Source organism: Miniopterus schreibersii, assembly GCF_964146895.1.
Source record: "Miniopterus schreibersii genome assembly, chromosome: 17".
In the NCBI taxonomy this organism is placed as follows: domain Eukaryota; kingdom Metazoa; phylum Chordata; class Mammalia; order Chiroptera; family Miniopteridae; genus Miniopterus; species Miniopterus schreibersii.
Genome location: NC_138117.1, coordinates 33,091,406 through 33,152,353, shown reverse-complemented (window position 1 = coordinate 33,152,353; position 60,948 = coordinate 33,091,406). Strand labels below are relative to the sequence as shown.

The 60,948-nt window shown below is 45.8% G+C and overlaps 1 protein-coding gene across 2 annotated transcripts; it reads left to right on the top strand.

The window, feature by feature from the left end:
- Positions 1 to 5,543: 5,543 nt before the first annotated feature.
- KLHL38 (kelch like family member 38) lies at positions 5,544 to 13,941 on the top strand. Of its 2 annotated transcripts, none has more exons than XM_081116425.1 (4): positions 5,544 to 5,756; positions 5,949 to 7,750; positions 11,881 to 11,986; positions 12,865 to 13,940. In XM_081116425.1, exons 2-4 carry the CDS (start codon positions 6,362 to 6,364, stop codon positions 13,152 to 13,154), a joined length of 1,785 nt encoding a protein of 594 aa, XP_080972551.1. In that variant the 5' UTR covers positions 5,544 to 5,756; positions 5,949 to 6,361; the 3' UTR covers positions 13,155 to 13,940. The 2 variants fall into 2 exon arrangements, with proteins under 2 accessions (XP_080972551.1, XP_080972552.1); XM_081116426.1 differs by having other exon boundaries at positions 5,551 to 5,756; positions 6,160 to 7,750; positions 12,865 to 13,941.
- Positions 13,942 to 60,948: the final 47,007 nt, after the last annotated feature.

The window sequence follows — 60,948 nt, the reverse complement described above, 5'->3', positions numbered from 1 at the left end:
TGATTCAAAAACAAAGAGCAAAAACAAAAAGTCATTGTTAAAAAACGAGATATAGTGTATAAAATGATTTGATGACGACACACTGGGCCTTAAATTCCCTTCCTTCACCAAAACCCGGAGAAGGAAGTGAAGAGTGTTTCAGATAGGGTGTTTTTCTTACCTAACAAGAAGTAGAAAAATATTTTTTTACTTTTATTTTTGATCATTAGAAAAACATAGATTAAAAATATTTCATAAAAACTTAAAAGAAAGCCACTAGTAAAAACATACAACGTCTGGAAAAGGCCAAAGTAAGCAAATTATCCAGTGTCAATCTCTTCTCAACAAATTCCATTCTTTGCCTTTCCTAACATGGGGCAGGAGTATAGACATTTCCTGCCCTCAAGGAGCTACAGTACAGGGAGAGATGAAAACACATGACTAAAATTCAGCTTCATATGAGAGCTTTTCAAAGACGCATGTTTCAAATTCTCCTTCTACAAGGACCTAGAGTTCATGGTGGGACAGGGGTGAGATGGGGAGGGAGGTTGAGAAAGGCATCCCTTCTTAACACTTAGGACACTTAAATCATTTGTCTATCTTCCCTACCAGGCTGTGAGCAGCACAAGGGCAAGGGACCTTGTCTTTGGATGGATGGATGGATGGATGGATGGATGGATGGATGGATGGATGGATGGATAAATGGATAAATTAATGGACCCTTTGTTAATTAGACCCTCACCTTGCTCAATTCACATTTCTCCAAGGGATTCTAATTAATGCTACTTCTAAGGGAGTAAAGTTCACCCTCTCAACAGACGTCTCTCTGTAGGTCATCCACCTTCTATACCCCAGCAGAAAATTACAAATCATGCTTCAGTGGCCTGGAGGGAGGATATTCCTGCTTACAGGCCTGTCTCACCATCTGGAGCGCCTGCCCTGGAGAGAGAGAGGCCAAGGCAGTGTATTAATCCTGGTGACTCACAGTGCTAAAATGAGAGAGCAAGAATGCATCTTTGATCATATCATTTCTTTCTCCCCCATTTGATTTAGAGCCCAGAAAGCTGATCTGTGGCATAAATGATCTATCAGGTGAGGACTTACTTCGAGGGGCGAAGGGGGGCCTGACAGGGGTTATATACTAACAATCCACTAACACCCTGGTATTATCTCTGTCAGCCCTTTTTTTCCATTGCCCTCCCCAGGGGGAAAAAGATGAAGACATTTTCTGGTGGGGGGCAGGGTGGAGAAAGAGCTGGGAATGCCGTCATTTGCACTACTGGCCTAGTAAAAGCAGGGTTAGGCTTTTAGTTCTCAGAGCACGGTCGTTATGGCAACACCAGAATCAAGGAGCAGGCCGCGCTTCAGCAATTGTCTAGAGTACAAAGTCCTTTAGCTTTGCACAAGCTGGTCAAAAAACACACCCAGCCAGATAGACACGGATAGGAAGGAACTCACACACACAGACACATTATAAAATCACACAGCAAGAGGCAGGCTTCTTCCTACGGCTTTCGGTGAGCCAGGCCACTGAAGCCTTATTTCATTCACCTGCCGACTGTGAGAAGGGGAGATGCCCTCAAGACAACAAAGAACAACCTTCCAGTTTTCCAGCTCTCACAGGCCTTCAGTGCAGGTCTGCGCACTCTTGAAACACAGCTCCGTGGACCTGACAGCCAAGGTCACTGGTTAGTGGAAAGTTACACCTGGTCCCGAAGGGCATTAGGAGGACTGGAGCTGGACGTGTGTGGTGGAGCCTGGTGGTGGCTTCCTTGCCTGCAGTTGTCAGAGCTGCTGCGGACCCGAACCAGCCTCTCTTCCACGGGAACCCAGGCCCAGCACACCCAGCCAGGAAAGAAACTGCAGAAGCTCTGAGGAGGCCCCTCTCTGAGGGCCAGCCTCTAGCAGTCCCTTCTCTGGTCACCTCAGGGCACAAACCACAGCGTGAGCTGCAATGGGTAGGCTCAGAGGTCACCTGGGCCACTCTCACAGCCAGATGAGAAAGGAAGTACAGGGAGGTTAAGCTACTTGTCCAAAGACACACAGCTAAGCCATGGCAGAGCCTGGACTGGAATCCAAGACTTCTGGAGGCTGAGTAAATAACGAGGAACATAGCAATTGCTTAAGACGCAGGAAACAGCTAAAATGAGGAGACCAAAGTAGATGCTGAAAACTGGGCACTGAGAACTATTGGACTCTAATGAGATTATTTTTAGAGTAATCATATAATACCACCTCTAAGTTACCACAGTGACCCTAGGCTGTTCCAGGCACTTTACTGGATGCTTCCCATACATTGTTTCTCTGTGTAAAGGACTGTTATTACCATTTAACAGATGGAGAAACTGAGGCTGGAGGAATATAAGTTCCTTGCCCCAGACCACCCAGATCCTGAGAGGAAATGTCAAGATTCTCCCAAGTCTTTCTGACTTCAAAACCTGAGTCTTAACTTGTTATGGGACTTTCACCAAAGGTAGGGCAAGGGGCTGAACACCCTCATTTATTTTAGGTTCTCATACATTAGACCCTAAACTCCCAAAGCAGCACATAAAGTTAAGACAAGAAGTGCAAAACTCTCTGAGACACATATTTTCAGGAATTGAAAGTAGGCTGGTTGGGGTTCCATGTGGGTGGTAGAGACACTTTCTGGACTGAGCTTGGGGTTGTAAGTGGGGTGCTGTGAAGTAAACACCAGGACTCTCTTTGTGTCTCTCCCTGCCATTGAACGTAGAGGCAGAATTCTCCTAGTAGGTCAGGCCAACAAAATGGGGCCTGTTTTTTCTAAACTTTAAAATCCAGCCCTGCCAGGCGTGGCTCAGCGGTTGAGAGTTGGCCTAGGATCCAGGAGATCGGGGTTCAATTCCCTGTCAGGGCACATGCCAGGGTTGGGGGCTCGATCAATGACTCTCTCATCATTGATGTTTCTATCTTTCTCCTTTCCTCTCTCTGAAATCAATAAAGATTTATGTTTTTTAAATAAATAAATAAATAAATAAAATTAAATCCAAAGGATTCATTAAAGTTGGTCAGACATTGACACTGCACACCGGGGCTCATCTGAACACCTGACAGGGCTGGATTCCAGAAGGTCTAAGTAGTTAGGGAATGGAGGAAAAGATCCAAGATTCCCCTACAGTGGATGGGCCATGTTACTTCACTCCCAGAAATCCCTGCCTGCTGCCCTCACAACAAACCCTTGGCTGGCTCATCAGCTGCAAGGGAAATAATACAGGCATTTCAGATCAACGAGGGAGTTATTTGTCCCTTGTGCTGGCTCCAAGGCCAAGGATTAAAGTACTAACTATGGAGTTGGGAGGACCTCAGTTCAGTTTCCAGCCTTGAGCTTAACTCTTGCTGTGTGGTATGAAGCAATTATTTCCCTTTTTTACTTCTTCATGTTATTGGATTTGATTAAAATGGGGGACATCCAGGGCCACTCCGAGCAGCATTTGTATCGCCGTCTGATGGATGTGCACCAAACTGTACAGGGCAGGGCAGCCCTGCTAAACTTATACAGCAGGTGGGGCACGAAGGTCACCCAACAGAGCTCCCTCTCCTTCCCTAGTCTCCATTCTGTTCAGCTCATTCAGGAACTATATATATAATTCACCCCCTACGTGCCAGACACTGTGCTAGACACTTGGAACAGAGATCATTAAAACAAGGTTCTTGCTGTCCAGACACTTCCATTCTAATAAGAGAGACACAGACAGGTAAACACAATTGCAATGAGGTATGAAGCATGTAATATTAGAACTACGTGGAGGGAATGGAAACAGTACAGAGGAGTCAGAAACTGTCTCGTGGGGTCAAGGAAGACTTTCAGAGAAGCGGATACACAAACTAAGTTTTGAAGGGTGAATAGGAGTTCAGCAGTGAAAAATGAAAGAGACGGCAAAAAGAATGAAACATGCAAAGGCACAGAGCAGGAAACAGGAACCTTGGGCCCTTTAAGGAATTTGGCTACTCACCTGTTATATCACCAGCATGGTTCAGAAGTCCAGGAAGAGTCACCAGCTCTGATAGCTGCACAAACAGCTCCTCTTTCTAATATCTTGCTTGTTTCTCCATGGGTCTCTGACCCCCGTGGTTCAGGTCTTCTGCCCCTAATTCTGGCCCTGAGGGCCCTGGCCCCAGTGACATGTTGTGGATATGCTTGCCTGCCATTGACCTTCCAGACTCTTTAGGGCATGATCTCTGCAACTGTGAATGAGAGACACTCCTCCCTGTGGTGCCCTGTGGTGCCCTATAGGCCAGGTCAGTTCAGCCTCCCCAACAAGGACCAGACACATACAAGAATCTGTAAGTTGTCTGGTGGAGCTAGGATAAAAAAAGTTAAGTGGGAATTTTCAGGAGACCAATCTGATTCCTACAAAGGAGTCTGGACTTCATCCTGCGGACATGGGGAGCCACAGAAGGGCAGGTTGTAGGGGACTGGCAGGTTCTGATTCGTTTTCCCCAGGGTTACATTGGTGGTGACAGAGGGGTGTATCGGAGGGAGAGAGACTGGAAAAAACTGTCTTGGGAGGGTGTTGCAATAGTCCAAGCGAGACTGAGGTGAGAAAGCCAGGCTTCCCTGCACTCACTGCTGGTGTCCACAATCAGGACCTCCCTGGAGGCAGGGGCAGGACAGGCCTGGGTCCCTGGTACTCATCCTCATGGTCTATAGCCTTCCACCCTGGTTCTGATACTTACATTTGATGGCTAACGCCTACCCGTCGCCATCACCATTCTCTTCCTGCTCCCCTCCTTTCTTCTCCGCCTTCCCTGTCTCCCTCCCCCCCGCCTGGTGTCCCTCTGTTGCTGCTTCTCCCGCTCTCCCCCTCCAGCTCTCTCCCCCTCCCTCCCTCTTTCTCTCTTTCTGCAACACCCTGAGCAAGAAACCTTGCCTCCTGCCTCTAGCTCAAGCCTTTCTAAAAGGTGAAAACAGAAAAGTAAAACAAAAGCAAGCCAGACCTGTAAGAACTAGCTGAAGAGCGGCAGTGGGGTGTGGAAGGGCACCGCTGCCCTCATCACTTTGAGACAGAAGCCTCTGGGGTCAGGAGAACCAGCAAGGTTTCCAGGTCTGCCCGAGTCTGGAAACTCTGGGATGCTTCACACATATTAAAAACAACTGTTGTCATGGATTCCATCATCTCAGAGCCTGGAGGAGGGAATCACAGCCCTCTCCAGTGATTCTGCCACACAGGTAGAAATAGGTCCCATTAAACAGCACCCCTGGGCCCACATCCTGGCTTCCCTGTGACCACCCACCACCTTCCTCTTGTCCAGAACTAGCATCAGTAACTATCCCCAGGTCACAGCAACCTGTTTACAGACGTCTAGAATTCCCAGGCATTTTTAGGACAAGGGACTCGGGAGGTTTCCAAGCAGACAGCAAAGTCTTCACCAAGAGAAGCCGTTCCTTCAGATCTATTTATGCCGATGTAAACACTTGCCAAGGAAACACGGCGTGTGGGCATGCGCGGCCCCGCCGGCCCTGGGGTTGCTGCAAAAGGCAACTGGAAAGTCACATGTCCTAACAGTGGAAAGTACATATGCAACTATTCTTAGCCCTGGAATGTATACACTGTCTCCCTGCCCAGCAGTTCTTTCACAGAGCTCTAGAAAACTGTGAAAGCGCCTTTAGCATAAACAAACCCAGAACGCTCCCGGGGCAAATCATTTGCCAACTGAAGGAAAGGCCCAGGTTTATGGTTTCACTTGGAGCCAGAGGTGGAATCTCCGGCGAGACCAGCCGGACCAGGCAGCGGTGGCTGTCACTACAGCAAAACAAGGTAAATGTCTCTAATGTTTCACTCTTCTGCAGGTGCACTGCCAGGTGTCGTGCAATAAACCCCACCCAGGGTGTTGTTGGGGCTCTGCTTTCTATTTATCTATTTCTCTTTAAAACTAAACCCTAAAGAATTTGTGAAGTCATGTTTTTAAAAACATTGCAAAGGTCCATTTTCATCCCTGCTTCTGTCTAGCTACCAGAGGGCCACGCCTCCAGAGTGACTAACACCCAGCAAGATGCTTCGATGAGTTTCCTAAATAACAGAAGGCCGAGCATCTGGAGAAGGCTCACAGACTTCTGCTGGTCAAATGCGTGGATTGTTATTTTGCTTCGGGCTAACATTTCAGCCCCTGACAATCAATAACTTCCAACAACCTCCATTGTTTTCGTTTGTTTTTTCTCAGATTATCTGAAGATGTTATTTGCCTGCTACCTTTCAGAGTAATCATAACAAAAAGAGAGGTGTCAGCTGTGAGGTCTGGAGGGTAGGTGGCCTCCCCTTCCAACCTTCACTAAGCGATATTCTTGGCGATACCCACGAGCATCTTGGTGAGTGGGCACAGATGCTCTAAGTCTCGGGGCTGCCACAGTGAAACCCTCCAGCGCATGCTCCCTCTTGGGACTTCTCCCCCTCTTAGCAGGATGGATGAGGAGGCTTCAGATGGGCTGCTCTTCAAAGACCACGACTTCTCCTCTGACTTGTTGAGGCAGCTCAATGGCTTAAGACAAAACGGAATCCTGACTGATGTGATCATCTGTGTCGGGGCCTGGGAGGTCCCCTGCCACCGAAACGTGCTGGCAGCCAGCAGCCCCTACTTCAGGGCCATGTTCTGCAGCAGCTTCCGGGAGAGCGGTGAGGCCAAGGTCCAGCTGAGAGGCATCGACTCCGCGGCCCTGGACCAGCTCATCCTGTACGTGTACACCGGGCAGGTGCGCATCATGGCCGAGAACGCGCTGCCCCTCCTGGAGGCTGCCTCCATGCTGCAGTACCCCAAGCTCTTTGAGGCCTGCTCCTCCTACCTCCAGAGCCAGCTGACCCCCAGCAACTGCCTGGGCTTCATCAGACTCTCGGACATCCTAAGCTGCGAGACCCTCAGGAAGACAGCCAGGGAGGTGGCCCTGGCGTACTTCCCGGAGGTGGCCGCATCAGCTGACCTGAAGGAGCTCTGCGCCTTGGAACTGAGGGACTACCTGGGGGACGATGGGCTCTGCGGAGAGGAGGAAAAGGTGTTTGAGGCCGTCATGGTTTGGGTCAAGCACGACCTCCAGGCCCGGGAGCGGTACGTGCAGGAGCTGTTCCAGCTGGTCAGGCTTCCGTACATCCACCCAGCCTTCTTCCACCACTTCATCGCCAACGACACCCTCCTTCAGTCCTCACCCTCGTGCCAGGTCATCTTGGAGACGGCCAAGAGGCAGATGTTTTCTCTGTATGGCACCACCAGCGTCCCAGACCCCCAACCTCCGTGGCATGTCCCCCCAAGGAACTCTTACCAAGATTTCCTCATCCTCTTGGGTGGGAGGAAGGACAGCCAGCAGACCACCCGGGACGTTCTGCTGTACAACAGACAGACGGGCCAATGGCAGAGCCTCGCCAAACTCCCCACCCGGCTCTACAAGGCCTCCGCCGTTGCCTTGCACCGCAGCGTCTACGTGCTGGGAGGCATGGCCGTCGGCGCAGGGAAGGGTGTGCCCAGTCACCACGTCTACACCTTCTCCCTGAAACTCAACCACTGGAGGCTGGGACAGCCCATGCTGGTGGCCCGCTACTCCCACAGGAGCACTGCCTATAAGAACTTCATCTTCTCCATCGGAGGGATTGGAGAAGGGCAGGAGGTGATGGGCTCCATGGAGAGGTATGACAGCGTCTGCAACGTCTGGGAGAGCATGGCCAGCATGCCAGTGGGGGTTCTGCACCCTGCAGTCGCTGTGAAAGACCAGAGACTCTACCTCTTTGGGGGAGAGGACATCATGCAGAACCCTGTGCGCCTCATCCAGGTAAACGGCTGGCCCTTCTCATCATTTACGCGAGTGCACATACACGCATGCACACATACAAACACACACATACACACATGCATGAACACACACGTGTGCATACATATATGCACATACATTGACACGCATAAATGTACACGTGTATGCATGTATGCATGTGTGTACGCACATGCATACATGCATAGGCACACATACATATAATACCCATATATATACTTGTCATCTGCAAGGGGGAGAAAAGAAGGAAGACAGAGAGGAAGGAAGGAAGGAAGGAAGGAAGGAAGGAAGGAAGGAAGGAAGGGAGGGAGGGAGGGAGGGAGGGAGGGAGGGAGGGAGGGAGGGAGGGAGGGAGGGAGGGAGGGAGGGAGGAAGGAGAAGGGAGGGAGGGAGGGAGGAAAGGAGTTTAATTTCAACAAGATTTTATCCATTTACGAGTTCTTTGTGTAAGATTAATATATACAAAGGTACATCAGATACAATCCCTATCCACAAAGAGTTTATCTTTATTTGAGAAAAAAATAGTATATTTAGAAGTTTAAGCTATAGCACATTGAACATCAGATTGTGATGCCCTACAGGAACCTGGCAGGTGCTCCTAACCCAAATCAGTGAGGCCTTAAAGAAGATTCCCAAGCACTGGTCCACAGTCTCCTACCAAATCCCCTGGAACCGCCCTCAGGTCTGCTAAATCAAAATCTCTTTGTGTGGGGTCCTGGCATTTACAAAAGTCCCCAGGAGAGTCTACGGTACAGCCAGGCTGCAGAGCCCCTGCCTTGAGTGATAGGTAGATGCTAACTTCACTCACAAGCATTCTGAGAAGTGTAATTAAAAAGACAAAACTTTCAGAATATTAAGGGTTTCCCAACATTATGCAAATTCTAGCAATGTCTGAAGTCCATCTAATGACATGAAAACCTTAAATAGCAAGCCTATCTATAAAGATAATAGAGGAGGCCCCTGAGACTTGTTGGTTCATTTGTAAGAGTGATATTGAGCCCCAACCACGGTGAAGGCCCAGGGGACACAGGCAGGGGCAGTAAAGTGCACTTACCCTCCAGAGTTATGAGACCGTTGCAATTCAGATGCTGACTAGAGGGGTGCTTTAAGAGCATGGGAATCAGGGAACTTTGGAGGGGACTCTGTGTGGCTGGTGTAAGCTGACTGAAGCTGAGAGGCAGGTGAGGATGGTGAGTCACAGAAGATGGAAGGATGTGACACGGACAGAGATGGGCGGGTAGCTACTCTGACTAGATGAATCTGCCATCTGCAGCAGGAGGCAGAGTCACCCACGGAGAGACGGGTGGTGTTCCTGGGCAAGGGAGCAGCTGGCACAGAAAGGGGGCACAGCCTGTTGCATGGAGAAACCCAAAGCATGACAAAGTCGCTGCCACACAGACCAAGGAGGAAAAAGGAAGTGTGCACCGAGGAGCTGGGGTGGGGGTTAGACCCCACATAATCTCCATGAGCTCCCTTCCCAAGCTACCTCCTCCCCCAAGACTGCTGCCTCTAACCTCTCCTACAGAAATTCTGGAACATTCTTGGGGGATGGGTGTTTATGGAGGAGATGCTGATCTGGCAGGGCTTTCTAGGCCTTGCCCAGGAATCAGGGTTTTAGCCTGAGAGTAGCAGGGTGGGTGAAGTAATCAAATTTGCATTTTTTAGAAGCTCCCTCTGGAAACCTTGTGGAGAAGGGACTGGAGGGGAGCTGAGTGGACAAAGGGAAGAGAGCTGGGGGACTCTTCTAGAGGTCCCGGCAAAGGAAGATGGTAGCTTGAGCTAATCGGTGCCAGTAGAGACGGAGAAAACTAACAAACTCCAATTTAATTCTTTTCTTGTTTTTTTTTTCTTGCCTTCACTGCTCCAGCCCATATTTTCGGCTCCTCCCTGATCATCTAGGCAGATTCTGAGCCTATTCCAGATCCCACTCACTCCCTTGAGCCAAGAGAGACAAGCTCCCCTCCCCTCCAAGCTCTGGCCACACCACACAGATGTAATAAAGTGCTTATGTGTAAAGCCAGAGCCCCTCCCTCATTTTAAAAATTAATTTTCAAAATAAAGTCAACAAATAAAAATAAAAATTTCACATTGCAAAATTATCAACTTCCTAAGAATAAATACAAGGTTCAAGAAAGCTTTTCAGTTGGCATTTCAAGAAACCCGTAGTATAATGAAACAAGACCCTTGCCACACCACCAACAGGTGAGTGACCCTTTTCCGCTGCAGCGATGAGAGGGAGGAAAGGGCAAAGTATCAATTTGGAAGTGTTTCTTATCTATTTAGCATTAGCTTTTAAGTGGAAATTTTATTCATTTAGATGGAGTTTAAGAGGAATGCTTGGGGTTACTTGATGGAGATGGGGCAGGTTGGATTTTCGGGCACAGGTCCAGAGGCTCCTCTGTAGGATGGCTCCTCTGCATGCATTCCTGTAGGAACTATACTGCATGCATTCCTGTGACCACATGTACCTTTCTACCTGGTCTTCTTTCTCCCTCTATTGTTGGACGGCATTAAGTAAGTCCTTTACCATAACGAAGCATCATTTCCTCCACTGGTCAGAGACCATCCTTTGATATCCTTGCCCCAGCCTCTGGGGTATTATGAAGATTGTGAGCAAATGTTTAATCTATTTTTGAAACCATACCCAAAGCTGATAGAGAACCAAAGGCCAGGAGTTAATTACTCAAGTAAATGAAACAGCGCTTGTTTTTCAGTGTCACCTACGTATTTTCAGATAAAACCATGTGGCTTGACAGCCATTGTGATCATCCCAGTCTCTAGCATTTGGCCTCCTCTATGCTTTACCAACTTAAAGGACTGACAGAGACCTCAAGAGGTCTCCAGTCTCAAAAGCCTCCATCAAGGAAGGCCACACCTACATGGCCTCAGGCAGAGCCATGAGTGTGGAGATTAGGCACATGGACTCTGGGCTCAACCAGACCAGCTCTTCTCTCACTCAGCTGTGTGACTTTGGGCATGTCACTTAACCTCTCTGAGTCTCAATGTTTAATCTGAAAAATGAGGGTAAGTTATGGTACCTACTTCATTGGATGGTTGTGAAGATCAAATTTGGTTAAATGACAAAATAATGATAACAATAATGTCTTTAATATGATGGCAATTATATTTTATACAAAAAGAATTTCTAGTGAAGAATACTGTGCTGGTTTCCTCTATAAATGAATGTTTTTGGTCTTTCTTTTCTTATATGAAGCCCATCCTATGTTTCTAAATTTTGCCAGTAACAAACTAATTTACATTTGATATTTACACCTGAATATGAGAAAATTAACAGGAAACCATGCGCTGGGAACCATGATTCGCTCTGTTTCAGAGCACAGCAAGGAGCGCTGCTCCCACCCCTGCTCTTTTTTCTTTCTTCATGCTTCTTTGTTTCTATGGTTCTACTGACTTTCAAGTATGAACTGTTCAAGAGCCTTCTTCACATAGCCCCAAACTTACTCTTGACTCTAAAACTCTCTCGAATACACTGGAACAATTAGAAATTTAAACATGAGCAAGAAATAAAAATAACTGAAAAATCATTGATTTCACGAATATCCAAGTTGCTCCATTTCTCATTAGATGAGAAAACTGTTCCAAGCAAGGTAAACAAACACATGCTACAGTGCATAACTCTTGGTCCATTCTATAGAAACACAACCCCTGATCTCATGGGGTCACATGAAGACAGATTTCCAGTAATATTCTTCTTTCTGTTATTTAATTCTATTTTTTATTGATAGTAATATACCTACATCTAAAAATTGGAATAATAGTGGAAAGAAACAAATCACTCCTATTTCACCCTCTTAATACTACTTTTTAAAGAGGACCATGGTGTTGTTTTTAATATGTTTTTATTGATTTTAGAGAGAGAGGAAGGGAGAGGGAGAGAGAGAGAAACATCGATCATCAATTGGCTGCCTCCTGCACCCACCCCACTGGGGATTGAGCCCAAAACCTGAAACCCGAGCATGTGCCCTGACCGGGAATTGAAGCAGCGACCACTCGGTACATGGGAAGACTCTCAACCAACTGAGCCACACCGTCCAGGGCTTAATTACTACTTCTATCTTTAAAATATATATATCACTTTAAAATGCAGTGCCATGATTCTACTTCTCTCTCAGGTTTATCACATTTCCAGAAACACGTGGTTCAAAATGGAGACACGAATGATCAAGAATGTGTGCGCCCCTGCGGTGGTGCTTGGCGAGCGGATTGTCATCGTGGGAGGTGAGTCTGAGCAGAAGATTGCCAGGCTGGGCACAAACTTGGCATCTCTCATGGAAAAAGGGTCACTAACAGACAGACGTTCTGCAAGACTGTCTGTACAATCATATCCCTCTAGCTCAGGGAGTGGGGACAACTTGGCAAAGTTCTTTCCTCATCTACAAGTTTCTCCCTGTCGTTTTCTGTAAACAAGAATGAAAGAATACCTATTTCACAGAGTTGTGATAATGAAATGTGCTTCACGTATTGAAAGCATGTAGCACAATCCCAGACACATGGCAAACACTCAAAACACGTTTGTTCTTGTTAATATCAGCTACTGATGGAGCATTCCTCTGTACTCACAGGATGGTGTCATGGCAAGAGGACTGGTTTGGGGGTTGGAGAGATCTGGGTTCACATTCTGACTCTTCCACTCACTGGGTATACTCTTCGGCAAGTAATTACTCTATTTGTGCTTCAGTTTGCTAGTCTGTAAAATGGGGATCCTCAAAGGACCCAACTGATAGGGCTGTTGCGGGGACCCATTTCTGAATTCCCAAAGGTTCCTTCTTTGGATTGCTCTAGCTTCTTGAATAGACATGAGAGAGAGATGGAGAAGCCAGTGAGGCTGAGAACGCCACTGGAACCCGGAGGCTGCTCCCAACTGAAAACTGGCTTATGCGCTGTCTTAACTTGGGGTTAGGAATGCCCCACATTAAGGGCAAATCCCATCTCTGCCACACACTACACCTTCGGTAGGTTACTGAAACCTTCCACCCTGTAGCTCAGATTCCAGCCTCAATGTTAGGCAATGGCAGAGATCAGACACATCCCACACTACTGACTTCTAGTCCCAAATGAGCAACACTGACCTTGCCGCTATGCCACTTGGCTTTCAGGTTACACGAGGAGGATTCTAGCTTATGACCCTCAATCCAACAAGTTTGTCAAGTGTGCGGACATGAAAGACCGGAGGATGCACCACGGGGCCGCCGTGATGGGGAACAAGCTCTACGTGACGGGCGGACGGAGGCTGACCACGGACTGCAACGTCGAGGACTCGGCCTCCTTTGACTGCTACGACCCCGAGACAGACACTTGGACATCCCAGGGACAGCTGCCTCACAAACTCTTTGACCACGCCTGCCTCGCTCTCCAGTGCATTCCCCACACTTCCACCTCCCCGTGAGGTGGACAAGAAACCTAAAAATGACCTGTCTTAGTCCAGGTGCTCTTGGTGCCGGAGACAAAACCCAACTCCAAAAAGCTTAACCCTAAACAGGTACAGCAGGAGCTCACAAGACTGAAAGGCCCACAGTCTGGAGGCCTGGAGCCAGGCATACTGTTGGGAAAACTCTCTCTCCCTTTCCCTCTCTCTCCCCCTCCCTCCCTCCTCTCTCTGACTTTCTTCTACAAACAAGTGTCTTTATCCACACAGTGGGAGGACAATGGCAACTGATGTGTCCAGACTCACATTTTCTAGCTCTGAATCTTCATGAGAAACTACCATTATCCATATTATAGCCAGTAAAAAAATCAAACCAATGCTGATTGGCCCTTTTTGAATTCCATGTGACCTCCTGAGCCAGTCGCTATTTCCAGGGATCATGCTCCTATAACTGGCTAGTCCTGGATGGTGTCCCCTACAGGCAGAGGTGGGGTTAATGATTGTTGTTGACAGCCTATCTGAACTGCACATAATGGCATAGAAGTGGTTCCCCAAATGAAGACATGCTGAGCTGACTAAATCCACATCTGCCCAGAACACCATGGAGATTGGGAACAAGAGAGCTAAGAGATCCAAGAGTCCCTGGCAGCACTTGGTCCAGGTGGCAGCGTGAGAGCAACTGGCCATGACTGTGTTCCTCTGAGTCTAGGGATGCAGTGCATTGGAATTCCAGAAAGTATGTGCAGCTCAGAATCTAGTGTTTGCAGCATTGTCTGTGCTGCCAGAATAAAGTTTGTTTCTGTTGCCAAGTGATGTTTTTCTCCAGCCTCTGGGGAGCTATAAACCTGCAGAATTAATCAGGATTTTCATTTTGGTAAATGTTATGAAAATTGATCTTCTGAGGAAAGCCAACAAATTCCTTCAGAGATTACAGCAATTATTGCCCTCCCAGTGCTGGCGCTGACTTTCCAACTGTGGCCCTCTTTATCTCAAAGTGCCTCCCACATTGGCCCAGTCCCAAGCTCAGGAATAAACTGAAGCTGGCCACACATTACAATCACCTGGGAAGGTATTTGAAATTGGGACCGACCCCCACTGGAGATAGACAGATGGGGATTCTCAGAGGTAGGGCCCAGAGCGCTGTAGTTTTGAAAAGTCTCTCAGGTCATTGTAAGGTGCAGTCAGACCACCACACTGCCCAGCTGTGGGCACTGACGACCTTCATGTGCTGGTCCCATCGCCATCCTGTCCCAGCCAGCCCTGTCCCAGCCCAGCAGTGTGGGCAAAGTCCTCTCTTGCTGCCCTGAGTCGGGCACCGGAGTGCCCCCAAGCTGAAGTCTTCCTCCCTGTCCAGCTCACAGGCCCATGTTCTGGACTTTTCCTTTCTTCTTAGTTTGTATTTTTTTACACTTTAGTTCCTCCTGCTGGGGTCTGAAGCTCTGCCCTGGTCCCATACCATTTGGCTGTGGTACAGACACCTGCCCAGATTGTCAGCCCCTGCTCCTCGGCCTGGATGTTGTCCCCTTAGCTGTTGGTTAACCCCTTACTCCAACTATTCTCTTTGAATCTCTCTACTCAGGCTCTTCATCCCCCTCTCCCTGAAAATGTACTTGTAAAGGCAACCAGTGACTCCTACAGAGCCTAACCCGGCTGCCCATTTTCATTTCTCATTGAACTTGACCGGTCAGCAGCATACGGCACAGCCGATCTTCTCCCATCTGAAAAGACCTTCCTCACCCCACCTCCAGGACACCACTCACCCTTCTCCCAGCCCCTGCAGCTCGTTCCTGTCTCCTCATTTGCCGACTGTGAATGGTGGTGCTCCCCAGTGCTCCGTCCATAGACTTTCTTGTATCTCCTCTCACTCCCGGTGAGCAAGCTCAGCCAGCTCAGGCTTTGAACACCATACAAACGCTGCTGATTCCAGTTTCCTCTCATTCAGGACTCCACTGCTCGCTCTCTGTCTCCACTTTAGTGTTAAACAGAAATAGCACTAAATATGTTCAAGATCACTCCCTCCTCACCAGGCCTGCTCCTCCTCTAGGCTTCCCCATCCTGGAACAGGGCAACACCTTTCTCCCAGCTTCTCAGGCTCAAAGCCTTGGGCACTACTCTTGACGCTTTTCTCTCATGCTCGCCTCCATTTGTTCCAAGTATATCTGGAGCCCAACCGCATGTCATGACCCACAGCTCTAAGTCAAGTGCAAGCTGCCATCTTTTCTCACCTGAGCCGTTACAATCGTTTCATCACTGGTCTCTCTGCTTCCATCTTTGCCCAACACAGCAGCCCATGTGATCTTCTATAAGCATAAAAGTAAGTCAGAATAGGTCATTGCTCTGTTTAAAATCCTCCAAAATCTTCCCAGCTTTCTCAGGTGACCTTCAGGCACCTGCAAGATTGTTCCCCCACCCAGCCCAGCTGTGACTCTACTCGCATCTCCTGGGCTCATCCCCCACGATGCCCCCACACCCACCCAGTGTTAGTCACACTGGCCACCAGGCTCACACATTGCAAGCAAGTCTCCACTTTCTGTTTGGACTCTTGCTGTCCCCCCACCTGAAAACACTCTCCCGGGATATCATACCCAGGTGGTTCACTCCTTCACCTCCCTCAGGTCTCTGCTAAGTGATGCCTTCCCTGAGGGCCCTTATCTGATCCACCCACAAGTCCTCTCAGTGACATCCTGAAACAGACCACAAACACCTCCAGTCCACTCATCTCCATTGCCCCTTCCCCGAGTGCACCATCCTCACCTCCTGACCAGCCTCCTAATGCGCTCGCCTACTTAAAATGATTTTGTGGCTTCCCAGAGACCTTGGCATAAGCCCTCAATCCTTAATCCAGCCTTTAGGGCCTTCTAAGGTCCAGCACCTATCTCCGTGGCCTCATCTTTTGCCTCTCTTCCCTCCCTCACCCCCACAGCTATCTCTGCTCCACCCACCCTTTATTTCCCCTCCTCTCTCTCTTGCCTCAGGGCCTTTGCACATGCAGTTGTTCCTGCCTCATACATGCCTCTCTCACCTCTTCGCCTGATGCAATTTCAGTTTATACCTTCATACCAGATTAAAAGTCACTGCACCAAGGAGGCCTTCCATGCACCCCACCCACACCCCCACCCCAGCCTGGGTCAGCTTTGCCATTAAATGTCCCCATCGGTCCCTATACTTTCTGTATTTTTACCTTTGAGGCTCTTATCCTATTTGTAATTACTATCTTCCCTTCTAGACTCTTGTATCTGCCCTGTTCTCTGCATTCCGAGGGCTGGACTCAGTGTCAACCACCTATATATAGATTTTCAATAAATATATGGTGAATGGCTTAGAGAATTAGTCAATGACATAGAGGCCAAATCTACAGAGGGTTGTGCGTGTGCGCAGGAGGTGAAGCGCCCCAGATGATCCTGCCTTTCTCTCTCCCCCACCCTTTCCCAATGGAGTCTGGCGAGCCTGGGTGGGGGAAGAAGAGGTGCGGTCTGCCTGGCTCAAGCCTGGAGGGTGAAGGGTTTTATTTAAAGAAGCCTATTTGCCTGGCATTAAAAGCGGGACCCTTGCACTGGTAAACTCTGGGGCTCCCAACAGTCCTGTCAGGGACTTGCTAACGCCCAGACTTTCTCTTCCCTCCGTCTCAGTCCAGTCCTTAATAAGCTGCCAGCATTTTCGGCTACTCGGAGCTTGTCCAAGTCTCCTTGGGGCACAGAGCAACTATGGAAATTGCCCACTGGGTTCTATAAAGAAAGATGGCACTAGGGCCAGGCACGTTTGGACACACGTGGCTGGCCAGCTTCGTGAATCAGATAAGACGCCTCTGTGGCAGGTACATTCACACAGCTGGGCCCATATCTGAACTGGTTGCAAAACAACCCTCAGGACACAAGGCATCCTTTCCAACCTGCCGAGGAGGATTCAGTCCAAAAAGAAAGAGAGGTTTTGGCACCAGGCTTCCTTGGTCTCCCCAGCTGAGCAGAGTCACAGTACAGAGCTGAGGTCAAAATATATTTAGCCGGCAGCAGTTAAACTGAAACATTTCAAGTTAAAAATGTCAACTCTCCTGATGAATCATTTCAACAGGCAACAGGGAAGGAGGGGAAGTGGAATGAGGGCTAAGCAAGAAAACACTAATGAAAATATCAAACACCCTGTCCCAACATAAACCAGTGAGTAGGACAGGAGCCTGAGCAGAGAAACAGTGACAGATGGAAGAAGCTGCAGCAGGGAGAGTGGGAACTTGGGCCCTGGAAACCTCTCCCAGCCCAGACCTGACTCGCAGCAGGCAGGGGCCTTGGAAGAAGTTCCGCCAGGAGGCCAAAATGACAGAGACGTGGCCGTCCTCTAGCAGAGCAGCGTGGCCCCAGCAGGACAGAGTGGCTGGCATGCTGGCCCTGCCCCGTTCAGACCCTTCCTGACTCTCTCCCCATGAGCAGTGTGGCTCCAAAGGTGAGCTCCTGACCTGGAGCCTCGTCTCCCCTTTAGATGCCTCTTTCTTGTGACCCTGCCTCTCCTGCATCCACTCTCTCTGGTGAACAACAGAAAGTCCCCAGTATCCACTTCTTAAAACCAAAGTCCCAACCTCAGCTGAATTTACCTCTGTCTCCTGTACAAAAAACTATAACGTCCCAGAGGACAAGGACTGTAACAGGTTTTACTCAAACACGTTGTCCTTCTTAACATGTCTGACACTCCATGCCCTACTCCAACATGCTCTGCATGTCCATGCCTCCGTGCCTTTGCACATGCTATTCCCTCTGCTAGATTGCCTTTCCCTGCCTTACCTGGCCTTTGCTTCCTCTGTGGAGTCTTCTCCAACCTTTCTCCCCTCCCTCCCTTTACTCCAGCTCCTTTCACATCGTAGCACCATAAAGACTTGTTGAATGGAACTGAAGGGGAGCTCTTCACAGGGCAGAGACAGAGACTTGGCCTATGAACCTGTAGGCCAAGTTGAGTCAGTACCTGGGACACAGACGATGCTGACATATTTGGGGAAAGAATAAGTGGATGCATAAGTGAATGGGTCCCGAACACCATTGGGCTGCTCTGAGTGAAAACAAGGGCTTAATTATCAGACACATTGGGGTTTAAATCAGCCAGGAACAAATTGTATCTAACCTTTAAAAATGATTATTATGGACCTATCTGACAACAATGAAAAGTGGACCGCAGAGTATGAGATGTGATAAGAAGACAATTAATTACATTGTTGTTTTCCCTAGAAACCCTATTCAAGACCAGCCAGAAGTGCACAGCGGTGGCCTTCATATTCTTTCACAATTCTGGAGGCTGGAAGTCCAGCATCAAGGTGTCGGCAGGGCTGTGCTCCCTCTGAAGTTTCTAAGGGGGAGGGGGGGTCCTTTCTTGTGTCTTCCAGCTCCTGGTGGCTCCTGAAAACATTGCCATCCTTGGCTTATAACTGCATCACACTGATCTTTGCCTCCATCATCACATGGCCTTCTTCTGTGAGTGCTCTCTTCTATCTTTGATTAGATTTAGGGCCTGTCCTAAGCCAGTATGATCTCATCGGGATTTTTACTTTATCGTATCTGCAAAGACCCTGTTTGTAAACATGGACACATTCTGAGGTTCTGGGTAGACATGAATTTGGAGGGAGGCACTATTGAGCCCACTAAGGATACCAACTCCTCCAAGAAGGCATCCGTGATGCATGCACCTTCACCCCACTCTGCCTCAGGCCTGGCTGTGGTGACCCTGACTCATCCTCATCTCCCCCTGTCATCAGGGGCATCTGCTGGGCAGGGACCATGTCTTTCACTGCTGTAGCGTGAGGCCTGGCACTGACAAGATTCTCAGCAAATGTGTGTTGACCCGAACAAAATCATTTCATTTCAGGGGGACTAGCAATTTTTTAATAAACTTCAAAGACATTGTATACAAGACACAGTTTCTGAGCCACTTCTCAAAAGTCCAAGAAAAGTAACATTTGCCAAGTGACAATCAAGAAGGAATTAGGGTCCATGAGACGAAGCCCAGGGCCAGGCATAAGCAATTATCTAAGAGGACTACTCTGTTAGCACAACGTCACCCAAAGTGTCCTGTTCTCAGTGTTGACAACATAAGCCTTTGGGGTGACGTCAGGAGAAGACTGCACCTCAAAGCAGAAGCCAATGCTGAGAGTGCTTGGGGAGGTGGTCTGGTTTTTGAAATGTCAGCTCTCACGTAATCTTATAGGAATTCTAGGCTCCCATTCAAGTGCCACGTCATTCCCTTCTTGTGGGGAATTTGGGTTTTGTTTCCCTAAAGATATCCACAAGTCTCTTTTGCTCTTCATTTCACTTGTCTGATTTAATTAGGATTCCAGGGTCTGCGGTCCAGAATTTCCCAGTAATGCTCCCATTACAAGCCAATGGGCCATAAAATGGTGCTTTGGGGACAAAGAGATCCAGGAATCTGAGGTGCTTATAAATTAGGAAGACGTAGGCACAGAGGTATGTCCTATTCAAAATCAGAGGTTGTCTTTGCAGTTTCCCCAAAAGACCTGTCAGCTCTACCCACATTCAGAGACAAGAGGCCACCTCGGGGCAAGTGCATAATCAAAACCTTCTGAAAGGGACTGGAAGGGAAGCAATGTGGAGACATCTGTGCTCAAGATAAGACTATAGAGAAAATAATGGAATTCATTAGCACAGCCTCTGAGACACTTATCTTTTGTGGAGTGCTTGAGAAGAAAACAGAATTAATCCCCACTTTGGGTATAGATTTATTTGGCTTACTTATCTGAAGGACAAAAGTAAGAATGCTAATGGGTTTGAGGGAGCCCAGATAATTCTGCACTCAAGACAAAGATCACCGGTGTCTATGCACATGGGTGTAACAATTAGCCCTCAAAAAAAATGTTGGGTGAATGAATGAGTCAATGAATAATAAAGGCTAATATTATTGTCCATTTACTGTACCTACATTAAGTACTGTACCTACATTACCTAGCTCTGTTATCACAAGAACCTCCCAGCACCTCCTCAGCACCCACCCTGACCACCCTATCTGAAGTAGCCTCTACTTCATTCACTGCATCATTCTCTCTCACCCCTTGTTTCTTCTCTTCATACCTTTTATTGTAATTATTTATTATTTTATTGGCTTTCCTGAGTTTATTTAATTGTCCCCACCAGAATGGAAGGTCCATGAAGGCAGAGAACATGAATGCCTTGTTCATATCTGTTTCCCTGGTCCCTGACACAGAGAAGGTCATCAACAAAAGTTGCTGAATGAATGAATGAATGAATGGCAGTCCAGGAATTTAAGATTTAAGGAGAGAGAAGGTAAGTTTTCAGAATGGCACGTGGGGGCGGGGAGGGGTGCAATATGAAGAAGGGGTTAACTGGCCATGGGGAGAACATGTAGTCTTTATCCAAGTGAGTGCTAAATGAGGATCACTCTGCCAGCAACCAGTGGAAGGATGGAGAAATCCAGAGAGTTTAGATGAGAGGCTATTTTGGTGCCCAGGAGGAATGAGCTATGGCCACTAACTTATAGGAAGGGGAGGGACATGAAATGAGGTGTCAGAATCCCCAGGAAACTGGTCATTAATTGGGCATGGAAAGGGGAGGAGGTGTGGAGCAAGGAAGAGACATAGAGCCATTGCAAGCCTGGCTGACCCACAAGATGCCTGTGCCATCAGCAGAGAAGGGAACAAAAGGAAGGGAAGTTTGTCACAGAGCCATCAGCCATAAGGTGAAGCTTCGAGACAGGTAGGAAGCCTCCCCAAGTCAAGAGGTTGCTCCTTGCCAGGGGTTTTGTACAAGTCTCATAGATCTACATCCTTGCCTACCGTCTGTCTCCCCTGCTCTATCTCAAGTGCCCATCTTTCAGAACCTCTTTGAAAACATCCCTAACAATGGTTTGTGTGGTGGCCTTTCATGTCTAAGGAGGATTCTGTAAAGCAGTATCTGGGTGGATGAGAGCACAGACTGAGTCAGAGAGCCTGGCTCTGCTCTTCACTGTTCTGTGTGGCCCTAGGAATATTAACCAACCCCTCTATTGCTCAGTTTTCTCATCTCTAAAATGCAGATTATGATAATACCTGCCTCCTCATAAAGTTTTTTTTTAATATATTTTTATTGATTTCAGAGAGAGGAAGGGAGAGGGAGAGAGAGAGATGGAAGCATCAATGATGAGAGAGTCATTGATCAGCTGCCTTCTGCACACTCCCAACTGGGGATCGAGCCCACAATCCGGGCATGTGCCCTGACAGGGAATCGAACCCCGATCTCCTGGATTCTAGGCCGACACTCAACTGCTGAGCCACGCCCGGCCAGGCCTCATAGAGTTTTTAATATGATTAACTGCGTTAATAAGTGTGAGCTCTGTCTATGGATTAGCTATTATTACCATTACTGTTATTAAATATAGGCACTGCAAAGACCCACTTGCTGGCTGTGTGGCCTTGGGAAGGTTTCTTAACTTCTATGAGCATCAGTGTCTTCTTTGGTAAAATGAAAGTGACGATGATATCACTGCGTAGTAGGATGAATCTAGTCCCCCAAAAGATATAACCTTATTTGGGAAAAGGATCTTTGCAAGTGTAGTTATGGAAAAGATCTCAAGATGAGATCATCTTGGATTATCTGGGTGGACCCTAAATCCAATGACAGGCCTTATAAGAGAAAGGCTGAGGGGAGGTTGAGACACAAAGGAGAAAGCCATGTGAAGATGAAGGCAGAGCTTGAAGTTCTGCAGCCAAGGAATGTCTGAAGTCATGAGAAACTGGAAGAGGCCAAGAAGAGTTCCCATCTCTCACCTGGAGCCACTGGAAGGAGGGCAGCCCTGCCAATGCCTTGATTTTGGACTTTAGGCCTCCAGAACTGAGAGAGAATAAATTTCCGTTGTTTTAGGCCACCAAGTTTGTGGTCATTTGTACAGCAGCCACAGGAAACGAATACACTCCTTCATAGGGCTGCATAAGGATTGAAAGAGGTAACGTCCATAAAGTAGCCAGCACTGAACAATTTATAACAATTATGGTTATAATTGACTTCCCTTCTCTGGACCTTGATCTTCCCACCCATGAAATAAAAATGTTAGATGGGATAAAGGTATCCAAGTTTTTGCTACCTTGTGCTGGCTCCTTTACCACTCAACCTCTTCACAAGGCAGGTTGGGACCATGTTAATTCCCTCATTCCAGGGACCCATGAGGGAGAATATCCCCAGTTTTTAGGTCTTAATATATCTGTGTCCAACAGGGAGGAGGTGGACACTTGTCTCTATCCCCATCTTCTCATTGGGAGTGATGATGAGACCACAGAATCCTGAGAAGTCACCGTCTAGATCTTCCAACATCAAAGAAGACCCTAGACAAGTCACTCAATCCCACTAGGACATCATTGCCCAAATTATATTTTAGGAATTATGATATTTCCCTCCTTCCAAGGGCTTGGTGAGGAAGAAGTACTTAAGATGACCACGTAAATGTCCAAAGCAAAAAAAGTAAGTATGAATAGTGTGGGTAATAACATATGTAGAAGTAAAATGTACAATGACATTTAAAATGTGAATGACATTTAAAATTTAAATCAACAGTGACACTGTAAATGATAGCAGAAAGGGTGGGAGAGAGGAGATGGCGTTCTTCATGCGGATGCAATGATCTCTGGCCACCTAACTATTATCCCTGGCTCCATACTCCCCAGTTCTAAATCACTCTCCCCCTGCCACCAGAAGTCAGGATTGGAGGACAATCTTAGCAGAAGTGAGGAAGCAATAGAACCATTTCTCTTTCAAAAAGATAAATCTGACCAGATCTCTTCCTTGCTTAAATCCCTTCAGTGGTTTCTCACCTTGAAGAATTCAAGCTCCATTTCCATACTCATGTGGCCCTTTATGTGTGCAAGATAAACTGCCTCCACTTGGTTAGGTAACAAATAGAATGCTAGTGGAGGGCCCCCCGATAGGCACTCAGTGAAGGCTCTTTCCTTGCTGCCCACATCCCCTGTTCTCTTCAACTGGCCCAGATGAAAACTCTCTTATTTGCCTGTTAAAAAACAATGTTTAGCTATTCACTATAGCTGGAGATACATAGAAACAGAGACTAAATAGAGCTCAGACACTTGGCCACTAGCTCCTTTAAGGGCTCACTCCCAGTGAATGTGGTTAAGGCCTTAGTTTCTCTCAAAGTTTTCAAGGAAATATTTTTGCCCTCAAAATTGCCTCCTTCTTTTCATCTAGAATGATGACTTATTTCATTATTCAGTGATTGAAAATTCATGAAATTTTGTGGTTAGAGCAAAAATGTGTCACACAATTCCATATGCCCATGCAGTGGGGCTGAGAAAATCTGACAATGAAACCACCATTTCTCCTCCCAGGGTTTAATGGGCCTCCAAACCCCTCCCCCCTCTTTAAGCTCATAATACTTTTCCCCTTAATCAAAAACATTGCTTTCTTTTTTTAAAAAAGCCATAAGTTGATTTTTTAAAATGCTCTATAAATAAAGATAATGCTCAAAACAGGGTACTTTCTCGGACTAGTTTCAAGGTTCAAATTCTCAAATGAGTTGGGGAGCTAGGAGCCCTAAGAGGCCAGCTGGTGCAATCCAAAGAGGCAACATGGAGACATGGAAAGAGCAGTGGGCCTCACAGGAAGCATCCAAAAACCTAGATGTACAGTTCGGCTCTCCTTATACTAGGCAGGCATGGGACCTTGGGCAGGTCACTAAGCAACAATGTCTTTGCCTATCAAACAGATGAATCTCATCTGCACAACAGTCTTGAGAAAACTGTGACAGTAAATGGGAGAGAAGGCAGTGGTTGGTGATAAATATTCTCCCACATTCTTCCCTCCGTCTCTCAGGGCTAAAGGCCCATTTGGCCTGGAAAGCAAGAATAAAGGGATGATTAGAGAAAGACCCTAAACACACATATGTCACCAACATCCAGATCAAGAAACAGGACATAATAGCATCCCAGAAGGCACCTTCATACCTCCTTCCAATCATTAGAATCTCCAAAGGGAACCACTGTCTTGACTTATAACACCTCAGATTAGTTGTGCTTGTATATGAAGATCTACAAATGGAGTTGGATAGTTTGAGCTCTTTGGCATGACTTCTTTTGCTCAACATTAAGTTTGTGAAATTTATCCATGTTGTTATGTGTAGTTATAGTTTTTTCCTTCTTGTTGCTTTTAGTATTCAACTGTATGACCATATCACAATTCATGTATCTATTTTACTCTTGATGAGGGTTTGTGTAGTTGCCTGTTTGGGGCTATGATAAAATTCTTATGTATATCTTTTGGTGAACAGTTGTATGTATATCTGTTGAGTATATAAGTAGGGATAAAACTGCTGAGTTATGGGTTATGCAGCTTTATAGATATGGCCAATCAGTTTCCCAAACTTGTCATACCAATTTCTACTCCCACCAGCAGTGCATGAGAGTTCCAGTTGCTCCATATCTCAACACTTGATATTGTGTATTTTTTTCATTTTAGCCATTCTGGTGGCTAAGTAGTATCACATTGCAAAATGATATTTTAAAATGTAAATCAAATTATTTCACTCTGCCAATGGTTTTCCATTGCACACAAAATAGAACCTAACTCTCTAAACTGACCTACAAGGCCCTGGTTACCTCTGACTCTCTCTCTGACCACCCATTCTATTCACTCTGTCTTGGCTACACCATCTTCTTTCTAGTCTTCAAGTGTATGTCAAGGTCGTTCCCAATTCAGGATCTTTACATTTGCTGTTTACTCTGCCTAAAATTCCTTTCTTCAGATATTCCCATAACTAATTCCTTCTTGTTCATTCATGCATTCAACAAATATTACTGAATGACTATCAAGTTTCTTCTCACCTCCCTCCAAGGAGCTTTCCCTGGCTACCATCTAGCATAGTCATGGTTACTCCACCCCCCCCACACACACATTGACTCTCTAGCCCGTTATCTTGCCTTATTATCTTTGTAGCACTTATCATTACCTCTCATTTCCTCTTTTAAGATTTATGTGTTTTCTACCTTATTAGAGTAGAATGTAAACTAAGAGCAGTGACAGTGTATCTTCAATGCCTGGAACAGTGTGCACAGTAAGTATTCAATAAATATTCGTTGGATGAATGGAGAATGAAAGGGGAGGAATTCATAGACAGCTTTCTCAAATGTCATTGTTGAATATTAAAGCTAATGGAGTCCTTCTTTTTCCCCCCTACTTGATTCATAAAAATGATGCTCAGAAAGAAAAAGTAATTGGCTACATTCATTGTCATCAGAAGAAATGGGGCTTGAACCTAGCACACGATTTCTAGTTCTAGTACACTACTCTGCCTACAAGCAGGGGAAAAGGTCTTATTCCATTTGAATGAGTCTTCAATTATTGAATGTTGAACAGTAGGAATTGACTCAGCCTGAAGAAGTCCTCCCTTCATACCAAGAAGGCAGACAACACATCAAGAGGGTATGACATGAGAATCATTTCTGGTTCCCCCAAAACATCTCTGACCTTGGTTCAGAGGAAGAAGATGATATTGGGAGGGTAAATATGGACAGAGGTGTCTCTCATTTCATCTCCCATTCTCTGAAGAGAGGAAAGAGAACCATCTTGGCAGGAATAATTTCCTTGGGCTCCAAGGCCTGAAGTTTAACAGGAGATCATGCTCTACCAGGTGCAGGCCCTGTCTCACATGCTCAGTTTGGGTGAGAATCGGGTTGTATCATAATGCAAGACTTGAGCCAGTTGCATAATTGGATGTGTAATCAGTATCTCCAGAACTTTAGCCAAAAGCACTCCTGACACCACTTCGATCTTGCTAAATCATCACCAAACCCCATGACTGGATGATTCACTGGCCTCCTCTAGGGTCATGACTATCAGGTGTTGACCCAGAAACAAGAACTAAATTCATAAGGGGAGAGATCCTCTAGTTGGAACTCTGGTTTTTCCAGTGCTTCAACCCAACATTCCTTGGGTTTCCAAAGAGTCATGGAGGCCATGTTGTTCTCTTTCTCATCAATTTAAATAAATAGAAAAAGATAACCAGAGACCAATGAGAAAATATAGGGAGCTAGCATTTGGGAAGACCTGGAATGATAAAAACCATACAAATCCACAATCTCCTATCACAATTCCAGAAAACCCAAAAAGCTTTGAAAATCTAGGTTTTTTGCTTGTCTGTTTCTTTTGTGTATATTTGCAACTAAGTCATTTAGCAGCAAATCCTGACAGCAAAAACTGACATGAGACTATTTTTAACCTCTATTTACCTTTCATGGGGGTGCATACTCAAGTATTTTGATGCAGGAATATTACCATTTGATAATGAGATGCTGAATGGGGTGTTTCAGAATATACCGTATTTTAATACTTTAATAAAAGCTGAAAACTTTTTACACCAAAACTCATCTAGCTTCTAAGATTTTATAGAAGGACGGTAGGCCTGTAAATCTTCAATTACCTTATTTGTTCTGTGCAAAAACCAAGGGCAAGCAGTATTGTTCCAATTTAACAAATGAATAAATGGAGGTGCAGAGAAGTTAAATTACCTGTTTTCTATTGCTGCATAACAAATTACTTCCAAACTCAGTGGCTTGAAGCAACAATAAACATTTATTATTTCACACAGTTTCTGTGGATCAGAGTTTTTAGAGTGGCTCAGTTGAATGGTTCTGGCTAACGGTGGCTCATGAGGTCACTGTCAAGATGTCAGCCAGTTATTTGCATGTTTTATCTGAAGGTTTGACTGAGGTGGAAGGATCTGCTTCCAAGATACTCATTCACATGGCTGTTAGCAGGAGGCCTTAGTTCCTTGTCACATGAACCTTTCCATAGAGCTACTTGATTGCACTCCCAACTGGCAAACCCAGAGCAAGTAATCCAGAAAGAGTAATATGGAAGCCACAATATCTTTTATACCTAGACTCAGAAGTCACATCCCATCATTTTCACAATATTCTACTGGTTATATAAGTCAGACTCTCCAATGTGGGAGGGAACTACACAAGGACATGAATATCAGAAAGCGGGTATCAATGAGGGACATCTTGGGAGACTGGCTACCGCGATAGGATAAATTCATTTTGTTGATATTTTGATGAAAGTCAGAGCAATTGGTCCAAGGTTATACAGCTGATTAGATGCAGAATAGGACTTAAAGCCAGGTTGACCAACTTTAGAGCCCATACTTTTAACTATAACATGATATCGCCTCTTTATTTGACTATCCTTCTAATATATTAGATATTTAAGTACATTCCAGTTTCTTGTTACTATAAATAACACTGAACACTTTCTACATAAATCTGTACTATGTTCCCATTCCTGTGTCCATGACTGATTGATCTGGGAATCAACAACTGACCCAATCAGGGCACAGCAGAAAGTCTTAGATGATTCCACCACTGATTTCTTTCCACCCTCTATACAAGTGCTACTCCTCATATCAAGAGATGAATTCTTTTTCTCCTGTGCTTAAATCTGGGCTGGTCTTAGTGAATTTCTAGACCAACAGTATATGGCAGAAGTGAAGCTGTCTGCCTTCTGAGGCTACTTCCAACTTGGACCCCCAGACCCTTTGCTTTTGGAACCTGGCTGCAGTTCTGTGAGGAGGCCAAGCAGCCCCATGGAGACACCCATGTTGAGAGGAACTGAGGTATCCCCATTGATGGTCTGGCTGAACACCCAACTGACAACAAAGAACAACCTGCCAGTCACGTGAATGCGCCACTCTGGAAGTGGATCCTTCAGCCCCATTTCGGCAGCACCAACTGATGCTGTATGAACTACTCATCTGAGCCCTGCCCAAATTCCTGACTCATAAATCATGAGATAAAATAAAATGTTTTTTTACATCACCAAGTTTTAAGATCATTTGTTATTTGCAACAAATAGTTGGAACATGAAGCCAATCACAGTCTTTCCCAAGAATTTGAAATTTAGGTTGGAGATAAAAAGATATGGGTAATTTTAGGAGCTAAGTTTCATTAAAGCAATCCTTGGCAATATTTTAAAGCAAATATTTTGAGCAAGCATCCCAGGTAATTCTGACTTCATGGAATAAAACTGTGATTTGGGTGCACAATTTAGAGAACCAACACACACACTTGAACTTTCCTTCTTCCTGTGCCCCCAAACTGTCCTTGACTTGAGGCCCTGGCAATCCAGGATTAGCTATTTGTAACCTAAAATCTAGTTGTAACTCAGAGTTAAAAAAAGCTCATGCCGATAAAAAACTCAGTAAAGGAGATGGTGGCGTTTGAATCCTCATTAACCCACAGTTCACTCTAAAGTGAACTTTAAGCCTTAACAGTCATCCTAACTTTAGCATCTTGAAATACCTAGGGTTGCAAGATTAAAAACCTTTTTCAGCTGCAGTGTGAAATGTGTTTTAATCCTTGTAATATTTTTTCCTCCAAAAGGCAAATCTCATCAGCCACCTTGGGGTTTTTCTGGATCATATCACAGACAACAGGATGCTTTCGGTAAGACAGGCCGGCTGTGACTGCCATTATCTGCAGACAGAATTTCAAAGGGCTGGCCAGTGTGTGTGAACTCTGGCGGAGGTGGCTGCCTTGGGGGAAGGTTTCCTTTGAGGAGCTCAGATAGGAAAGCTGATTTACAGGCGCTGGACTCCCACAGTCCCGCTTTAGTTAGACATGAATCCAGTCAAGGTCTGTGTGTTCTTTCCCGCTTGAAGGTTTATTTGGGAACAAGAAAAGGGGGGGGGGGGGAACCTCTGTAAGTTCAGTTGGTGGACTAGTCACCTCTTCCCACAACCAGTGCAAAGAGGCAAATACTCTGTAAGCGGGCATTTGATGGGGCTCAAAGTGGACTTTTCAAATATGGAGTCAACAAACGCTGGCCAACTTGGGTAGTGAATGAAATTTATTTCAACAGCCTGCTCCCAACTCTGTTTTTAGCAATACCCCTCTCCTGACTTTACCTTCTATTTCCATTTTGCCCTTCGGTTCCTCGGCTGTTCCCCAACCCGTGGCTCCCCACCTAGAAGGGGCTTACTCGGGAAGTACTTGCGGGCTCTAAAAGCGTTCTTTCCTTTTCCTTCCCTCTTTCTTCAATCCCACCCTCCCCCCATCAAAACATACCCTTCCGTTTCCACCCTCCCTGGGCCCTTCCCACGCCTCTCCAGTCTGATGGCCCCTTTTCTGCAGCACTAATAAGTGATGATCTGGTCCTTATCTTTCATGTTTCAGTTTTGCAATTTATTGGAGCCTCACAGGAGCTATCCCTCAGGGTAGCTAGTAGCTGAAGCTTCAGGCCCGCTGGCAGTGAGATGAGAGGGTTAAAGCAGTCATGGCCCTTTCTTCCTGGGCAGGCTCAGAAGCCCAGCAGAGGCCCAGGCACTAGCTTGGGTCCCTGAGAAGAACTCAGATCTTAAGGCAAGGAGAGTACATTCTTAATATGGGTATCAGTGAATATGTCTGGATTCTGGAGTACAAATGACCTTTCCTGTAACTCAGTATTTATTCTTCCCTGTGCAATTAACAAAATGTAATTAAATCAAAAACTGGAAATCTGAAATTCCTCTTCCCAAGCCATTACTGGCACATTCAAGAGGGTGGCTGACATTCAGGGCACATCACAGCCCTCAGCCGGGCTCATGGAGGAAAAAGGAGCACTGCATCAGGCCATCTGGCCGAAGCTACCTTGGAACCCACGATTCCCAGCATGACTCCATTTTCACAGGAAGAAATCTGAACTGGAGATCAGAAGACCTGACTTCTAACCCAGGGCTTGCTGCCAACTGTGAGGTCTTGACCTTAACAAGAAAATGAGGCGTACAAACCTTGGAAATTCTCTTCACCCGAAAATGGCTAGCATTCCAAGACTGAAGGCCTCTGTTTAAAACATAAATAAATTCCCTGTAAAGAATGTCACATTAATCAACTCTTACCCACAACTCCTTAGCTCAAATGAGCCTCCCAGCTTAGCTTGCCCATTTTCTCATAGGTCCTGAAGGATGCCACAAAGGATGGGTGATTTCAGCAGGGTGATGAGAAGGGGAAGATCGGACAATGAGGGCCTCCTGAGGGGGGAGGCAATCTGGTGGGAGACCTGATGGGCCAGGCGGAGCATAAGACTTTGAACAGCCAGTATGGAGGCACCACAAAGAAAGGAAAGCATGGACATGGCACCAAAAGCTAATTTTCCCCATTTCGCACTTTTTTCTTGGCTGAACCTAAATAAAAACTGCAAGGAGTCTGTCTCGGTGAGAGCTTTTTAGAACCCCGTGGATGCTTATTAAATGGTAAATAACTCCAACAGTAATGATCCTAAGCAATTCTAGTCCCATCACTGCCCTGACACAGGTCAAAGTAGAGCTGCTCTCTTTCCTGTTTGAGAAATGAGACTCGACTGGTGTGGAGTCAGGATGGCTTGGGAGGGGGAGAAAAGAAGAAAATAGCTAGCAGTTGCCTTTATAAAGCACCCACATTGGACAGGACACATTTGCAAAAAAGAGATTATCATTCCCGTTCTACAGATGAGGGACATTGAGGTCAGAGAAGGTTCACTTGCCCAACATCACCCAGCCAGTGATGGGCACAACCACACCTGGGTGACACCAAAACCCATGGTCTTTCCACAATGGCCACGAAAGATGAGTTTTAACAAATGAATTTTAAGTTTTCACTTAAGTAATAAGCAAAGTAATGATTAATATTCAATGAGGGCCTATTATTTGCCAACCACTGAGCTACATGCCATTATTTATCATAACATTTAATCCTCACTCCGCCCCTATAAAACAGCTAATATTGCCCCATTTCACTGTGAAGAACCTGAGATTAAGCAATTTGCCCAGTGACACACAGATAGATAGCGAAGACAGGATTAAAGCTAGACAGTTGGATACCAAAGACCACAATCTTAACCACTGCACAGAGCAAACTTATTTTAGTCTAATCCCCTATAAGTACAAACTTGCTGTTGCTCAGTGTATTAAGAGGGATGAAGACACAGAGATTTTAACTACAATCCAGGCTGTTGACAGATTCCCGTTGACAGAAATCTCTCTTCGACAGCAGCCTGAAGTGCCTAAGAGCCCAATGTTTTCAGAGTGGCAGCCCTGCCCCCAAAGCTATTCAGGCCCCAAACAAACTTTCTCTGGGTCCCTGATGTACTTAAAGAATACAGGCCAATTTCAACTGTCCCAGGACAAGTGGCTGCCCCTGTACCCCATCCTGCAGCAACAGCACCCTGACCTTCTCCACTCAGGGACTGGAAAATGTTTCTGGCATCTTTGCAAGATGGAAAACTGGAGTGGGGAGGAGGCGGAGAGGAGAGATAAGGGGAGGAAAAAACAGTGTCTATGTATGTATAACACAGAGGGAAGCTGAGCTAATGAAAGACAACATATTTCCACAATTGAAACCAAAACATGTTTCACAAACTCTGTTGGCCTTGCGAAGGATTAGCTCCTAAAGGACATGACCGTGGGTACCATTCTCTGTTTACAAACTTCTCTTACTCCCTGCATGGCGACGTGACGTTCCGTGTCCTTGCTGAAGGGCTGATTATCTGGTTACCTGAGCTGCGTAAATGCAAAAAATTCTTGGAGACTCAGGACAAGACTCAAGAAGCAAGGCCTGGACGGGCCCTGGCTACAAACAACTAGCCTGTACCCTTCAAAAAAATCAGAGTTGTGAAAGAAAAGAAAAAAAAAGGCTGAGGACCTGTTCCAGATTAGAGATTGGAGAGGCATGCCCACTAAATGCAATGCATGATCCTCGGTTGCTTTTGGATGGAGCTGGCGGGGGGTAGGGGATTTCTGTAAAGGATATGATTGGGGCAACTGGCAAAATTTGAATATGGAGAGTATGTTACTTAGATAACAGTGTTTTACCCCAAAGTTAAACCTGAACTTGGTCATTATACTGTGAGACTGAATATACAAATGGACAATGGCCAGTTCGTATATAAAAATAGAACTTAGCCCCACAACCTGCAGCAGCCTACCCAGAAAACTAACCTATCATCTACAACAAACAGCCCAGGAAGCCAACCTGTGTCAGTCAGACCTGCAGGAAGCCAGTTTGCTGTCTCTAAAAACAACCCAGGAAGCTAAACAGTAACTTCTATAAAAATTGGACGCCGAATGGCCAGGACTTGATTAGTAACTAGCAGCTTCCCTAATTTTTAACCCAGTCCTAACATAGAACCAATCAGAGGAAGCCAAGCTTGTATCCCTAGCCAATAGGACGTCCGCTTCTAGTTAGCCCGCCCTCAACTCGCAGCCCCGCCAATCAGGGCCCAGGAAGCGCTCGCTCCTCCCACTGCGAAGCTCCCCCACTCCCCTGCCTGACCCGAGCCTCTGCCAGACCCCAGGTGGGGGTTGCCGACTCCTGGCTACAGCAAGCTCGGAATAAACGGCCTTTGCTTTTCTCATTTGGTGGGCCTTCGTTTATTTCCACGTTTCTGTGGTTATGTGAGAGAATGTCCTTGTTCATAGGAAATTCACACCGCAGTGTTTAGAGGTAAAGGGTTTTCTGAACCTCAGGGGTTCAGGATGTTCGGAGATTGGCCATCAGTTCGGATATACATGTAGAGAGAGGAAGGGAGAGAGAAGGAGGGATGAAACAAATGTGGCCACAAGTTAACAGCTAGTGAATCTGGGTGAATGGTGCGAGTCCTTTGTACTATTCTCGCAAGTCTTTTGCAAGTGTGAGATTATCACAAAATAAAACGGTTTTTGAAAGTGTCCCCAGCTGATTGCCCTGGCCAGTTTGGCTCAGTGGTTGGAGTGTCGGCCAGTAGACTGAAGGGTCACGGGTTCAATTCCCAGCCCCGATTCCCAGCCCTGGTGGGAGCTCATGTGGGAGGCAACCAATTGACGTGTCTCTCTCACTTCAATGTTTCTCTCTCTCTCTCCCTCCCTTCCACTCTCTAAAAATCAATGGAAAAAAATATCCTCGAGTGAGGATTTAAAAAAGAAAAGTGTCCCCAACTGATTGCTTACATCTTGGCCAATCAGACCACACCTGTTCACTTAAGGCCTTGGATGATGGACTCTTGTCTTGTTTGTGTCACTTTGTTCCCCTTGAAGAACCACAGATGCAAAAGCCAGCGCCCCTGAGCCCGACCCCTGAAGAGCCATCACACACTCTCCACCCCCAGCAGTTTCCTAACCCTCTTGGCAGTTACCCATTCGGATTGTTGGCTGCGTATGGAATCCGAGTGACCCTGAAGTCCCTTCTCCCTTCTTCCCTGGGCCGAGGGGCTCGGGAGGAGCGGGGTGCTGCTCTGATGATCAGCCCTCACATGTACCCTGTGCCTCATGCTGCAAATGGCTCATGAACTGGGGATTGCAAGGATGTTTGGAGATTGGCCATCAGTTTCTTAAGGCTAAGCCAAGTTCTTGGAACTGGCTGGATTTAACTATTTTACATTCCAAAGCTCTCATATATGACTATTCTTTAACCTTGACTCCTAACTCTTCTTTCTTCCTTGTGACTTATTGGGGCACCCTCTTATTTATTAAGCCTCTTTTATCCCCTCACTTAACCTTGGCTGCACATTGCAATCATCTGAGGAACTTTAAAAAATACTGATGTCGGGTCTCATGTCCCAGAGGCTCTTATTGAATTGTTCCCAGGTGCAGCCTGAGATGTGGGTTTTTTGTTGTCTGCGATTTTGATTTTTAAGCTCCCCGAAAGCTTCTAACATGCAGCCAAGACTGAGACCCATGGCCTTAATGAATTGTCAAGTACATCAACACAGCCCTTTCTCCCAGATTTTCCAACTTTCTAATTACTTGGGGAGATTTCTGACCATACCCTCAGACCCCACAGAGGGGGAATCTCCCTGAAGCGGTTCACTTAGAATTCACTTGCTGTTTACAAAAGTGATTTATTTGAAAGTCTCTCTCTAACAACAAATTAAGGAAAGATGAGACATGTGAAAACCTGCTCTGGTCAATAACGACCAAAGGTAATCATCATAATTTCCTACGAATAAACTCACCCAGCCTTTATTTATAGGGCAAAACCCCCATTGGCACTACAGCACCCGTTCCCTTGCAATAGCTCAAGTTGTTACAAAGCAGAAAACAACTAGTCATCCATCCAGATGTAGTTATAAGATACTGAAAAAATCCATGGGGCAAAGAGATGATGAAACGGCCCCAGATTTACAGCAGCAGGTGGCCTCTCCCTGCAGGCATATACATGGTCATCTGACCTCTCTGTCACACGAAAGAACAAGGAGGCCCGGCATCAAGAACTCCGTTGAAAGATTTGTGGCTTGAATTCGAAACAGCACAGGGGGTGGGGGAGGACAGGAGATGCTGGAAAGCATGCATTTTCCCAGTTCTCAGTCCAGATCATCATTAGAATCCCAGCCGGGGCATCTAAAAAAATACTTGTCCATCTCCTAACAGCAGCTTGGCCCAATTAAATGAGTCTCTTTAGGCAGGGCCCATGCATTAGTATGTTTCAGATTTCCCCAGACAAGCTCATGTGCTGCCTGCCTGACCTAGAATATCACCTCCACATAGAATCCTCTTATCTCGCTGCCAGGTAGGACCCTGAGGATCCCATGTCCCCTGAACCAGGTTCTGAAGCCGCATGCTTTCCCTACCCCCATCCCCTTACTGCTCCCCTCTTCTCTTCCCACACCATTTCCCCCATTACACACACACGTGTGTACTCATACACACTCACACTTACACATACTCTAACACACAGGCCCACAGAGCAAAATTCCCTGCAAGCCCACTTGAGTTATTACGGTTTCTTGCATATTAATTGTTTTCTTAATTATAGTGTAAGTTTCTGGGAGCAAGGATCTCTTTTTACCCTGTGAGGGCCCCACAGCTTGCACAGCCTCGGGCTCAATAAAATATAAGTGCCAAATGGCTGAAGGGTCGATTGATCCATTCAGCTGGAACAATTGGTTAACCTCACAGAGCCCAAGATTTGGTGTCCTGAAGGAGTCAGACAGCTACCTAATAGCATGTGCCACGGGCTGATTTGAATTCTGGCTCCGATGCTTAGGAGCCATGTGACCTTAAACAAATGACTCGACCTTTTCTCCAAACCTCAGTTTCTGCATCAACCAAATGAGAAAATACTAACAACCACCTCATGGCATTGTTGGATAATAGATGCAAAGTATTTTGCAAGGTGCCTGACAGACAGTGAACAATAAATGGTGGCTGATTTCAATGGCCACACGTGTAGACCAAAGTTTTCTCTGAACCGATCCCCAAAGCCCAACTTGAGCACATACAAGGTCTTTTCTAGCCAGGGACAATGATTAGCAAAGATGGTCTCCAGCTGGTGCAGGGCCTACCACACTGCGGATGTGCCGCCGCCCTGCCTGGCTGACCCTGCAGCTCCAATCCCTCCTGTCTCATCCAGAAAGTGTCAGTCCATGGCTCTTCTGGTTCCTTCTTCCAAAATAGGATGCAGAGCAGGGGATGAAAATCAGGGTTCGATTATTCTAGAACTCAGACGCAGAGGCATGAACGACGGCAGAATCACCAGCACGACTTGCTACAAGGGCAAGTGTGGCTTCCAGGCCCATAGATTCAGATTCCACAGGTCATATTGTGATTCTTCCTGACCACAGCCCAGGTGATTCCGAGGCAGACAGTTGGAAGCCATTCCTGGAGAAATGTTGATCTCATGGGGCAATAGAGACAGGATGCAAAGAAGTGGCACGTAGAATGAATGTGGCTTCTGATGTCAGGCATACAGTTTTAAGTTTGAATCGTTGCTTAATCTGTTAGCATTAGTTTCATCATTTGTGAAACAAAAGCAATACCTATCATACAGGATTGTTATAAAGAGTAAACACAAAAATGCCAGTGCAGATCTGTCCACCCTGCAGCGCTGCCCTCTGAGCATGTCTCTCTGTGGTCTCCCCCACTTTGTTAAGCCACTGTTCTCCACAGCCTAAGCCTTGGGCCAACCCAGGTAGCTTGGCCAAGAGAAACTTCCAATATAGGCCACAATCAGTGCTGGTCCAGCCCTCCCCCACCAACCCTCAGATCCTTGTGTGGTTCAAGGCCCAGCCTAGACTCCCCCTTGCTTGAGATAATTTTATCTCAGGGGCCATGTAACCCCTTTCCTATCACAGGCTTGGTCAGAGCAATCCTGGCCTACTCTGAGAGAGCTCTAACTTCCAATCTAAAGATTTCAGAAATTGGGGTGTCAGCCCTGTCCCTTCCTGAAGGCTCTGGCTCATGACTCAAATAGGCTCTCCCACTCCTTTCCCCAGAACTTTGTGTCCTAAAGAGAAAAATGGTTTTGCTAAAGTTACCTGTTCACTCTACTCTTTGGACCATGGGCATCCACTAGCTTCATGTTCACAGAAATAAGAGGACAACTTGTATGACCCTTCATGGGACAAAAAAGAGTGGCAGTCTCTCTAAATTTAAAAAAAAGGAGGGGCTGTGCCTATTATATACGTTATGGTAAAATATTATAAAAGGATGAGCACCAGGTGCTATGGAGCCCAGCAGAATATCTGGGCTGGTTTAGACTGGTGTCCTTGGGAGGACAGTGAAGGGAAGTCAAGGAAGGCTTCCTGTATCATTTATCTGGTTTTTGATGTCCCAGATCATGGCCATCCTCTGGTCTGAGTGCCTGTAGACCAAAGAGCTGGCCTTGATGAACTCAAGTCCTCAGGTGAATGTCAGCTCAAGAACAGGCAGAGTCTCTGTGGAACTGAAACAGACCACAGAGTAAAGCAGGAGATGGGGACTCATGGTCAGGCTGAAGGGTAACGGGACAGGAATCAGAGAGTCAAGCACCTGAGTCCTGGCGCCAGCAACCAGAGATATGCAGCCAATGGCTTCAAACACTGACCTTACTGTCCAGCCACATTTTAGGAGCTGGGTAAGCCATGATGAGTAAGACAGGCAATGCGTTCAGACCAAGTCATCCAGCTTGCTAAGGACTCCAGGCCAGGAGCAAGCAATGACACACAAGGTCAGAAGTGAGGGGCTTACCGATGCCTGAGAAGGTCAAGGAAGGCTTAGGAGCGGGACACAGCGGTAAAGGTAGATCCATAGGGCCTCAGCTAGTCTAGATGATGGCCTTGAACAAATTTGGAAAATACCCCTGCCCATGGGCTGTCACAGAGTCAGCACTTGGTAAGAGGAACATAGGCTGGGTCTCAGGCCCCACCTGGGCCAGGTGCTTTGGCAGAGGGTACAAGAAGCAAATGTGTTAGAAATGACCCTGGCCTTGAAAAATGCGTAGGAGAGAGAGTGCCTGCCCCCAACAAAGGGAGAAAGACATTCCAGGCAGAGGACAGCAAGCAGGAAAGGTTGATACTGGAGAATCTTTTAAACTTCCCGCCTAGGCAGGAGGTGTCCCGGAGTGCAGGTGATCTGGAGTTTATAGGTGTGGATTTTAAAACAATGGCCACCAATTAGAGAACAAAGGGGAAAAGCACTGCTACTGGAGATACCTTCTGACTGTAAGGAGATTGGAATGACAGCTGAAATGACAGGGTGGCTATGTCAGTGGCAGAGAAATTATTCAGCAAGTTTCTAATGTGGAAAACACCTGGGATCCATCATTTATTTTCTTTAATTTAAAAAAAAAGAACTTTTTCTTTCTTGCAAATTAAGATCAGAGAATGGATCTCCCAAAATAGTTGTCCTTAGCTCTTCATTTCCCTTTGAGTTTGGAAAAGAAGGAACACATCTTCCTGGCTGGACCTGACCTTCTCTGCGGTAGGCATACCTCCCCACTCTCAAACCAGGGATGAGTCACAGGAAGAACATTTTAATCAGACCACAATTCTTAGAACAATTCAAGGAGATAAAACACATGTGAATGTGGACATCTGAAGCCAGCCCCAGTGGGAGGACACCCCAAAGACCTACATTTCCACTGGCACCCCTCCACACTCAATTGCTGCAAAACTAGAGGTAGATCACTTTGCCTCCCTGGACTCCCATTTCCCCACTCATCAAGTGAGGGGGCTGGATTCAATGATTCCTATGACAGTTAATTTTATGTGTCAACTTGGTTGTGCCACAGCACCCAGGTTTGTGGTCAAACATTATTCTGGATGTTTCTGTGAGGGTATTTTTGGATAAGATTACCGCTGAACCTGTGGGCTCTGAGTAAAGTAGATCGCCCTCCTTCATGTGGGTGGGCCTCATCCAATCAGCTGAAGGGCTGAATAGAACAGATTGACTTCCCCTGAGCAAGAGGAAATTCTGCCAGCAGACAGCTTTTGGACTCAAACTGCATCTCTTCCCTGGGTGTACAGCCTGCTGGCCACTCTACAGATTTATTTTAGACTCACCAAGCTTCCACAATCACAAGGCCCAACTCCCTAAAAAAAAAAAAAGTATATGAAATATGTGTGTGTGTGCACATGTGTGTGCACATCCTGTTGGTTCTGTTTCTCTGGAGAACCCTGAGTAATATAACCCCCAAACTTCTTTCCAGTTTTAAGATGCCAGGAGTCTGGATGGTAGCAGATGGGAAGGGAAAGTTGGGCCCATTTCTCAGCCCGCAGCTCTCCAGGCAGGGATGCCAAAGTGATCGGGACAATGTCTTCTCTCAGGAGGACTTGTGCAATGGGCGTCCTCGTCACAGCAATAAATACCAGCAGTTCCAGAACTGTACACCAAGTACTGTGAGGGTATGGAGAGAGATACACTGATATGAACGCAGCCAAGAGGGAATCCAAAATGGGACATTATGAAGACAGCTTCACATTCCACCAGTTTTGCCATCATCTGTCTGGACCTCCCCAGCTACTTGCCACATTGTGAGGCTGGTATCCCAAAGACAGGAAACAGGTTTTTACTGGTGATTAAGAAAATGTTGCTACTTTGTAGGGCATCTGCTGCAGGGGACACGGGGGGCCATCTCTGCAAGACGCAACACAGGGGGAAGGCGGAGGGAGGGAGAGCGGGGGCAGGCTGATACTAAAATCCAGCTGAGGACCACAGCAACTTGGAAGAGCCTGCCCACACCAGCTGTTGTCTGGAAGCCCAGGGACCCTTTCATGACTCTCCTTTAACACACTCCGAGCAGATCTCAGCCACAGCTTTCTGAACTAAAGAAGCCACCGAGGGAAGATGGTGGCTCATTCTCACGCTCCTTTGCTGTCTCTTCCTCCTCACACTTTGTGTGTCCCATTTCCCATTCAAGCCCTCTTCTTTCCCATTCCACACCCTTCCAGGTTGCCCAATCCATACCTAAGGCTTCAGTTACCACCCCCGTATGGATGAACCCCAAATCCCAACATCCAACCCTTCTGCTCTCCTATGCGCCTTTCCATTCCATTGCCTCCCACTTACAATGGGTCTCCAAGGTCTGTCTTCTTACTACCCCTTACCTGGTCCGTTTTCTCTTCCCTCACCTGGAATAAGGAATGAGGCACCTGTCAGTGCCCTTGTAGTGTAGTCATCTGTTTAATTTTCTGCTCCAGCTCAATGATGAGTCATGTGATGGCAAAAATCTGAGGCACTAATATTTACCTCTGTGTGTGTGGTAGGGATGCTTGGCGGGGGCTAAGTAATTCCCAGAGTCTGAATACCCCCTTCTTATATTGGAATACTCTCCCCCTGCATGAGAGTTGGTGAGAGACAGGGCCTCAACTTCCCCCTACAGAAGCCAAGAGGGACAGATACACCCTCCCCTTCTGTCACAACCACATGACCTGGCCTTACTCAGTCAGAGGCCTCCATCTATGAATTCAAAGCAAAAAGGCAGGTTCATTCAGAGCTTATTCGTGCTCTAGCCGTCAGTGGTGGCTGTCCCAGCAGGGTGGCTCCAACAGTGAGCGTGGAAGTAGGGAGAGAAGGGTTGGGAAATTATGAACCACTGTATGTATATGGGCCTCAGGGTTTAAGGGTTTGTTTTGTTGTTTTTTAGCACTAGGATCCTTCTCCCTCTTTGTTGGCTGCATTTGGGAGTCCTTGGGGAATGTTGGAAAATATACCATTCCAGGCTCTGAGAACCCTCTAGTATTCAGCCTCTTCCAGGCAGTAAGTTGATAGCCAAGCTTTGCTTTCTAGTATGACAGTGAGTCCACCATGACTCCCAGTCAGATTAGGGCAAGCAAGGGAAGAAAGGAGAAGTGGTTATGGAGGGAGAAATGAAACAGGGAGCTGAGAATTGGGGAAGGCCCATAAACAGAGCTTGTAAAACTCCCATGCTTTATTAAAGCCAGCTGAGAGTATAAATTGGTATAAGTTTTTCAAAAATCACTCTGGCATTCCCTTTGACCCAGTAATTCCATTCCTAAGCATCTGTCTTAAGGAAGCAATCAGAAATATGGACAATGATTTATGTCTAAAAATAGTCACGTTGAGGTTATTTATAGCCAAGAAAAGAACTGGAAGTAACTTAATGTCCAGTATGAAGAAAATAGTTGAGTAAAACATGTCTCATCAACACAATGGAACATTAGGCAGCCATTAAAATAGTGTTCACAAAGAGGTCGTATGGCTATGGGAAACATGGTGACACAGCGTTACACAGAAAAGAAGACACATGCAAACCCACTTATATAGAGCTTAATTGCAAAGAAGGAAAGAAAAATGTCTCTATTAGAACCAAGCCTGGAAAGAAACTATCAAGTGTTAAAAGGGGTTGTCTCTACATGGTGGGATTATGGAATTTTTTTTCTTTTCAGTAACTTTTATATAATTTTCTACAATGGGTCAATATTAATTTGTTGATCAAGAAAAAGGAAACACAACAGTAAAATGAAAGGGTAAGAATTAAAATTAGATAACTGAGGCCAACTCACATGAGAACTGCCATATTTTGTGTTTGGATTCATAGCCCTTCGGTTGATTCTCAGGCTATAAAAACCCTACTTTTTGCCCTGACCACTTCGCCTTTCACCTGTCTCCCTCCCCAGGTGAGATTAGAAATGAAGTTTCTGCTACTTCCTGGTCCCAGGACATGTGATCCCCTTCTTTCTCCCATGGTTCCAGTTCCTTTCCCTCGCCTCAACTGCACACCCACCTCCCCATGGTGTCCCAGCCCGGGTCCCTCACACCTGGCCCGTGGGTGATGCTTCTACTCTCCAGGTAGGCATGTCTTTAAAAGGATTAGACAAAATAATTTACATTCAATGAATAGGATGTGTTAGATGTGTTGGGATCACCAACCACTTGAAAAGTTTGAAATGGTCACCCATGACTTACCAAGACTCATTAATTCCGTGTAGACTCTTTGTCTGAACTCTGAGCACTGCTACAGGTGTCTTCGTGAATAGCTGCAGCACCTTCATACATCTAACACAGAGAAACAGGTATGTGCATCTCGTCATTGGATGAATACATTTTCTAACCAAATACAGAGTTGCTCGTTAGTAAACAGTGCAGCCTTTTTATTTGTCTCAGTTCCTTCCTGCAACAACATAATAAATGATAGAACAGAGCTCACGTAATTCAATACCCTGTCACTATACTGTTTTACAGCCAAGTTCAACTAAACCAGCTCGTTCTGGACTGTACATAAAATGGGCTATTGGTTGCCTCAAGAGAAACAACAATAACAACATGCATTTAAAAATAGCTCATGTTGCTAGTGCTGTGCTAAACTCATTATTTCCTTTAATATTCACAAGAATCCACACAGAAACTGAGGCACGAAGAGGCTGAACGACCTGCCCCAAACCACACAGCCGATAACGGTAGAGCAGGGCTCGAACCCAGGCAGTCTTTGTCGGAGCACACACACTCCCTTTGCTGTGTGTACGAGTCTGTCTCATAGCCGCAGCTGTATCTCCAAAGGAAAGATGGTCCTTAGCGTCCCCAACAAGCACCACTCTTGCTCGCAGCATTTTGAGATCCTCTCTGTTTTGTGACTCAAAAGTAATTGCTCTAAACCGTTACACCTTTGATCTGACCATGCTGTTTTTATTTTTTCCAACTTGAGCATCTGCCTCACTTTCCAATGTAATCCTTGACTATTACGTTTAGCTTTTTGAGAAACTTTTTAAAGTTCCAAATTCCCCTCTTCAAATGTTTTCAAATCTTAAAAAGCCGACCTAGAGAAAGCAGAGCGGCATCATTCCGAGGAGCTGGGTAGACGGTCAAGCAAACAATATTATTTTTTAATTTTTTTTTGTTTGTTAATCCTCAGCAGAGGATATTTTTCCCATTGATTTTTAGAGAGAGTAGAAGAGAGGGGAGGGGGAGGAGAGAGAGAGAGAAAGAAGAGAGAGAGAGAGAGGGAAACATGGACGTGAGAGAGACACGTTGATCGGTTGCCTCCCCCACGCGCCCTGACAGGGTTTGGGGATTGAACCTGTGACCCAGGTACCTGCCCTTGACCGGGAATCGAACCCTTAACCCTTCGGTGCTCAGGCTGATGCTCTAACCACTGAGCAGCCCGCCAGGACAATATTATTTTACTAAAGGGAAGTTATTTTAGTGAAGCCAAGAGCATGCATGCCTGATGAGTGGGTACTTGGGGTTAGATGGTCTTCCAGGGAAAAGCAGAAGAAATCAAACAGAAGCCAGTCCTCCCGTCACGCTCGGGGTGGGAAGCAGGGCCCACTGAGGTTTTTACCTGGTGACTTGGCCCGCTAGGGATTGGCCCGGCCTGCTCCCAAGGCTGTGGGGAAGGTGGCGACCCTCAAGAGAGCACTCTGAACAACAGAAATGAGGCAGGGAAAGAAGAGGGTTACAGAGGTCCCGTGAGTCCTCACTTAATGTCATTGATAGGGACATTAATGATAGGGACATTGATAGGTTATCAATGACTTAATGTCATTGATAGGGACTTCAAGCAAAATGACATATGACAAAATCAGTTTTACCACAGGCCAAGTGACATAAACAAGAGCTAAGCTCCTATGGCATCTCATCAATGTTATAGCGAAATGATATTGAACGAGACCTGCTGTGGTAAGTAATGTAACTGCTAAATTTCAGCTATAATGCTAAGATGCCAAAAGATTGCCCAATTGACAAAATGATTTTGACAAATCAAAAAATGAAGGTGTAATGACATTTAGGTTTTGGTTGTAACCGTACCATTAACTTATGAAAACTAACATCAGAAGAGAGGGCAGTGTGCCCCTCTAGGAAGTGGGGTGGTGGGGTCAGGAGAGAGCAGAAAGCTTTTTAATTTTACATGTACCTTTTTCTACTACATGAACTCTTAAATCAGGAATACGTATTATTACTATAATAAAAAAATAGAAGAACCAAAAATTGTAAAAATATGTGCCTATCTGTATGCCTGTCTATCTATGTGTATACATACACATGTACATACACACGCTTACATGGAAACATGCATGTGCATGAATATATGCACATATATATATATACATACATATATCCTTTGAGATATTTTTTCCTTTGAGAGTATTTGCAAAACTCATATAGGTACCTATTTTCAGATAGCTAATGCTGTCTTTTAATCAAGGCCTGTATGATTTTTTTTTAAAGTGACTCTGAGAACTTCTAGTCAAATATATGTCTACTACAGGTGGAGGGAGAAAAATGCCCTGTCCATGAACATCTGTGCAGTAGCTACAAGTACCAGAGACACGGCGCTAGGCCTTGAGTGAGGCTCAAGGATGAGTAAGTCCAAGGGCTTCTGATAAGATGAACAAAAATGTAAATGGCTTAATTATTATTACCACACAAATGCAATAAGTGGCAAAACTAAAGTAAAAGGCAACTACTCAAGATTGCAGAGAGAAGCACCAAATCGCAGGTGAGAGCTCTTCCTTGGGAGGCAGAGGGGTACCTGGAAGGTGGAGAATTGGAAGTCACTCCATTCTCCCCATCCGTCATCCTGCTCCAGCCAGATCAAGGCCAAAGCAGAGCCCCAGGGTCCAGGCACAAAGAGAAATCCTTCCCCAGCCTCTGCTGCATGGAGCCGGGTTATTTTAGGAGGGAACTAGAGGATGTTTTTCATCTTCGTAGAGCATAGATCCTGGAAGTCTGGGCTAACAAGTGAGTCCTATTCCTTCTCATGAACATGCTTCTGAAACAAGAGGCATAAGAAAAGACCTCCCTAGGAGCCAGGGAAGCAGCAATCTGCTGCTTCCACTGCTTGCCCATCAGATTGGCAACATTTCTAAAGACGGAGGAGACCCTGCGCTGTTGAGGACTTAAGGAAAAGAACACCTCACTCCCCTCAGGCTGGAGCACGAACTGGCTTCACCTCTTGGTAGGACAATTGGAAGCATTTAGAAAAAGCTCAAATGCAACCCCTTCAACCCACAGCTCCACCAGGATATGCTTGCACCAGGGTGTACGGACGAAATGCTCACAGACATCTTTACAGTAGCAGAAACCAGTAAACAACATAAATTCCCATCAAAATAAAGAAGTGGTTAAATCAACTCCAAGGTATGCATTCTAGCGAGTATCATGTGCAACAACGAAAAAGAATTAGAAAGATCTCTTTGTCTGTCATGGATCTAGTGGCACGTGAAGAATGTAAGCAGCATGACTGGACGGGGTAATCTTATTTCTGTTTTGAAAACTCTGTGTTGGTATGAATGCAAATGTACAAGAGTGGTTGCCTATTTTTCGTTATCTAAAATTTTACATGTATTCATATTTGACTTATTAAATTTTTAAGTGAAAGAAAAATAAAAGTGTTTTCATGACAGTAGAAAGTGAAAGAATTTTTAAGTGAGGAAAGAGCGCTACTGGGTGACTTCAGCCCAGCCCAGGTGTTGGTCTTCAGCCTGACAGGATAAGACACTTGATTAGATCATAACCAGAGTGGCTTAGTCTCTCGGCAGCAAATTCAAACTAAACTTGCGAGAGACTGTTGGAGAAATATCAGTGTCATCGACAGCAGGGTTTCTGCTCTTTAGCACCATTGACATTTTGGGCTGAACAGTTCTTTGTTGTGTGTGGTGGGACACAAATGTGAGATATTTGGCAGCATCTGTCCTCTACTCACCAGATGTCAGTATGTCACCAGATGTCACCACCAGCTCTGACAACCAAAAAATGTCTCCACATCTTGCCACATGTCCCCAGTAAGGAAATTGCCAGAACCGTTCCAAGTTGAGAACCACAGATTCACTACAGTGAGAAATGTAACTGCCAACACAGCCAGGTGCTCACTGCAGGAAACAACATGGACAACCAAATTCTAAAGAAAGGTTGCTGGCAGAGCAGGAAATCAGAACAAAGGCAGGTTTTGAAAATATATATATAATTTAAATATTCGTTGGCTTTGCCCTGGGATAGCCTGAGGCTCTTCCCTCATGCCAGGAAATGCCTGTCCCTGGACAGGACCTTGGTTGGCCACTGCCAGCTCTCTCCCCTCTGCCCCACACTGATTCATTGTTCCCCTCCTGATCAACACTTTTTCCCGGAGACACCAGTGTTGTCAATTGTGTTAATGTTTCTCAAACATGCCAATCACCTCTAACCACAGAGCAACATAAACCCGTGGAAGCAGGTGACCTCTGAGGGAGGCAGAGCTCCAAATGTCACCCCCATAAGTACATTATTTCTTTGAAGTTGTATTTCACCTTAAAAGTTCATGTGATTTTGCCTTCTGTTCTATGTTTTATTTATAGATAAATACAGATATGTACATATATATGCTTGTTTGTTTGTTTTAACAAAAAGCAAATAAATTTCCCCAATAAACCTTGGGAAGGGATGCAAGTTTATGCTGTGGCTTCGTGCACTCTCAGGCATGTTCCAAAATAAAAAGAATAGACAACTTGCTGCTCTTCCTTCATCTCATTCAAAAAGGATGTTTCCATTAGGTTCTCTAAAAGGCTCAAAGAAGTTACTCTGGAAATCACCTCTCTCTAGGGGGCTTCCACTCCCAGCTCTAAGGAAAGCCCTTTCGTGGCTGCCTGTTGCTCACAGCTTCTGCCCCAGCCAAGTCCCAGCAGCATCCACAGGGAGTGACATTGTCTCGGGCAGAACTCCAGTTAAGATAACCAAGTGGCTCGTTTGGGTTTCAAGCAATATAGCCTCCCAAGAATTATATTTTTAGAGAAATTTCTCATAGCCAGAAAGAAGTCAGGGAGCAAAGGCAAGGGAGGCTCTATTTCTGAATCTTTGGGGTTTGATTCTTTCTTAAGGGATTTCGTGTTTTAATTTGGCGGGAGGGATCTTAAATATAGAAGTCTATTTCAATAATGGCTCCTTTAAAGCTTGTATCAAGACTGGCTTTTGCAGAGGACAGTGACGTATGGATCATAAGATAAAGAGAAAAGGTGGCAGGGGAGGTGCTCAAGAAATGTTGAGCTTTGCTTGTCAGCCTTCAGAGGTCAGAGAGCTGGACCTCTAAAAACTGGGGTGGTGCTGGGGTGCTTGTAGTCAGGATTTCATAAATCTCATTTCAGTATCTTTTGGGAGCCTAAACTCTTTTCTGGTTCCCATCTCTCCTCTTCCAATCTCACCTTTATTTATATGCCATAAATACAAAATCTGAGAAAGGGCAGAGCCAGACACATCCCTTCCCCTCTGTTTCTCCCCAGAACTCAGGGTGGAATTTCATGCTTTGCTGTTGCCTTCCTTACCCAGTCCTATCTGTGGTTCTGATGTCCTTTCAGCCTTAAATCGTTTCTTAGTAGAACAAGATTTTTATTTTTACTTTTTTACATTTTCCTTTAGAAATGACCAAGAGAAACGGGCTCTGCATTTTCACCTTTCCTTCCCTCCAGAAAGTTTTTCAAGGACTCAAATCTCAATCCTCTTACTTGCCTTCAGTGCCACGATATCTAGGGAGGGAGCACCCAAAGTGATGGCAAATCTGAAGCCCTCTGAAGAGTTAGGTTTGTGGAGACATAACCATGCATTGGTTCCTGCAGTTTCCAGGCCCATGGAAAAAATGCTCCGTCTCGCCAGGGAATATTTATGCAGAGGGGAGGCAGGGAGAGATGAGAGGTACAGTTCTGGAAGATCGTGTTCCATGTTAAGAAACGTAGGCTCAGCACCAATTGGGTGGCGTGCCAGAGCAGAAAAGGAATCCGGCCACTTCAGCCCAGCAAGAGAAACGAGCAGGGAAAGGTCACACCACCATGAGGTCAGTAATGTCTCAGGAGGAAGGGTGTCTGCTTGCAGACAGGCAACTTGGGTTTGAACCCCAGCTCTGCCATTGCGCTAACTGAAGTTACTTAGCCTCTTGCTGCTGTAACTTTCTCGTATTTGAAAAGGCGAGAATAGCATTGATTCATTCTGTAAATGTTTGCAAATGTGTAGTTGTGTTAGGAAAAACTGTCTTTCCTCCTGTGTTTCTCCTTTATTCTCATATTACTACCGGACTCACAACACTTCCAACACCAGGTGCATGTGGGGTCTTCCCCACAACAAGCAATTCTGCAACCAGCTGTAGGATCAGCTGGGTGTCCTACACTTTAACTCAGGTCTCACACTACCTGGAGATAGCATCAGATTCTGTAGGTGAGGGCTCAGTCTCACTAACCGGCCTCCTCCACCCACCTTCAGATGCCAATTACAAGTAGTAGGTACCAAACAGGAGGCCACCAAGAGTCACCTCATTAGAACAAAAGATGTTCCTAGTGCTCTTATCACTTAGGAATTTACAAGGGTTTCAAGAGCTCTGTGCCAGGAACTGGGGGCAGAAACCAGTAGATATTTTTTATATTATCTCACAGTAATATATACCAGACACTCTTCTAGGTGCTGGAGGTGGGGAGGGGCAACATAGTCATTGCTCTTAGGGAGTTTACATCCTAGGGAGGAGAGACAAGCAATAGACAAATGTATAGAATAATATCCATAATAAATGCTATAAAGAAAATAAAACAGAATATGGTGTGATAGAAAATGATGGGGGCGGGGAGTGAAACAGAAGAAAAAACAACTGAGCTGATACATAAATCATGGAAACAAACCAGCTATGTGACGATGAGGAGAAGTGTGTTTGGGCAGAACCTACTTTAGAGGGTATTTCATAAAGACTCAATGAGATAAAGTGTGGAAAATCTTAGTACAGAACCAGGAACAACAAATGTAAGTTACTCAACAAATGTAGGCAGCCATTGTGATTCAGAGGGCTTGGAAAAGTTCCCAGAGTCAAGTCATAGGGAAAATGAGAGAGGGATTGTCAAGGACATCGGGAGGAAATTGAAGCTGGAGAGTTACTGTACAGCCTCAACATGGAGAGCAGATGGGACACAGGAGTCATGGGGGGCTGTGAAGGCGACCATGGAAACCAGAGAGCTCACGGCCCATCTAGAAGAAGCCAGGACACGCTCCACTTGGTTCATTTATCCTGATCCCTGTGATTTGAGATTGCCACCCTGGTCAGCACATGGCATTCCTCTCAGTTCACTCTACCCATTACCTCCCCTCCTGCACCTGGGCTGCCTCTACCCAGTCTGTCCTGGACTCTTGGGCAGGGGATGGACAAAAAGTCAAAGGACATCTGTCTAATCTCCCTGTTTTATATACAGATAAAGAAACTGGGGCCCATGGAGGTGATGAGATTCTAGTAGGAAACACAATCTTGACTGAAGACTGTATTTCCCCTCCCAGAGAAGGTTGTCTTCTTCCACCTTGGCTGTCTCTATATCTGTCTGCAGCTCAAGAGGTGACATGCAATGCACAGAGCAGTAGGAGAAAGAGGGACACCTGCCCAGCCAAGCAACCCTGGTGATGCATGAGGACACCATTGTCACAGTGGAAATATCTCACACACCCAGAGAAATAAAGCTCCAGTGCACCTAGGTTTTTAGAACTGACAGAGGTATTTGGGGGCAAGTTGTGGGGTTGGGAGGGGGCCACGGTATTATTACCATCAGGGTGCTGGTTGAGCAAGCCATGCACACATCAAGGCAGGACATCGGAGCACAGCCCTGGAAAGCAGATCTGGTCAAATGGACAACTCAAAGAATGTTGATGCTACAGCCTCAGACACACAACTGCAGAGGAACCCAAGGAAAGTAGTGATACCCATTCCATTTGCAAGCCACTTTCACATTCCTTGTCCCAGGCAGTATACAGAGGAGACAACCACGGTCCAAAGAGGTTGACTGAGATGTCAGGACTTCCCCATGCCCCCGTCTCTTAGAAGTCAAAGCCTGTGATATTTGGGGATGGCTTCCATTTGTGGGGAACACAAGGATCCCATCTGTGAAACGATGAGAGAACAGAACAACACGCACTGTACTACCCCAGGAGGTCCTGCTGGTCAGGGCTCCGGACCTTTGAACAACTTGTAATTTCTGGGTAACACCAGGCTCTTTTCCTCTGTAGGCTTTTGTAAATAACCATTTCATCTGCCTGAACCCCATTCCTCTCCCCACTATGACCCTCGTTCACCTGTTGGAATCCTGTTCATTGTGTCCCAACTTAAATGTCACCTCCTCCAGGAAGCCTACTCTGACACCCAGGAGTTGATGCCCCATCCATGTGCCTTGTTGTCGCCTGACACCGCTCAGAGCATTCACCAACCACGTTGTTCTATAGTAACACCGTGCTTCAGTCTCTCCCATTAGGCCATGTTCCCTGAGGGCAGAGAGTATGTCATATTTTGTTATATCCCATGGACTCGAATAGGCACTAAGTTGTCATTTACAGAGTCATGAACAGGACCGAAGTCCTGCCCTCTCAGAGCCCACAATGTGGTGGGGAAGCTCACTGCCCAGGATGTTTATTCCACAGCAGACTCACCCCGAGAGCTCAAGGCCTCTTATGGCCCGTACTCTCTCTTTAAGGAGTGTTTACCCTCCCTCACTGTCAACAACTCCATGTTAGTCAGATGAGATCTGGATAATGCCAACCCATTCCGGGAGCCAGCCAGCTCCTCTCTGCAGACTGGGCACCAATCCATCTGATTTTATTCTCCACTGGCATGAGAGGTCCAAAGCAGCCAGGAAATTGGTCTTGGGAATATTTGTCCTTTCCAGGCCTCTGGGATTAGATCTAAAAGTCTGACCCAAGGAGACAAGCTAACAACCCATTCCCCTATTTATCGGTGGGGAAGACTCCTTGCTTTCACCTGGGCCCACCTGTCCTTTCTCTTTCATTAGCCCAGTTCTTTATCACCATCTGTAGGTTAATTTTTATTTTTGAGAGTGACTCTATGGATTGGCTATGGTGAACATCTTTTGGGGCAGCTGCCCAGTTTAGATGGTTTCTCAGACATACCACTTACTGGCATAACTCATACCCTGTCCCCTCACCAGTGTTGGCAGGACCAGGATTGGGCACCTGAGCCAACTGGAGGTAATCACATTCTCTCACCTAGGAATTGGGACTAAGAGAGTCTAGTTCAGCCTAAGCTGGTCTCCTACATGGAGGTGATGTAAACTAAGGAGCTGCATGATGACCTTCCCTTACCTACTAAGTAGACTGGGAAGCACAGAAGGCTGGTTCAGAGAAAAAAGCAAGAATCAGAGACCCTAGACTAAGACATCTGGATCGGTTTTCTCTTTCCTGGTTGCAGCCCCCTTCTGAGGCCTAGTCGTTTTCCTTCCCATAGTTACCTCTTTAACATTCAACAGTTATCCATTGAGCACCTACTATGTGCCAAGCAAGAGGGTCTTGGTCTATATGACAGGAAAAAAAATAGACAAAACCCCTGCCCTCACAGAGTATACAACCTAGTTAATCAAATAATACAAAACTAAATATGTAATCACAAGCTGGTTTAACTGCTATGAGAAAAGGACAGGGTGATTTATATATATATATGTGTGTGTGTGTGTGTGTATGTATATGTATATGTATATGTATGTGTGTGTGTGTGTGTGTGTGTGTGTGTGTGTGTGTGTGTATATATATATATATATCAGGAAGACCTGGCCTAGCCTGGAGAATCAAGGAAGGCTTTCCTGAAGGAGAGACATTTGGATGAGTTCTTGAGACAGAGAAGCACCCATGGGATGGTAAGAGGATTCCTAAACCAAACCAGTGCAACAGAGGCAAGGTTTCAGAACAGAAGTGACCATAGAAATGTAAAATTAACAGTCAACAGGGAGGATCCTGGGAATTCAAGTCAATCTTATCTAGATCTAAAGAGGCAAGATGATATCCAGGTCAATCTGATTGGTTGGGTAGTACTTGGGCACTAGGAGTTTTTCAAACTCCTCAGATAATTCTAATATGTAGCTACAGTGGAAAACCACTGACTCCAGGACTGCAGTGAGAGCTAAGAGACAGTGAAACGATGACTTGTAGCATCCCAATCTTCATAGCCATGTAACTTCTCCAGCATCATCAACTGGCTCATTCCTGTGATCAAATCTTTCACATTCTGTGTCATAACTGATAAAATCTCTGCAGGTGGCATGCTGGGAATTTAGACCAAAAAATAAATAAAGAGAGTTAACCTGAACCAGACCGAGGTGTGATCTAGGCCCATTAACTAGGAAAGAAGAGGTCAGATCCCAGGGAAAACAAATAGAGAGAAGGCCAAGAAAGAAAAGGAGGGAAGGCAGCTGTGCTGGGATAGAGCTTACACAACTGAGAGCAATTCTCTTTAGCCACCTAGACTCAGTTGCAGAATACCAGGAATTTAGAAGGCAGAAAGCCAAGCAAGGGCACCCCTGAGGTCTTGCATGAGAGCTAGAGAGAGGTGTAGTGTCAGTGGCTGCAGCAGTGGTGTGTGCTGGTAAATGTTTAACAATCCACACTTAAGGGAAAGCCCTGGTTTGTTGCACTTGCCCATTTCCATAGTGTAAACACTCCCACCACAGCCAATTTTGAGTTACCAACCTGACATCCCTGAAAGTGGAGCTGGAAAGAGAAGTGGCACTTGTGAGCTGGTGTGGATCAGCTCCAGCACAACCCTGGCCACAGCAGGTAACCTGAATGCACCCACGGCAGGTAGGCTGGGGTCCTCCAGAAACCATGGGGATATAGCATTTACACTTATTCTTTGACATAAGTAATAAATAGCACTTTCTGTTCATTAGCATTCTAAATGTGAGAAGGGAAAAGATGATTTGTCCTCTAGTTTCCCTGCCTTCCAAGGAGAGTGATCCCAAAGAGGATGTATTTTGGTAACAGGAGTAGCTACCCAAAGGGGTCTGAGAATATTTGGGAGGGAGGAAAGATGAGGTTGCTTGTGTTGAAAAAGGAACTTTGGGAAAAAGAACAGAGATGCTTAAAAGAGGAATTTTTTTAAGTTTTGCTGTGTAGTATGCAATACTATCATCCAAGTTTCCCTAAGTAGTCTTCAGTGAAGTCTGCATTTATCGCCAAAACTTTTGGAGTTCAATTTGGTTTGAAGGAGGGACCCAGTAAGGTGTTAAGTTTGGTCTCAAGGTGGGTACAGAGTGAGAGGAGGGGCTGCCCAAGGGGTCACAGTTACTTTCAGATCAGATAGGAACTAACAATAATACCACGACATTAACAACCCCCCTTGCTAAGCACCAACCTTGTGCCTGGCACTACTCAACTCACTTTACAAATAGTGATCCATTCAATCTCTGAGCATCCGTATGTGGTAGGAACTATACAGATTAGCAACTGATTTGAACCCAGACAAGCTGGCATATCTTTTTAGATAAACAGTATATATTTCAATATAGAACACCTTAGTTCTTTGTGGTTAGGATGCTTGATCTATAATTCAGATATTTCCAGGAGAGCTGGAAACTGATCACCCCTTTGGCAAGCTGTTTGAAGTGAAATGAAAGCCTTTCCAATAAGGGGGGCTTCAGGCATCCACCAGGGAGTTGAATATTTTCTTTCTGGGGCTCCTGAAATCATAAGTGAAATGCCTTGTACACCAGCTGCATCCAATTCCATTCAACAGACATTATTAATCACCCTTTGAGGGCTACAACCATGAGGATGGCAGTCTCTTGTGCATCTCACCCAGCCAGGGGGAGGGGACAGGAAGTGGAATGAAAACACAAGCATGCCCTTCACTCTATGACAGGAAGAGTGAAGTGAGTGCCTGAGGCACATCAAAAGCACAGCTAAGCACGCGGCATGGAAATCATGAGAACACCCACAGGCTGATAAAGTTGGGGCTCGGCTTTGAGGGGTTCCAACTGGCACAGGTTGAGAGTGAGGGCATTTCAGGGTGAGGGAAAAGCCCAAGCTAAGGTGCTGAGATGGCATAGATCAGGGCGAGGAGTGAGACCATGGGTACGAGGGGGGAGCACAAGGCACAGAAGTCAGACGCTATTCTTGGGGAGCTCACGGTTTCTTTGCATTGTCTTCTAATAATGAAGCCATGATATAATAAGAAGAAAGTTATTATGAAAATCTGAAAAGTCAACAGGACTACTTTCATTTTTACAAAATAAAGAGCACCCTAAAGTTTCAGTAAACATAACCATACTTCCATTAACCTTAATTCTGGTCATTAATAATCAACTGGTTCATTACGCTTAAATTTGTAAAGGCTAAGCACACTCCGCACAGATCTGCGGCGCAATCAGTTCCTTTTATAGGTACCTCCACCTCTTTCTCCTGCTCTCCGTCTAGACCTTTCCATCATCTCCCAGATCAGTGCTTGAGGCTCCATATCAAAAGTTGTCCCTTCCGTGCTCCAGGCCTTTGCTGTCTGCGACGACCCTAATTGGAGCTCAGGTGATCTTTAGTGGGAATATGTCGGCTTAGAAACCAAAAATGCAGATAATGGGAGAATTCCAGGCCAATAAGGGATATAGGGCAGGGCCTTCCAAACCCCCTCCATCACACCCAATAGGGCTGGCGTGGCTGGGGGCATTTCTTTAAGAAACCACAGGCCAGATTCCAGAAGGGAGAAGGTAGAGCATGGCTAGAGTGTCCTCTGTGCCCTCCTGTGCCCTCGTCCCTGTTTTCCTTCCTCCCCTGAGGAAACGCAGAGATGTTTTTGGAATGTAACTAGATAACTCTGGCTATCAAGTTACATTTCATCTGGCAAAGCAGACAGGCTGGATGAGCCAGCGTAAAGGGAGACCGGTGGTGGGGGCAGGAGGAAAAAGCCACAGGGGAGAGCGGAGGAAAAAGAAAGGTGATGACACAGGAGCTTCTGGAGGCAAAGACCTGGAAATCTGGACCCAGCAGGTTCGGTGTCTGAGCCAGTGTTCTTCTGAAGCCCAAGGGCACTGCCCACAGCCCTCTGGGAATCTCCAGAATTTCCTAACTGCCTTGGCCAGAGGCCACCACAACTCATATCTCTAGACATTTCAGTGTTTACAGAGCCATTCCCAGACAGAATGCCTCACAACAGCCCTGGGTCAAGGACGACTGCTATTAATAGCCCCGTTACACAGATGAGTAAATTGAGGCCGAGAAATCCAGTGATTCGCTCAAGGTTGTGCAGTGAGTGAGAAGGGAAACTGGGACTTCACTCAAAGTCCACTCATTTTAAAGCCAACCTTCTCCCACCTGCCCTGTTCTCTGCTATCATGATCCAACAACTGTTTAGAATTCTCTTTGATGTCAGTGAGTTGATGTCCTCTCGGCAATCTACTGGAATAAGTATATGGTCCTAGGCAATGTCATAGGAAATAAGAAGATGGGGAAAAATTGTCCTCTCCCCTCAAGTTACTCACAAGCTTGAGTGATTTTGAAATAACAGTACAGAGCCTTTTGGCCTATGTGCTTTCAAACACAACCATGAACTTCACCCTCCTTTAGAACTTCACCCTGCAGTCATTCATTCAACAAATATTTCTTGAGCACCTGCTCTGTGCCAGGCCCTGTCCTAGGTACTGAGGTTACAAAGAGGACAGGACAGTCAAGGCTCTTGCTCTCAGGCAGCTCATATTCTAATGGCAGGAGACAAATAAGAAACCAGGAAAATAAACAAATGTGTGTTGAAACTAAAACAGATGAACACACAGCTTCTCTTGGGCAAAAACAAGCTTAGATCACATGAATGTCAAGCTGAGCTTTAAAAATCAGTCTACAGTCTTCTATATTAATACCAAGAGTTCTCTATTTACCAAATCATATAAAAACAAGTCCTTTTAGTAGAAAAACCACGAAAAACATCACGCGAGAGCCCAGTCAAAAGTCAAACTGGAATGGATGTTGTAAGACCTAAGGAAAGGGGTTATTGCTAATAAACCACAGCTTCATCTTCAAGGCCACAATGGATGCAGAGCCTGAGAAAAAGGCAGATTCCTTCAATGCTGGAATGATCCAGAAAGATGACATTATCATTATGACTTCAGGGTTGAATCGGAGACTCTTGTAAATCAAAATTAAATTACACTTTTAGTATCACAAACAAGGATTTCAACTTCCAGGATGCCAATATGTGTTTGTTCACATGTGGCTTTTATATTTCAAAAGATAATACCATCTGCAACTAGCCCAGCCCACAGCACAGTGTTCTCTTTTTGAACTTGATGCATTTGACATCCACTGTGCTTGTTTGGCAATTAACCATGCACCACTCGCGAACTCAAATGTTGTCTTGCATCGTTCCTTATCTCTCCCAGTGTTGAACTCCCCATGCAATGATGACTCATCTACCCCTGGTTGACAGGGATCACCTCCACCCTGGTGCTGCTTTAACCTTGCCCTATAATAGAGTCTTCACTGAGTCCACAACTTGTTGAATGCCTCCTAGGTGCTGGGCGCTGCATCAGACACTGGGCAGGTGGCCTCCTTGGAAATTTCAGTCTACAGAGGGAGACATTAGTCTTCATTCAAATGAGCCTATAGTTATACATTTCAGACTGAGACAAGTGCAACGAAGGAGAATTAAATGCCATGAGAATGGATTACATTCAGGAAGCCGGGCCTGGACTGGAAGGAAGGAAAGGATTTCCTAAGAAAGTAGAAGCAGAGCTGAGATGGAAGCAGAGAAAGGATGTGCAAAGGCCCTGGGCAGGGGGAAGCATGGGTCAACATGTGCACTGCGCCGAAGTTTGCTCTGTAAACTGGCACTGGCATCAAGGCAAAAAGAGAAAGGGTGCGGAGGGGGAGCGAGGAAAGAGACGTAGGTGGGTCCTTGCACACACCTTTGATTTCTGTAATTTTACGTATTGTACACTTGTGTGCCCATATACACTGTAAATGTAGAAAAAGTTTAAAGGAGTTAACGACAAAATAGCTTTTAAATTCTTGTTTTGACAAAATGCTGATAATTGTTGAAGCGGAGTGATAGACACAGGAGACTTTATTACTTTGTTTTCTATTTTGTGCAAGTTCGAAAGTGATGGTGACTGCGTACTATCATTAATATCTGAAAGCGCAAACACACCTTGGGTGAGGTTTGTTACCAACAATAATAGATGCTGGTCCATATTTCACCTGATATTTTTGATCACTCTGAATTTGGGAGGCCAACCTAATATCCGATTTGATTACGTCATCATGGTTCTACTCATTCTAGGAGGTATAACAGCTCGGCCACTAGCATATTGTTCCCCTTTGCTTGACTGGAGTGTTATCTTCAGTCTACAAATGTGATGCAGGAATTCTCTTAAGTTGCTTGTCCACTTTATGAATGTTAATTTAATTAAAACTACTTTATGTAATTCATAAGTAGGTTCTCCTGAAGAACATATAAACTGCAGTACCCAAATAGACATTTCTCCATGGGAGACATGCGAAGGTGCTCAACTACACCAATCATCAGGGAGGCAGATTCCCCGACAGGTGAGGGCCTGTGGTTATCAGGAGGGTGGGGAGGGCGGTGAGGTGAGCCCTGGGTATGGGCCAAGCACACAACCACCTCCTCCACTTTGACTGTAGAGGCTCCAGGAAGACCAAGCCCCACGGTCCAACTTCTTGCCCCCATCCACATGGCAAGGTTACCTGAGGACGCATTAAGTATTCTGAAAAGAGTAAAACATTGTCATTGTTAACTTAATGTAAGTGGCTTTATTTAATGAATTTTCTCAGTGGCAGGAAAAAGCCAGTGTTTTATGAACACTGTATGTCTGGCACAGCATGGAAACTAACAGGCAGGAAAGCCCACAGTACAAACATCGTTCGTGTGTCTTTGCCACATTTCCAAGCTGTCAGGGGCAGGCAGACAGAGGTGCCCCTTCCTTCTCATAAGCCAGTTCCCCCAACGAGAGAGATTATACTCTCTTAAAATATAGAAGGATAATGACAATATATTGTTTAAGACTTTTTAAAATCTCTAATTCTCTAAGCAATTACGTATGCCAGGCACTAGGGAACGCACTTTATCGGCAAAATCTCATTTATTCCTTACCATAACTCCATGAGGTAGGTGATTATGTTTGCCTGCATTTTACAGATGAGCAAAGAACAGAGAGGTCAGATACTTGTGTAAGGTCACACAACATGAAGGATGGAGTGAAGACTGTATTTAAGATAGCAGGAAATAAAGAACCCTACACCAATAATCCAGAGACTTGAGTTTGAAGCCCAGCTTCACCAGTCAATATCTATGTGATCTTGGGTAACCTCAGAGCCTCAGTTTCCTCCTCTGTAAGGAGGGGCAAGATGATCTCCAGGGCTCCTTCCAGCTCTGACATCCTATGAATCTGCTGAGACATAACCTTCCACCCATGAAACCACACATTTCTCTTGAACACAGTTTAATTAGCCACTCTGTGCTCTAACTCAGAGAACAGACACTGTTTTCAGAGGGCAACCAGGTGTTACAGTGGTTGTGTTTCTTTAATTCTTAAACTGAAAAAGCTGCTCTGGTGCTAGTATGATCAATGCCTGGGTATTCAAAGACTTGGGTGGAAAAAGAAATAGCAACCTGCTGAGTGGACGTGGCGATTCAAAGTCACGCTGGCGTGTTATGGCACTGTGTTGCCGTAACCAAGGCTCGGGAGGCTTAGTGCCTCAGCTGTTCTATCAGCTGGAACTATTCGTGTTTCTCAATTCTCACAGCTACTCTGCCTCAGGCAGAATTATTTTCCACAGGCACATGACAGGTGTCCTGGGGTTCCCACATGCACCCAGGACAGCCATAATGCCCAGGCCTTCTGCAGACAACTTTCCAGAAGAGGAAGTGCCTTATTCCATAACCTGGAGGAGTCTTCGTCTAAGCTAGCCTCTTTGTGATTTTATCTCGTCTGCTTTGATTATCCCATTAATAAACTACTCCCAGCTCTGGTCATGGCGTCATAAATCTCAATTTTGCCACTTAGTAGGAACATCACCTTGCCCTAGCCTGTTTGGCTCAGTGCTTAAAGCATCGGCCTGCAGACTGAAGGGTCCCAGGTTCGATTCCAGCCAAGGGCACGTACCTCGGTTGCAGGCTCAATCCGTGTGGGAGGCAACCAGTCGATGTGTCTCTCTCACATTGCTGTTTCTCTCTCTCTCTCTTCCATTCTCTCTGAAAAGCAATGAAAAAAATATCCTCCGGTGAAGAAGAATAAAAAAAAAAAGAACATCACCTTGGTTAAGTCATCTAGCACCTCCAAGCGTCAGCCTCCTCACCTGAAAAATTGAGATTATAGTGCCTTACAGGGTCACTGAAAATATTAAATAAGAGACTACTTATATGGAAACATGTCTAGCATAAGGTTTGCATACCTGAAGCATTCAATAAACATTTGTTAAATCTGAACCCTAAGTTGTAATTCTCAGTGCCTGGGAGGGGGAAGTCAAAGATTTTGTCACTCAGAGGAAATGATTTTGGAATTCTGCAACCCTCAAAAGTAATTAGAAATGCCATTCCATTTGTTCATGCAAGTCTTTATTGAGTGCCTACTATATACCATTGAATGCCTACCATATACCCAGTTTGCCACGGCCTCACTCTGTGACCTCAAGCAGGTCAAGTTACCTCCCTAGGTCTTAGATTCCTCATCTAGAAACTGTATTCATGCTGGCAAGGTGGGGCAGGAGAGTGGTGAAGAGGAGACAGGAAGCTGGACCACAACACCTCAAAAGTCTCTTTTTCAGGAGAACAGTTTATCATGTGGAAGGTCACCAAGCTCCCTGGTGTGCAATCAGGTTCTTGTGTTCCAGTGGCCCCTCAACACTCCACACCCTCAGGTTTGAAGGGGATGCGTTCTTCGTCTATCCCAAGGGTCACTCCCAGTTATTCCCTTCAATCCTATCAACAGCCTCTCTATTCTATGGCCCGCTAACTCTTGAAAGAATTGCCCCATAGCTTGTGTTAGCTGTCAGGTGGGGCCTTATAGATGCTCCAGAACAAGCAAGAGTCAGCCCAATCCTTTCCGAACCATTTCTAGAGGACTGAGTAAAAATTATACAAATAGTATGAATATATATATATCATGATTATCACCCGATGAGGAATGGTATATACATATGTATAGAGAGACAGAGACAGAGATCTTTATCTATCTACCTATTTATCTATGTATCATCCATCAAGAATCGGAGAGAGGGGGAAACCAGAAAAAATTCAATAAAATATTAGCAGTGGTTTCCTCTGGGTCATGGACAGTGGGTGACTACTATTTTCTTAAACTTTTCTATATTTTCCAAACGTCCATCGATGAGCATGTATTATTTTTATGATACAACCAACAAACCTAACTCCTCCCCCCTTTTAAAAAGAGTTATCTAGAGCAGGCCTGGGTGTGAAAGAAACCTTCCAGCAGAATTGGTCCGATTGCCCCAGCAAAGTCCTCTGCGTTCCTGTCTCTTATTACCTTGGCTTGTCTCCCTGATTCCTAATCTGCAACACCAACTCCTAAGCAAAGTTTTTTAATAGCTCCCCAACTGAGCTCCTGGCATTTCCATGTGACCTCCCGCTATCAGCTTGGCAGGTCCCAAGGCCTCGGAGTGGCCACATATATTTGTGCAGGTTGTCCACTGTGCAGCTCCAGGGGTTACAATGGACAGAGATGACACTATGAGGGCTACCTCCTGAGTTGTGCAGTGCACAGTCCACACAGCCACACACGGCAGCCCTGCCTGATGCCCTGAGCCATCACCATGATCTTCTAAACATTCCGCAGAGTGAAGCGCTGCTCAGAAGATGACAGTGGCTGGGCTTGGGAGGCAGTACACCTAATGTATCACAGTGGGAGCCCTGACATCAAACTGCCTGGTTTATACACTGCTTCTGCCACTTAGCAGTTGAGTGACCTCAGACAAATTACTTCACTTCTCTGTTAATACAGTTTCAGTTCCTTTACTTGCAAAATAAGATAACACTAGTACCTACTCCCTAGTGTTGTTCTGAGGATTAAATGAAGTTAAAATATAGAACACTTAATCAATTTTCTGTCCCAGGGTAAGTGCTCAATAAATGCTAATTATTGTAACTGTGATTTCCTCTGAGGTCACACACAGAGACCTAGAGACAAGGTCTTCAGTGCTAATTAAATTCTGCATTTGTATTTAGCTTTATCTGGGTAGAGTGTGAGGGGAGGGCCAGCCAGGGCAGGGATGAGTTCCACAGGGCCAGATTGGATCATGGGTGCTCACCAAGGCTGCATAAGGTTCAGAGACCCAGAGCATCCAGCTGAGTTGGGGTTGGTTAGGGTTGCTGCCTAAGAATAGATACCAACAGCTAAGGCAAGAGAGAGGAAGGAGATGAGGGCTGTGAAGCCCAGAGTTAGGATCAAGGAGGAGCTCTAAATCATCCCCGGAACACCCTTGGGATACTCTCACCTGTGGACACTGGGTCTGCTGGAGCTCCTGAAAGGTCAGGGTTAATGCCTTTTCTTTCTACAGTAATTAGGGTCAGCTCCAGCTGTGAGTTTTGAAAACATGTAGCAGCGGTTTGAACAAGATGTAAATTGGTTTCTCACTCCAGTCAAAAAGGTAGAAGTAGAAATGCCAAGGCTGACTTGTGGCTCTGCTCCTTCCAGCTCATGCCTGCACCTCCGCTGGGTGTGGCTTCATCTGCATGGTCCAGTTGGCATCCACAGCTGGGCATCGGGATAGAAGAGAGGTGAAGAAAGGGAGGGGGTGGGGCCCTGCTGGCTGCCTGACATTCCCAGGAGTCGCCACACAACTGCTCATCTACACCCAGAACTCACACCCACACTTGAATGCGAAGAAGGCTGAACAATGTCCCTTTTATTCTGGGCAGTGTATTAGTTTCCTGTTGCTGCTGTAACAAATTACCACAAACTTAATG

Excerpts from the sequence above, each read along its gene's own strand:
- KLHL38 (XM_081116426.1), top strand. The coding sequence starts at position 6,362 with ATGCTCCCTCTTGGGACTTCTCCCCCTCTTAGCAGGATGGATGAGGAG. Across the intron at positions 7,751-11,880 it reads ACCCTGTGCGCCTCATCCAG|GTTTATCACATTTCCAGAAA; the intron begins GTAAACGGCTGG and ends CTTCTCTCTCAG. Across the intron at positions 11,987-12,864 it reads GCGGATTGTCATCGTGGGAG|GTTACACGAGGAGGATTCTA; the intron begins GTGAGTCTGAGC and ends CTTGGCTTTCAG.